This window comes from Malania oleifera, chromosome 8, assembly GCF_029873635.1.
Source record: "Malania oleifera isolate guangnan ecotype guangnan chromosome 8, ASM2987363v1, whole genome shotgun sequence".
NCBI classification, from domain to species: domain Eukaryota; kingdom Viridiplantae; phylum Streptophyta; class Magnoliopsida; order Santalales; family Ximeniaceae; genus Malania; species Malania oleifera.
Genome location: NC_080424.1, coordinates 3,090,044 through 3,161,242, shown reverse-complemented (window position 1 = coordinate 3,161,242; position 71,199 = coordinate 3,090,044). Strand labels below are relative to the sequence as shown.

General features: G+C 36.5%; 3 protein-coding genes across 3 annotated transcripts; 1 reads left to right on the top strand and 2 right to left on the bottom strand.

Annotated features, from left to right (window-relative positions):
* The first annotated feature begins 13,290 nt into the window (after nucleotides 1-13,290).
* Nucleotides 13,291-21,628, top strand: LOC131161306 (uncharacterized). The gene is made up of 2 exons (XM_058116965.1): nucleotides 13,291-14,619; nucleotides 21,364-21,628. Exons 1-2 carry the CDS (start codon nucleotides 13,567-13,569, stop codon nucleotides 21,493-21,495), a joined length of 1,185 nt encoding a protein of 394 aa, XP_057972948.1. The 5' UTR covers nucleotides 13,291-13,566; the 3' UTR covers nucleotides 21,496-21,628.
* A 703-nt stretch (nucleotides 21,629-22,331) lies between these two features.
* Nucleotides 22,332-26,819, bottom strand: LOC131161305 (molybdopterin synthase sulfur carrier subunit). Its single transcript, XM_058116963.1, has 2 exons — nucleotides 26,269-26,819; nucleotides 22,332-22,972 (listed from the first exon to the last, which is right to left on the bottom strand). The coding sequence occupies exon 2, from the start codon at nucleotides 22,959-22,961 to the stop codon at nucleotides 22,635-22,637; it is 327 nt and encodes a 108-aa protein (XP_057972946.1). The 5' UTR covers nucleotides 22,962-22,972; nucleotides 26,269-26,819; the 3' UTR covers nucleotides 22,332-22,634.
* A 32,168-nt stretch (nucleotides 26,820-58,987) lies between these two features.
* Nucleotides 58,988-60,812, bottom strand: LOC131161304 (LRR receptor-like serine/threonine-protein kinase GSO1). The gene has a single exon (XM_058116962.1). It carries the CDS (start codon nucleotides 60,630-60,632, stop codon nucleotides 59,199-59,201), a length of 1,434 nt encoding a protein of 477 aa, XP_057972945.1. The 5' UTR covers nucleotides 60,633-60,812; the 3' UTR covers nucleotides 58,988-59,198.
* Nucleotides 60,813-71,199: the final 10,387 nt, after the last annotated feature.

The following is a 71,199-nucleotide window of genomic DNA, read 5'->3' as shown; positions in this document are numbered from 1 at the left end:
TCATAAAAAATATAAACTTATCTGATATATCAGTTGATGTAGGACAAGAAGCAAGACCTTGAGAAGAGCCCTGTTGGAGAATCATTAAGAAGAAATGAGTTTAATCGGTGGTTTATTATGTATTTAGTTTAATTAGTATAATGTTATGTGTATTTTGGGGGCTTGTTCTAATATTCGTTCAAAGTATGGATTTGTTTGTAATTCATATACTTTTAGGGATATGTGTGTAATTTTATGTGTTTGGGCTTTCTTATAAACTTATCAGACAAAGAGTTACAAATTCTTCCCAGACTTCCCATCCTGATATCCTAATTTTTATGGTTTGCCTCTATAATGAAAATCTTGCAACAAAAAATAGTTCTCCCTCTATATTATTAAAGCCCCTAACATATTTGAATAGTCAACATCAACTATGTAATGTTTCTCATCTACAGTTTCATGGAAAGTTAAGATATTTCTTTCGAATATAACATAGAAAAGTTCCAACTAGTATCGTTTATAGTATCCTTGCATCAAGCATTTACAAAGTCGGCATGTCAAATGACTATGTTGCAATAAATTTGGTACAAAATTGCTCTTTTGACCTCCGGTATTCTATGTCATATCAATTCATAATACAATTTTGAAAAACAAGTAATATCTAAGAAACTATAGGATGCAATTCAAACTTTTTTTTTTATTTATTGGTAAAGATAAATTTTATTGATCAAAATGGAATATGTATAGAAGACTCCGAACATACACCAAGTAGGGAGGCAAAAGCTCCCAATCAATATAAGTAGCATCAAAACTAGGTATACCTAGAAGCAAGTACAATCAAACTTGGGCATACTCAGGGCACCAATGCTTAAACAAGCATCATCAAAACTAGGAAAAACCTAGAAACAAATACAATCAAAACTGGGCATACCCAGAAATCCAAGGGAATGCGAGATGAATAGACCTCAAGGAGGCCTAGACCCTTTATTCCTATTCTTACTTTTCACAGGATGAATAGCCATCCATCCATAATCTGAAGTCACAAGGGAAGCTTTTCCTTAATCTTTAATCTTTTCAGCTACATCAACACCATGAAATTCCGAATAAGGATGGGTGGCACTACCATTATCCATTTTCTTCCTATTTTCACTCACGCCATGTTTGGAAGGGGTAGCAATAGTTTTTTTTTGTTTCTTTAGACCCTGCATTGTTAGAACCATCACCAGAGCTTTTACTCTTTCCACCATCAACCATCGTTTTCATTTGGTAGTCAATGGCCTTACAAGATTCTAAGCAAACATTCAGTGACCCCTTCTTCTTATCTTTTCTTCTGTTCTTGTTCCTTCTTATTCTTGCAATTCACCTCTATATGGCCAAGCATATTGCAAAACTTACAAAATTTAGGCACATTCTCATAAGACACCCTTTGGATAAAAGACTGACCATTAGGCAAACGGACTTTCACACAACTTTTTAGTTCTTTAGCAACATCATTCTCTACCAATGCCTTGACAAAGGATATACTTTCCGTCAGTTTATTTGCATGCACTAGACGTCTCAAAACAGAACAAATCTTCCCAAGAGCATTCAAAGTTCAGAATTCAAGAGGAAGATTTTCCAACTGAACCCAAACAAGCAATATGCTCAATTCCTCATTGTTGAACTAAAAAATGTTTGGCAACCTTTTAAGGAACAAAGGCCGACCAAATGCAAGATAAAGACCACCTAGCAGCACCTGAATCATGTCCTCTTCTCTGTAAAATTTGAAAATAATCCATCCACTCTTATGATAAAAAAATCTGAGCCTTAACGAACCATGATTCAACAATCGCATTAAGAGCACATTTTCCTGAAAATTTGCCTCCAAAGTAGCCCGCCAAGCAAAATTTTCACTTCTCTGCAGGATCAACCAAGTCTTTATCTTCAATAAGTGCTTCATCACCTCCCGAATCAAAGACCAGGAGAGCACCACAGTTTTCTTGGTGCCTGTTCTTAGCAAACAATTGAGCCCATGGCACCTTCTTATCCCCCTTCATGTTGAACTCTTTCTCTCCACCTTTGGAATGTCTAGAGCAATCGGCCGTAAGTGGGCGAGCACCTGTAGCACATGGTTGATCACCTCCTGTGCAATTTCCCATCTCAGTACCAACTTCGGGTAATTTACCATACTCAGCTAGATGAGCCCCTACAGCCTCTCCATCCCCCTCCACATATTTTTTTGCCACCATAAAACCTAAGAATCGTCTTTTTAGCTAGTCTATTGAACTCAGCCATAATCTCAGCAACCCACTCATTCCGGTTTCCACCTTTAATTTCTATGAATGCGAGGGCATCTTCAATCTCCTCCAATTCGGGGTACAGATTTGTTTCCTTGGAAGCTGTTCACACCCACCATCCGATTTTCAAATTCTTCCGAGGAGGAGACTCTCTCCCTCAGCCTCAGCGGAGAGAATCGATTTCCATTTTTCAGATTCGGATTTCCAGTAGCCTTAGAAGTACCACGAAGACCCATCCCACACAGATATTCAATCAGCTTGCACGCATGCACGTGAAGTCGCACGAAAAGGATTAAATTCCTTACAAGACTAAGACCCGAGCTGGAGACGAAGTGAGCACGCACACTCCAAAACGTGGCCGACTCCCACGCACAGTAAGGCCCGAACTGGAGAGACATGTCCGCTCAAATCCGCACAGAGACGAACGGATTCCAACGGGTCAGCTCTGACCCGAAGAGTGACTGAAGCGCACAGTAGTACCTATGATCCGGAAAGCCCTTGAATTTCAAAATAACCCGCCCAGAAACAGCACCGAGCCAAACAGTGTCACAGCGAACGGATCAAACAGGCACACCAGACCACCACTGAAGCAAGAACAGGAGAACAAAAATCGCAACCGAACCTGGAATCACATCGAAATTTTGCTAAACGATCAGGACTTTGTTAAAGTGCCTATTGATATTTTCTTTAAAATCTTGGAAACATTCTTGAATAGTCATGTTTTTATTATGACCAATTTTGACAGTATTACTTCATAAAGTAATTTATTAACTATCATAAGAAAATTCTTGTGTCATGTTGCTCTTCAAAAGGGGACTAATAAGTGGGCTATCCCATTAAGCTCCATTAAGCTGGGCTATGGGGAAGCAATGAGAGTGAGTAGTGGTTGGAAGAAGATTAGAAATGTTGGCATGCATCACATTTTTTGTTACATTTTGTTGAAATATAAGCTAGCAATACCCTTACTACCTAAGCGCCTCATAAGTTAAGAGTCATTCCCTTCGAATAATTACCTTCAAATTGTGTATGTACGATGGATTTTACACCTTAGAGTTGAATTTTTATATAAATTTGAACAAAATTTAATAAAATTTTATACTATATTTTATCTTAAATCCAATCGAATTCAATTTTAAGATTCAAATTTCAATCTCTCAAATGGTATGGTCATGGAGTTTGCCATTACACTGGTTTAAAGAGATTATGAAGGTGGTTGTTTGCACTTAAAGGATTCTGAATAAAGCTATTTGGTTAGCTAGACTCTAAATTAAGAGACTAGCATTGCTTGTTTACTTCTTTGGATGTCCTGCGAATTCCTCTAGATCAATCAGGAATAGAACCATTGTTGGAGGTCATTTCCAATGCTTCTATGACCATATCCCTTTCCCTCCAATCTTTACCAACAAGTAATAGCTCCAAAGCATTAAGTATTTCTTACTACGAACCCAAATTGATAGCAACCATGCACAAATTGAAAATCTTAATTCATAGTTTTAAATTTCATAGGCTGAAGTACAGTAATTTGTTCTCTTAAAATCAAATTTACTACTACTTTGATGCAATTGACACTTTACATCTTGTCTCCAAGATTTGATAATCTATAACTTCTGATAAGTTGCACACTAAATTAGCTGACTATGAACTAACTCAATCTCAATTAAAGTAAGGAAATTCTTTAAGAGACTAATCCTTAAAATAAATTGTCTTTCAACCAATTCAAAATTTTGAATCATATTTTTTGCATCTATACAAGCAATTCGAAGCCAAAAGGATTTTCATTTGGCCCCTGCTCGGACAACAACTCGGTTCTTTGCCTCTCCATAATCCCAACTTGGCTCCTCCACAAATTTACTCTTGGATTTTTCTCCTCTCATCAACATAGTTAAATAGTTCATTACAAGCATGGAATATTATAACCATGCTGAGGGTGAGTTTTGAGTTTGTGCATTTAAAATTTAGTTAGCGCAAAGAGCAGTGAAATGAAAACTAGAAAACTACTACTACTTGGTCATGTTCTACATGCCATCATCGCCATGGATGGAGCAAGAGATCCCATTGAGTTCATCTTTGTTTTTATTGAATAATGTGACCTACATTCCCTTTTAAGTCCCAATTCATGTTCAACCTAAAATTGTTTTATTTTTATTGAAACTTGTCTTGAAGGAAGAAATCGCATGCGTTGCGCGGGTAATTTTCCTTTTCCTTTTTTTTTTTTTCCCCTTCTTAGGTTTTAAATAATTAAAATACATGTGTTATTTTATGACTATAAAATTCATAAAAAAAAAATTGTAAAATATAAAATTTTTAAAATTTTATTTCAAACTAATTCAAATTTATTTGCGATTGTTGTAGTAATAAACATAATCATTGAACGTTGACTATTAGTTTAATTGTAAATTTGCCTATCACAATCCAAATACCATTTACTCTATAATGATAAATTTTTTTGTATAAACTATAAAAAAATAAAATAATAGAGATAAATACTTAGTATAATAATGATAGTAAGAAAATAAATATAGAAAGAACCAAAGAATTCTATTCCTACTATGCTAGAAACAAAAGCAATAGACTCCCACCCAAAAGCTATAATGACAAGAACCACATATGAGTTTCGGCTTAAGGACTACACTCAGTGGAAAAGGAGGGGTCAGATTGGCTGAGGGTCTAACCTAGTTGTTGACTATACTGTGACCGCATTCAACATTTACATGGGCTAGCACATCTGGGGGGAAGATAGCTTGGCCTTGAGGGTTTGGTGCCGCATCAGGGGGTTCGAAGGGCTCGTTAGTGGCTTGAGTTCCCACGTCATCAGAAAAAAAAAAAACCACATATGAGGTGACTGAAAACACAACTGGTTATTGTCGATAAGCAAATTCACTTTCTATACAAAAGCTATCTACTGTCAATCTTAGAAAAAAAAATTATGCGATTGTTGTGCAAAATCAATTTGATATCTAGTAATTGAGGTAAATCTCTCTATTTATTAAAACGTGAAGACAGTGTTTGAGGACTGGGAATAGTCTCTTGCACAAATGTAAGGTAAGGCTGCGTTAGACCAATCGTGGTCTTCCATCCTTGAGGCTTCGTATCTATGTTAAATTGCAGCATAGAAGGTGTATTTTCATGTTATATGAGTGTGTGTACGTAATGACTTGCAAGTATATTTAGATATATGATGAATGCATTATTGATTAGTTCAAAAATGTTTATTTTAAATTCCTTTTTTAGGAGAAACGTGGATTAAAATAAATGACCATAGACTCAAAAATATTTTACAGTAATTTTTTCTTGTTTGCTTTATAGGTTGTCCTAGGAGTACCCAAAGAACTAATTAAAATACTAGGAATAAAAATTAATAAATTAAAATAATTATCTTAAAATAATAGATCATCTCAACAGTTTAAGAAGACTTAATTAATACAAGTACTTATAAAAAGTACTTTTTTGAAAGAAAAAAAAATAGTTATTTTTTAAGATATCCAAACAATGGCTTAGAGTGTTAACAATAAGTAAAACATAGCTGTTATTAGTACTTGGACAGTTGGACCCATGCTAAAGTGAGGTGGGGCTCATATTATTAAAATTTACACGGAGCAAACCATTTATTTGTATGGGTTCAAGTACTATATTGGCGTCTTGTGATTGATAAGTCTCATATCTTGCATGAAGATACTATTCTTTATAACTTTTTTGGGAAAGTCAGATCAAACTTGTTATATCAAAATTTACTATATTGAAATTAAAGTAGTCTATCGATTTTGTTTGCACAACTTAAACAAAGTTAGTACAAAATATTATTTTTATTTTTGAAAAGGTTTTTTATTTTTTTTCGTAGCCATTGCTATTTACAAGTGTTTCATACAAGTGCATCCACATAGAATCCTACCTCCCAAACTCCCTTTCTTATCCCATCCCAACCACAAATTACCCTTTGAAGGTATTAAACATGATCTCTGCTTTTGAGAGTTAGCAGTATAGGTGGCAAAATGGGTTAATGGGTCGGGTTCGGGGCAGGTCATAAATGGGTAGGGGTTAAATGAGTTCGGGGTGACATCTTGTGATTGATAGGTCTCATATCTTGTATGAAAACACCATTCTTTATAACTTTTCTTAGGAAGCAAACTTGCTATATCAAGATTTACTATATTAAAATTGAATATTAGAAAAGGTTTTTAACTTTTTTCACAGCCATCACTATTTACAACTATTTCATCCAAGGGCGTCACATAGAATCCTACCTCCCAAACTCCCTTTCTCATCCCATCCCAACCACAAATTCTCCCTTTGAAGGTGTTAAGTCTGATCTTTGCTTTTGAGAGTTAGGAGATGACCTGAATCAAAACTTGTTTGAATTTGAATTTCTTATTGAATATAGTTTAATATTTAATTTCTCATTTGAAAAATAAAATGCATGTTATCTAAATATTGAGCTCTAAAAAAGGACCAAAAAAACTATATATATATATATATATATATATATATATATATATATATATTGTCATGACCCACTGAACTTCCTAATTGAACTCTAAAATAGGAAAACGAAAAATAAGGGTAGCTATGATTGGAGCTTTCCAAGATTATTAAATATAACTGTTATCTTTTTGTCTATAACTATGACTGGCTTTTGTTTGCAAATCTATAAATACGTCAAACTTAGGGCTAGCCTTAAATACTTCTAAGATGAAATAGAACGTCAAAATTTTAAAGAATTGCAATTGGTACTTTTATTTTATTTTATATCTTGCTCTATTTTTACTCATTTATCAATTTTCATGATATTTTCCACATTGGTGAATGCAAGAACGTTGTTCTCCCAAAATTTTTTATAATCGTATTCTCCCATACAAGTCTTTCTTTTCCACCAGCATATCATAGTTGATGGAGGGTTATATTGATCTAGGACGTGTATATAAATTACAACTCTAACAATTCAGGGCAATTTTTAATTATCTACAACAGCTCAAGCATGATGAATTTTGTAAGTATAGGTTGGTCCAAAAATTTTCAAAAATTGAAATTAAAATTGAATGTCCACTACGTGACACACCATTAAGAATTTAGGACTTTTATGTTTGTGATTTTGGGCTCAAACCTTGGGAAAGAGTAAGAAGATGCATGGATAAAGATGTGTTAACTCGTAATGTGTAGCCTAGTCCACACCAACGAACCAAAAGGAAAAAACAATGAAATGGAACAACTTTTACTCACACCAACAGGTGATTTGTCTTAAATTGATGAATCCCGTAGTATTTAATGAAACATGAAATGAAACTTTAGAATACTTCTTATATGAATCTTTGTAACGCCTCGAACCCTTAAACCCAGGTCTGGCGCGTTATACCTAATAAAATCCTTGATAATCCATGATCCATGATATACGCAGCAAAAACATAAACATAATATCCATATAATATAAAAATCATAATCAATAATACCAGAGTTTACTACCCTTATATAACATCCATACTATCCGTCCAAATCCTGCATTACCATACATACACAAATCTCCAAAACATTTCAGTATGTTCACAACCATTCTGTTCTCAACAGACTTAAAACATAAAGACATAAAATATAAATATTTACATTCCCCAAAGTATATAAAAAATATATCCTTTCTCTTTATACAATCCTCAAAAGGCTAAAAACCCTTTAGCTCTCTAAGCCCGACCTCGAGAATGTCCTGAAAAAGAAATAATCATATTCGGGTAAGACACATTTCAGTAAGGAAAGAAACATAAATATTAAAACAGAAGACACATCTCGGTAAAGGAAGAAACATAAATATTAAAACAGAAGACACATCTCAGTAAGGGAAGAAACATACATATTAAAATAGCGTGCGACCAACATAAAGTAAATAGATATCATTTTAATTACATTTTCAAATCATCAAATAACATTGGAATCATTTTCTTGAACCTAAACAATCACATATAAATATTTAACCCATGAGATTACCTAAGGTTAGGGGTGATTACCCGCCCATACAAGTAGCACCCCTCTGCTTCGATACTTAGGTAACCCTAAGGTCACAACCAAAGCATATTAGGGCACTCACCTTACTCAGTAAACCCTCAAGTGTTAAATTAATCTAGTGCTCACACAGTTCAACAATAGCTTACCGGCAAAGGTGTAACGACCTGATATTTAACTGGGTTTATATATATATATATATACTATGACATTTAACATGCTCTGATACCATACTGGTTAAACCCAATCAGAAACCTAAGTAGCGAGAAGCAGAAATCACATAAACATAATCATATGTAAATATATACAATACCAGAGTGCTAAATTGTTTCCCAAAAATATACATGTGCGACTGTTTCCCAAAATACCCTCAACTGGGCTGGAACATACAAAAATACTCCAAAAACATACTCACTATCTACTGACAGGGCAGTACTGAAGCCCCTCTACCTATGAGCCTGATCTGCTCACCTACCTGGATCACCTGAAAAATGTTAAAGAAATTGGGATGAGCCAACGCTCAGTAAGACGAAATATGCTATTACTAGTGTGTGGCAAATGAGTTACAATATTATGAAAATCTGTTTCTATATAATCATGTTTAACTAAATCTGTAAATACAGTACAAGTAATAAAAACCACCACCATTTCCGTGTTGCTTAACATATCAATATTGTAGGTTACTATTCAAAATACTTCTAATGTACATAAATATATTCTTTGTCTCTATAAATTTGTATATACGTAATAGTAACTGAAAACTTTTCCTGTGGATAACTGTATGTCATGATTTAACCCCTCATGATAGGGTTGTGCAGCCCGTAGGCAGGATCTGCACTGGTTGGACGACCAGGGTAAATCACTATACTCCCTCAGTCAGATCGGCAACTCCTCAACCCATATCTAATGGGGAGCCTATCCACGTCTGGGCACGATCGACCTACTACCACGTATTGTCTAAATAGGTGGTTGCACTCATAACTGAAATATCTGTAGCTACGGTACCGTACTCTGTAACTGTATGGTCCAATAGGGTTTGATACTATATAATACATCTATATATATACAACTATCTGATTTACCATGATTTTGAAATAGCTGTATTAACCATGACAATGAAATAAACTGTACTGAACTGTAATTATATCATCTGTATCTCTGAACTGAACTGTAATCTGTACATCATGGTACTGAGAACTGTATAATCATAATACTGAAAACTATATAATCATGGTACTGAAATTCATATAATCATAGTACTGAAATTCGTATAATCATGGTACTAAAATTCGTAATATCATGGTACTGAAAACTGTAAAACATACTTTCGTACTATTCTCATATTCTCAAGCCACATAATACTTTAATACATAATATTCATAATTTAATAAGTTGTATAATGTCTTGCTGTGAATAATAAACTAGTAAAAATACATTTCGTACTAAAAATTATTTTAAAATTCCCTAACATAGCATATTTCTCCTACCTGACTACTGGAAAGCTCCTATGGTATACTGGTCTAACACCTGCAGGGCCTCCTACACAACACCCTGAACATAACATTTTTCAGGACAAAATATCAATACTTCTTTGCTTACATCATTTCCTATAACTATCAGAAGGCCAAAAATTGACTGAAAGGTCTTACCTTGAATTTGGGATGAAATCCAACTCAATCCCACCGACGATCCGCCCCAGCAAACTTGAAGAGAACTTCGTCAGGAACGTTGTGGTGGCTTCAGATCATCGATTCGGCGACTGATGGGGCCATATTCGAAGAGAGAAGGGAGGGAGACTATAGGAGTGAGAGAGAGGCGTTGAAATTGGATAAAAATCCGAGTTTTCATTATTTATAGGGTCAGATTCATCGACGAGACACGTCACCTCGTCGACGAGTCCTTCAGTAAATTCATCGACGAACCTTACCCTTCGTCAATGAAATTCAGAGTAGCCCAAATCCTTCTCTCGGTATTTTCTCATCAACGAGACGGGACCTCGTCGACGAGGTCCTGAAGACCTTTGTCGACGAAGCCTACTGCCTCCTACTGTTTTTGTTTCCAATTCTCTCCCTCATTATTAATTAAATACTATTATTCTTCGAATCACTGCAAAAGGCCCTAAGGATAGGAAAATCTACCCGCCTATACCAATAGGTTCCCTCTACCCTAGTACCTTATGCAGCTACTACCACATCTGAAGCTACTAGTGCACTCGCCTTTCTCAGCAAGCCCTCAAGCGAAAAGTTTGCCTTACCCAACCGTAACATGTTCTACATACATAAATACTTCTAATATCATAATACATCATTCTTTATGTTTTTATTGAATCATACATATCCATTCATATTCATAACTTAACATTGCATTGCATTTCACTTTAAGTGACTCTTTTCCATTTACATCGTTCACATTTGTCATTTCATTTTATGGTCATTCCATTGTCATTTCATTACATAACATTTTCATTTCATTCTTTCGTACTACAGCTGATCTTTAGCTATCATTTGTTAGTCCACATAGAAATGCGCTAGAATCTCCTACAGTTAGTCCACATAGCAATGCGTTAAAATCTGTTAACATGGTTATCTTTCAGCTGTCTTACATTTACATGGTTGCATTTAACATACATAAGCAACATTGTTTATATCATATTTTATTCTCAATACTTACTTACTTAACCTGAATCTCATACATTTTACATATATTTCTATAGAGTCTTATGTCACACAATTTAACAGTAAAATTCATATACATTCCTTACAAAATAAGTCAACACATAATTAACATTTATATACTAAAAAATATATTTCATTTCTTACTTAATTTCTTAGAAAATTCATTACACTTTCATTCGTTTACTTTCAAATGTACATAGCTATATAAACAATTCTAGGTTCAAAAAACATAAATTTCACGGTTGGCATTTTAAACCCACATAAAAGCATATATATATATATACACGTAAGTAACACATAATTCTTTTTAATTCATGAAAAACCTAATTTAATATATAAATTTCCCCCTTACCTGAATTCTCGAACTACACCGACATAAATCCCACACAGATGCCCGCGATGCTCACCCGGACCTTGATTCAAAAACCCTAATTCCATTAAATTATTCTATATAAAATGCTATTTAAATATTTCCTAGGGCCATAATTTCCAAATTAATAGTTATTCCCGCAAATATAACCAATTTGTCAAACTTCTCAAATCTCACTCTCGCTTTGGAGTGGGGCCTAGAAAACCCCAAGTGAAAGTTTACCTACGTCAAAATGACGACAATCGCGACTAGGACCACGTGGTAGTGTCCGATCATCGATTTAATGGCAGATTTAAAAAAAAATTGGGAAAATGGGAAAAAGTTACATTTCCCCAAGAGTAGTGCCTAAACCGTTCCCACGACAAATCTGCTCTAATAGAAATGTCGGCAGCGGAACTAAGAATCCAACGACACTTTTCGTTTTCCAATCCGTTGCAAACCCGTCAAGAAATTGAGAGAGAGAGAGACAGAGACAAAGACGGAGCGGCCATGAGCTGGGCGAAGGAAATCCAGGGGGGGCGTGAACCTTCTCTATTCTGTAATTCCAATCTCAATCTGGATGATAAGCCTCCAGATTGATATTTAATATATAATATTATATCTTTTTTTTATAAACATATATATATATATATATTATAATAACTTACATGTATATATACATATATATCTTATTTCAATTAGTTTTTTTTTTGTCCTTCATACTATTTCTTTTTATTTATTTATTTAATACGTCAATTTAATAATTTTAACTAATTAATTGATTAATAATTTTAATCAATTAATTAATTTTATTTATTATTTTTATTTAATTATTTTAATCATTTTAATTTTTCGGGTCTTTATAATTTCCATGAGTTTTTACTGTAATTATGCAGTTTTTCTATTTGCATACTTCTGATTTTTTTAAAAGGTTTATGCTTTCTCGTGTGTAGTTAATTTTCTTCTTGGGCATTTTGGCCAATCAAAACATCACAAAATTTCACTATTCCATCTTTTTTTTAATTCAATGAAGATGTCCATTTTAAAATGTTTATTATTGACCTCGTTTTACCAACCATATTTTCCACATCCACGTGCATCTTTTGAATATTCTAAAAATATTATATTTTAGAAATTCTAATGTGTTTTGATTAATTAAACAAATGGATGTATTGATTTCAAACATTCATAAAGTAGCCCACAGTTTATAAAAATGATCCCGGAAAGATAAAACAAAAATTATAAAATTCAAAGGAAGATAAGACCAAGATGAAAGAGCCTTTTTTCTTTTTCTCTTTTAGTGAAATTCATTAGTCATATATCTCTCTTTGACTAGGCTGAAAGAGAGACAATTTAATCACTCAAAAGGGCTCCCATGTGAATATATGCACATAGTTTCATTTCGATACTTTGACAAACATATAATAGAACACCTATCGAGCATATATGGTAGTATTGCTTATTTACCTCACGAATCATAATAGATAATACGACATTATACCATATGAATTCAATAATGAAAAAGACAAATAAGATTTATAAAATTTAAAGAAAGAGATTATATAAAAACGGACGGTATCGTATCTTTCATTTCATAACTTTTTTATTTTTTCTTAAAAAAATTAAATTTAACATAAAAATATTAAAATTGGTCACCCAAATGCACCCAACAAGACATACTTTTTGGACCTTCATTTCTTCTTGTATAAAAAATATTATCCAGAGCAGAAGAGAAGAACTTTTTATTTCGGAAATAATAATGTAATCTTCGTTCATAACGGATGTTTTTTTTTTATTATGGAAGATTATCTGATATCTCAAGCAACAACCTTGTACCCCTAATTTTGTTCTATTGCTAGTTGTCACTTGTCCCCCCTTCCCTCCTTTTCCAGTGAACAAACAGATTCAGAACCACCGTCCATCCTTGGATCAAAAAGACCCGTCTAGCCACGTGGCATGATATTAATGGAACAAAAAATAAGAATTCTGACTTTGACATGGAATGACCAATATGCTCTTGCCACGCACCAACTCAAAAATAGTCCGAGCCCATCCGATCAACCCCCCTTCTACCACACCACGTGGACCAGGTGGTAGGAGCGCGAAGTAACCTGACCGGAGAAAATGCTAGAGAGAGAGAGAGAGAGAGGCTAGAGCAGACTTCAAAGAGGTGGCTGTGAGGGGAATCAGCAGCCTTTGTCAGGGGGGGCTTGCCATAAAAACGACAGCTCTTGATATCTTCTCTATCCTTTCTTTTTAGGTTTTAGGGTTAGGGTCTGGTTCCGGCAGATCCTTGGGCTTGGCTATGGCTTCGGGAGGAGAAGCAGGGGGCGAGTTTCAGGACTGGGAGGTGCTCCACGACTCGGATTCACCCGTTGTGAGCTCGTCCGACTGGGACAACGAGCCTTCGAGGGCTGTCGAGGTCGAGGTCGAGGGTATAGAAGGTGACTCGGAAGGCGTGATCAGGCCCAATTACTTCTCGCTCGATTTGGAGAAGAGGTACGTGAGGACTACTGCTGATGTGAGCGAGGAGGGGTCGGTTGAGTCGGACAAGCCCAGTTGGATCGATCCCGGGTCGGAGACTCGGTATGAGAGGAAGAACTTGGCCGGGTCCTGGTCCGATTCAAGCAGCGATCGCTCCGAAAGTCGTAAATTAAGCGATTTTGATGCTAGACAGGAGTTGGGTTTCGTGGAAAATGCGAAAAGCCATGTGGGTTTCGAAGGGATTGACGAAATTCGAACCGAGAATAGGGTTTCGGGAAAGTTCTGGTCAGATTTGAGCGGCGATCCGTCTGATTTTCGTAAATTAATGGATTTCGATGGGAAGGGGGAATTGAGTTATGCTGAAAATCTGAAAAATCAGGTCGGTTTTGAAGGGATTGATGAAGTTGAAACCCGGGATAAGGATTGCAACAAAGTGTGGCTTGATTCAGGTGGATATGGATCTCTCTCTGTGGAATTCAGGGACGCCCGGAAGAGTGAGATCGGTTTAGGCGGTTATGCGGAAACCGGTTCAGAGAATTTGAGTGAAAACAATGGAGGAAGTGGGTTGGTTGAAGAGCTTGAGGGAGGAAATGAGTGTGCTGAAGGGGATAGAAGCATGATGTTGGAGGGAAGTGAGGATGAGACTGTTGCAGTGACCAACAGTATGAAATCAAATGGAGGGAAAGAGAAGAAGAAGATAGTGTGGTGGAAGCTTCCTTTGGAGTTTGTTAGGTTTTGTATTTTTAGGGTTAGCCCAATATGGTCTTTCTCTTTGGCGGCTGCAGTAATGGGCTTTATTATTTTGGGTAGGCAGCTATACAAGATGAAGCGAAAGAGCCAGAGCTTGCAGTTGAAGGTTACTCTTGATGATAAGGTCAGGCTTTTTAATTATATTTACGCCAAATACCCAAAAAAGCAAAATTTACTTGCTCCTTTCTCATATTGCTGGCTTTATTGCAATAATTATATCTGTGCAGTTGCTTGCAGCAATTTGTGCTTAGGTGGGGAATTAATGTAGTAGTGCTTTCGAGCTTTTTTGAGTTACTTCTTCCTTTTCATCTTCTATGATCTTAGAGCTGACTCGTAGCTAATATGATATATGGAGTTTAGAGTCTCACAGAGCAGAGCCGGCCTACCAGAAGGAGTAAACGCATGTCTTGCATATCACCGCTTGTTACTACAATTCTTGTGCTTGCTGCCTATAGGTGGCTGCACATCTGCAATTTTTGCTGCCAATCTTCATGGCCAACAATCTTAGACCAAACCCACCAAGCTGCACCTTCCATAATCATGCACTTGCCCCATTCAACCTTCCATTAGCTTGCTGCCGTGTGAAGTAAAAGGGATCGTGAAGAGGTAGAAAGAGCAGAGGAAGGGTGAGTGGGTTGCATATTCACCCACTTGCACTATTCAACCAAGCCTGATCTCCATTTAATCAAGCTGCCAGTAGCTTACTGGCTTGCAAAGTCAAAGGGATGGTGAAGAGATTCAAAGAGCAAAGGGATGACTTAGTTTACTTGGAGTGGTGGCAATGGTTCATAATTTGAGCCACGAGGGACCTTGACCTTGTCGCCCATTATGCCTTTCTTTAGGCATAAAGGGAAAAAAAACATAGAAGGGACATAAGATGAGGGAAAAAAAGAAGGCAACTAGAATACTAGGGAATGCACTTTAGGGAGTCTAATTTTTTTTGGATTCTAGTATATCTTTTGCAACTGTGGTTTTCTCCTTCTGTTTCTGCACATACTTACCTTTGCAGTAGCTCACACATAATCATCTCATGAATTGTAGTTAATGACTTGCTCCTTGCATCAAGTATGCACTTGATGAAACATTCACAGATTGTTAAGGAACATATCACACTCTGGAAAAGTTGTTAAGAATTACCTCACAAGTCACCCAAGTTTCAATCTGCTCTGAGATTCTCTAATCTCTAGATCCTCCCTTGCTAATCAACTTGGTGCTATATTTCTTTCTCAACAATTCTTTACTAATGATTGGTTCAACCTCTCTCAATAGTCTCTTGCTAACCAACTTGTTCTACATTTGTTTTTCTAAAATCTTTACAACACGCGTGCATTAATTCGAAAATGCTACCTTCAATACAACTGACTGCATAAGTGCATTTATCTTCATCCTTAAAATGAGAAGCTCATATTCTCTGAAATAAGATGGGGAATAGGGAAAGGCGGGATAAGGGGAAGTCCGTTGCAATGATGGTTAGTGGAGGAAAATTATCCGTGATTTGATTCCTTTGTTGATGAGAATGATGAATTTGGGAGCATGAATGTGTTGGAGAGATTATTATTGCTTGATCAGCAATGGTAGAAAATGGTTCTAGACATGAATTTGTTTCTAAAGTTTTGAAGCAAAATGAGGCTTCTTGCTCGAGCTTAGTGAACTTGGGGGGTTGTTTCATTTTTTGGACAGCAGGATAGGGGTAATCTTGAACTTGAGAGGACTTCCAAGAATGCTTAAATTGATGTTCGCCATTTGAAGACAGTTACTTGACCCTTAAGTCAAGGAGGGGACTTTGGCTTTCATCCTATAAAATGAAGTTTCCTATGAGGAATATTAGGGGACACCTAATCTTTTTAAAATGTATCCTTCCTATTCTAGAAACTTATCTAATTTATTGAATATACTTGTGTGCCAAGGGAAGGTCATGATGAGAGAGGAGTGTTCTCTTAGAGTGTACAGAGTTCTGATAGTTTTATTACAGAATGTGGATTGAGAGATCTTCATTTGGAGAATGCTATCCTAGTTTGGGAAGGATAGTGGGCAGTTGCTATTCGTTTAGATAGGTTTTGGTTTAGTTAGGAGTGGCAGGATAAATTTCCTTTTCTTACACAAGAAGTATTAGATCATTTCTGTATTATGTTAGAGTCTAGGAAATTTAAATAGGGGCCTACACCATTACGTTTTTTAAAACATGTGGATGGACCATCATTCTTTTCATCCCCTAGGTAGAGAGATCTAGGTGGGTGTACTAGGGTGGGTTGGGAAGGTTTTAGGTTTATGAAAAATATTAGGGAGCACAAGAGGTTTTAAAGAAGTGGAATTTAGAGTTGTTTGGGGTATTTGATTGAAGAAGGCTGGTATCTTTTGTGATAAGGATGCATCAAAGGGGCTAAGTGTATTTTTGAAGAATGAGCTAGAGGATGTGATTTTGAAGGAGGTTAGGAGTTGGAGGCAGAAGACAAAATTTGAGTTATGAAGGGTGATGGTAATTAGAAGTTCTTCCATAGAATGGTTAATGGGAAAATGAGATGTATTTATATTAGAGAATTGGAGTTAAAGGAAAGGGATGTAGCAAGGGCTGCTTGACTAATTTTAGATGAGATTACTAGTTTTTTAGGAATCTCTATACTGAGTAGGATCATTCTGGGCCTATGCTTGAGGGTTTGGACTGGAATCCCATTTCTAATATCCAAATGTCTTGTTTGGAGAGGCTTTTTGAGAGGAGGAAGTGAGTGTGGTGGTTTTTGGTTTCGAGAGTTATAAGGCTTCAAGTTTGAATGGGGTTAATATTTGACCTATTTTCCATTATGTTAGGATGTCATGAGGGTGGACTCGTTAATGATTTTTCATGCGCTTTATAGGAACGTGAACTTTCAAAAAGTGTCAATTCTACCTTTATCAACTTTGTGCCTAAGCCTGCTAAGGTCTCCAATTCTTGGCCTATTAGTGTACTGAGTACCCTGTACAAGATCATTGCTAAATATGACTAGTGCAAGTAAAATTCAAAGAGGAATCAAGAACCCAACACCCCCACCCCACCAAACCACTGATGCCATCACTAGTGGTCTACAGCTTCTCCAACATTGTGCGCGGTCGATCTCTAGTCCTTTCTGCCATGTGAAGCAACACACGAAGGTCAGTGAACACGAAAAGGAAATTGTTCAACTTGGTACTTTTTGGAGAAAAAGTCAATCTGCTAAGGATCACTCAATATTGCAAGGCCAAAAGGGTTTCCATCCTATTAGGGGTGGAAGAGGTGGATGGTTTCTTACATCTTGGGCTGGCTTCTGACCCATTAACAAATCTCCATCTTGGTTTAAAAGGAAGATGAATGGAGAGGACTTTTTGTGAACTTCATCAAGGAGTGGTGTTCTACTCTCCGCTTTGAAGACTTTGCAAGCTTCATTCTCACTTCCTAGTTGAAAGAGATTAAAAGAAAAATCAATGAGTGGAATAAAAACACTTTTGGAGATATCCATGTGAAGAAAGAAACCACTTTGAGGAAAATCCAATATCTTGATGCTGAAGAACTTTCTCGATGCCAGAAAATTCTCTCCATATCAAGTGCCATTACACTATATTTACCAATATAGAGCATGTGCCTTACCACAATCCCATTCCCTTTCCATGAACTGCAACATTCCACCTTCTAGATGACATTCGTGCTCAGCAAATTAAATGGTATGATGGCGATTTAGGCTGAAGAGAAGCCTAGACGCAACATTAAAGTTGTTGTTGCGTGACCTAGAGGTCACGGGTTCAACACATGGAAACAGTCTCTTGCAGACTATGGATCCATTGCGGTCTGCCGCTTCCCTGGACCCCGCATACGCAGGAGCTTTGTGCACTAGGCTACCCTTTCATGGGGATTAAGGCTAAGACAACTTATTTTCTCTAATATTGAGGCATTCTACATTCACATTGGCCTTGTGTGATTCTCCTGGTTTTCTTTTCTTTTCTTTTTCTTTTTTTGTTTTTTTTTGGGGGGGGTGGTTGCTGTAAGAACTGAGAACTAATGGTAATGACTAGATTTATACCCAAATAGATTATTAGAGATTTCACTGGGAAAAGTAAAGATCAGTGACAGAGGGTAGAGCATGGGTCCAAGTTGTAGTAAGTTATCCTTACTACAGCATAGTGGATGAAGTCAAGAGATGAAGAGATACCCAGTGCTCTCTGTCTTCAAGTTATTTTGCTCTTGTCAATTGTCAAGGATATTGCATTGAAACCAGCAAACTGCATAATTAAGAATTTTTTTCAAAGTAAGCCATTTGGCATGTGGATATATATTTCCATGGATGTATGGGAAGACTTGGATGATTAAAGAATTGAATGTTGGAAATTTTATGGAATTGAAGTTTGCCGGGTTTTGTTAGGGGTTAAGCAGAACCAAATTTGTGGCACTGTGATTGGTTTGTTATATGTTGGGTGTTATGGAAGGAAGTTAAGAGGAATTTTCGAGATTGAGTCAGAGAGAACATTTTCCGTGGGATAGAGTTGTTCTTGCTTCTCCTTTCACACATGTTTTTAGTGTTATTTCTTTGATTTATATGTAAAGTAATTGGAGGAATATTCTTATGTATTTTATTTCTATCTTCTTTTTTGTTTTGGAGGATTCATTATTCTTCTGTTTTGTCATTCTGTTTCTTTAAATTTTCTTATATTTATTATAAAAAAAAAAATGACTAGCATAACTTCATATATGTAACAAAAAAAAGGTGCAAAGATAAATAAGAAACCAAACCTTAAGTCCCTAGATGAATCATTTTCTACCAATTTACAAAAGATAGGTGAAAAGATGGAGTGGATAAATAGTTGGTCATTTGAATTTGTGCCTGATGAAGGCAGAGCAATGGGGTTCGAGCTGACGTTGCTACAAGGTCAAGGGCAACGCCACGAGAATACAGTTGTGAGAGAAGGAACTAGATGAGGAAGTGATAAGGTTCAGTGGAAGGCATTACAAGGACAATGGTAATGCTAGAAGAACATGGTTTGTTGGAGAGAGCTTCCTCATCCTTTGCATTGTTTTCTCCATTTTCTTGATCTTTTCTAATAAGTCAGCGTGGTTCGAGTTGAAGTTGCTGCTAGGACAAGGATGATGCAATAAGGAACATACTAGTGAGAAGAACTTGCTGAAGGGCTGTGGCTCAAGGTGAAACCCTTGTAAGGACAAGAAAAACGCATAGAAAATGGTTTTGTTAGAGAAATTTCCTCGTCCTTCAGCATTGTTCTCCTTTGTCCTGATCATGAATAGCAAGTCCCTATTTTCTATCCCCTCACCCCTGCACAAGTTTATGCTTGGGGCACCTGTCCTCCAAAGGGGATAAGGGATTGGGTTTTTGGTGAGACAAGACCTGGCAAAATGTGAAATGGAGTGGAAAAGGGAAGTAAGATGTTCATAATCATAGTTTATAACCAGAAACATTGCTACAGGCCTCCTAAGACAAGAATCCCTGCAGCCAAATTCACAAGACTCTCCACTAAATATTTCTCCATGTCGGGATGATCCACAGTTTTTAAAGGTGCAGCATGCTTCAACATTCTTCATCCTCCTGAAATGATTCCGATTTCTGTCACCAGAATATATACATACCCACCCTACAACCATGATAAAGGTTCATGCTTCCAATTTGTGGTTAGTTTTTGCATCCCAGATCTTGATTGTATGTGATTTAGATTGCCAAAAGCAACAACCAAATCTCCTAAATGTATTTAGTTGAAATGAAGAAATTTAAAAAAAAAAAAAAGATAGTGATATTAAGAAATCAAATTAGAAAATAGATGTAGAAAAAAAAGGGGGGGGGGGATAATAAGTAATATTATTATATTTATTTAATGCAATCTTCCTTTCTGCAACATTAAATATTTTGCAAATGACCTGAGCAAGTGCTTCAAAGCGCTTCATGATTTGAAATAGAAAACTGGGTACATCCCATTGTATCACATACTCAAAATTATGTTTTGCATATATTTATTACACTACAAGAAATGGAGCAAGGGGAGCTGATATATCTTTCCCCTCATTAAATGGATCAAAAGCATCCCAGTAGCTTTGAAAAGGTGCCTTAAGTGCAGGAAACACCAATATAATGAACTCATGGAAGACTTTTACCAGTAGCATAGAAAAACAAACATGCCTTTAACATGTCCAAGGGTGTAGCTTAATGGTGGCAAGTGCCCCCCCCCCCCCCCCCCCCCCCAAATCCCCAAAAAAAAATTTGAAGATCTCTTGTATCCTATGTGCTAAAAAACTCAATTGATTCCCTAATAGATTCCTGACTTAAAGTTTCCAAAACCTTGTGCATCTTTTGTGCTAAACTCATTTGATTTCCCAAAACAAAAAAAAACAAAAAAAATCTTGATTGAAGTAGTCATTTAAGTTAATTTTTTCCCAAATGCAACACTTATAATTCGCCAATTGGCCTTAAAATAATAAACAAATGTGGCATGAACTTTCTTCTTTTAGTCTGACCACCTCAAATATATAGTTCAAGCTCTGGCATTGGCAATGCCAACTTCTTTGCATATGGAGTAAGCCCTTGATCATGGAGTGGACATACCCAGTGCCTCCAAATGCATGTGTTCTGTAAAATGGTTCTTTTCTATCTTTTGGGACATTCCTTAAACGGCGCTTGGCAGCAGGTTTTTGTGAACAGCTGAAGATTTTGGTATAGTTTCTGATAAATTTACGTAGAAACAGACATATAAGTTGACCTATGGCTGTCTTAATATAGTTTCTTGTGTTTCTTATTGCTTATAGTGATTCTATTTGTGCGCCTGTGCAAATGAAATTGCCTATAATTTCCAGAAAATATTTTGAGTGTGGATAAACTACCCATGTTCAATTTTATGCCCTATCTGCGATTGATGTCTGCAGAAGGTGTCCCAGTTCATGACTCGTGCTGCACGTCTCAACGAAGCATTTTCAGTCGTGAGGCGTGTCCCCGTGGTTCGACCTTCACTGCCTGCAGGTGGGGTTACCCCATGGCCCGTGATGAGCTTGAGATAAAGTACAGTGAAATAGATTGAAGAGAAAGGCAATGTGTGCACAGAGCTTTAAGCTTATGTTCTTTACACCACCTGTTTTCTATGAATCTGGATGTCCTGCTCTGCTAATGCATTCATCTTAGAATTTGTTTGAGACACTGGCTTGTTTTATAATGCGTGTAAAAATTTGTACTTGAAACTTATCAGTGCTTCTTGTCTTTGTTTCTTTTTGTGTCAACTGTGTAAAGCTCTGCATCCATTCAAGTGTCAAAACTAGATACAAATAATAATAATAATGATGATGATAGCACTTGCAAAGATGCCAAAAAAGATAATACTGCGAGTAATTTCACTATAGTTTCTTTTTCTCCACCCATTATTGTTAAGTCTTACTGCATGTGCAGTGCCCCTGATTTCAGAATTAAATATAAATTATTTCTTATCTATGTAAGATGAAATTTCACGCAGCAGGTTTGAAGTTAACATTTTTATTGGAATAATGTTAGGTCCTTTAGTTTTAGGAATTTTGGATGCCTTCGAAAGATGATGGTAAGTTTTGGGATAAATATTTGTATTCAAATAGTTTATGCTCGAGCCATTCAATTTATTTTTCGAATGCAAATGAGATTTCCTTTTTTCTTGTTTTTGTTCTTACTTGTTAGTTTGAATTGGTAGTTTTGAATTGTACAAATTGCAATGATTTTTATATGTTTTTCCCTAACCTGATCGTATTATCAAAATTTCATGATGGAAACTGAGATTTTAAAAATTGATAGATAATGCAATATACACTTCTGTTTTATAATGAAAGTAACATTCAAAAAGTACCATTTCCTAGGTAGGACTGTATAAGAATGATATTGTGCAAATGACGTGCACCATGTCATTGAAGGAGAAGCACACTGAAGAGTTTCTCCCACTGTTATCATTAAAAGTATGCTTCACTTAATAAGTACAATAAGGAGGCTTGTTTGCCACTCAGGTTTTCTTGTGCAATGCACTTATGCGCACAGCGTCTGATATTTTCCATTTATTACAGAATTATTAGCACAGTAAACTTTCACCTTTGCAACTATCAACATAGGTAGGACTTCAGTTCAGAGTACCAGAGAAGTGTTGTGTTCCAGATGATGTGATCAGGGAATCCATGAAAGGAAAAATTTAGCCACCACTTATTGGAGGTATAATGGCCAGTTCATCTCTTTCTTTAACCACTGCAGACTCGGGAGCATACTCCTCGTTCAAAGCCATGACCATGCACCCTCGGATCTCTTCTAGTTTAGGAAACTTGGCCACAAGCTTATTCAGACAATCATGAGCAGTACTGCCAGGAGGCACCTCCAGTGGCATATCAGCTATGCTGGTTAGATCCCGAGCTCTGGCAAAGAACAGCACCTTTATCTCAACATATGAGGCCTCGTTACCCACATGCATACCCTCAGAAATACAATTCTTGTGTTCTGTTCCAACACCAAGCAAGGCGGCCATATCAAATAAGCCTGCCCATGTTCAGTGAATGTTAGGACGCATTTGATACCACAATAAAAAAGCTTAAAATTCAGTTTTGTTGCAAGTATAATAATGTGAACCACTAGCTGGGCTTAAAGCATCATCTTCAAAAGCTTATTCACCAACTCACACGAAAAGATTTTGAACTTTATTAACATACAAATCTACCAATGACGCACGGGTTATTGAGAAAACTGACACTTAAAACTTCTTCCAAGAAAACTGTATGGTATAAAAATTTCATCCACCCCAAGGTTATAATTGTCCAATGTATCCTTTCATTCCTTTGGTAACATATGTAACAGTGACAATCACATTAATGTTGTTATAGACATTAATGAATGAGTTGAAAACAATAACCTCAAAGGAAAATCAGTGCCAGCAGAAGCATCAATATCTGTTACCATACCTGCAAGCCTCTTTTGAGTGAGGCGAAATTTGTAAAATGAAGGCATCCTTATTAGATGTGGCAACAAATGGACACCAAGTTATATCAACTTTAAATAAAGTAGAATGCCCGTCACATATGGCCTTTAAAATAGAAACAAAGGCTCAATATGTAGTTGACCCATTCAAGAAATTCTGCACAGGAACCTCCACAAATTCATACCTCTTAAGTCGAACTCACCAGAGTCACGAAAATAATAAAGAATCTACTTGCAAACTAATCAACTCACGCAGGTTGTCTGGAACAAACACAGGATAAAGTATAATATCACGTAGTCATTTTCAAAAGCTGCAAGATTGAAAAATGATGGACCACCATGATTAAGTTAGCAGCCAGACCTGAGCAAACAAGTAAAGCTTCCTTCTATGCCTAAAACTAGCTTAAATCAAGTAATTAATAATGCTTCAGCAGCGACAAACTAGGTAGTAATTCCCCCAGTCTATAAAAGGAGAACCATCTATCTTTGGATGCCCCACGTCTTTTTTTTTCTTTCTACGTTTGGCTGCCACATCTTTACTATTATTTTCTGTGGTCACATATCCTCCTCCTTGCCACATGTCATTTTTTTCCCTTCTATATTTGGGTGCCACATCTTTTACTATTCTTTTCTGTCCTCACATATCCTTCTTTTTATTTTTTTTCACTGATCAGCAAAAAGACAATCCATTAAAACGAAACCATGACCAGGGGTTGCCACCCATTTACAAAAGAGAACAAAAAAAAAACAAAGGGATCAATCAACAATGTGAAAGTATCCAAGAAGTTAAAAATTAAATGCACGTACAAAATGCACTGGCCAGTGCCCACTAAACCAGCAAGAAAGAGGAGAAAGCCATCTATCCTCAAGGAATCTGGACAAGTAGAAGTTCCTTCATAAGCTCTAGCATTTCTCTCTCTCCACACAATCCAGAAGATGGTAAAAGGGATAAAAGGTTCTTTTCCTTTTTCTCTATTTGCAGGAATACCCTTCCAAACCCACCACAGATACAGCAGTGACCTATGGCTGCCTCCAAAGATCATGGCCAGATTCCAAAAGATTCTCATCCAGGGCAGGGGAGCAGGAGGTCAACAGTTTTAGCATCATCTTTGCAAAGAAAGCACCCGTGAACCAAAGTAATACCCTTTCTCTGCAGATTATAGGGAGTAGGAATCCAAAGTTGCGTCCCAAGCAAAAAAAAAGAATACAACTTGGGTCAGTGCAGGAGTACTCCAAATGGCTTTTTAAGGGAAATCAAGTCTGGCTTCAGAGTAGCTGTCCAGTTGTTAATCGGAGCAAACCATGAAGCAATTTTACCTAGAACATGGAACATTCCAGTTCGTGGAACGTGAATGGGATTGTGATACGGCACATGCTCTAAAATGTGAAAGATTAGGGGTATACTTCTATAGATATATTGGTGAAAATTGTATAATGGGGCTTGGAAAGGAAGTTGAGATGTTTCTAAATCTAGAAGAGATTTTCTTTGGTGAAACAGATTAATAATGACTAATAGAATTACAATGTGATGGTTCACCAGTTTAACTAATAAAAAAAAATATGTTATGGGGAAAATATTGAATCAAAACTTTAAATCGTTAGTGTTCTGGGAAGAAAATGTACCACATTTTCGAACATTCATACCAATTCGTGTTTAGCTGGAGTGTTAGTGTTTTCTGGTTATGCATTAAGTGGACATTTTTATTGGGATTCCATAAGGGAACATCCAAATTGCTCCTATTGGGGACATATCTATAGAGACAGCCAAAAAGTCAGCAAAGATTCCTGCTCCCAACCATTAGCATTTCTAACAAAAAGGATGTTGCAAGCTGCCTCATTGACAAAATGGTCCATATACATACTTACCAAAGCATGTTTTGTCGTTGGCAAGATTGAAAATTTCTGGAAATTGAGAGCTCAGAGATGACAAGCCGCACCAGCTGTCATTCCAAAAGAAGTTATTGCTCCCATCACTTACATCAAAATGGATGAGAGTGCAGAGACTATCTCACCCACTTCCTAATTGATTCCCAAATGTTAACCCCATAGGAGTGCTTAAGCTCATTAGAAATCCACCCACTGTGATAAAAGCTGTATTTTAAAGCAATGATCTTTCTTCATAGGATCTCCTTCTCGTTCATGACTCTCCACTCCAAAGGGCCTTGTTGAAAAGAGAAAGAGATTTGAGACAACCTCATGGATTGGTTGCCGGACCACATCCCATCTAACTAAATGAAACTTAAAGGACTTCCACTGTATTTCCCATAGAAATCTTTTCTGAATGCCTCCCAATCTTCTGGCCACAGAACAAAGAATAGGGAAGAGGGACATTAAGCAAACCTGGGAGGTTGAGAGCAAAGCTGTCAGAATCGTGATCCTACATAGGATCATTGGAGGGTCTGCAGGATCGGATCGTAGAATTGGATCAAGAATCATAAGATCCTACTTTCAGTGTAAAACAAATATTTAAAATCAATGTATATGGAACCTTATGACAATTCGTAAGAATATAAGTTTAATTAACAAGTAAATCAAGTTTCAAACATAACTTAGGAACGTATCTCAAGTAAGCACAGCTGCAGCACAAGTCAGTCTCTTAGAACAAGAAGTTGTCAAGTTCACAAAAAATAGCCAAATCAATCATCAATCAAAATGAGAAAATTTCAATGAAGTTAAATACTTAAATAACTTAAAGAGATTGCTGATTCTTTCTTGAAGAAAAAGATGAACAGCAAGAAAAGAAAAGGAAGGAGAAAAACACAGCCCATTAGCTGTAGCTCACTGCTGAGCGCTGACTCCGCTGAATGATTATTGCTTTTCAAGATTTTAAGAAGAAGAAACGTTTCAAGGCTCAAGCATACCTGGTTGACGACTGAAGAGTGCTGACTGCTGAGGTGTTCGACAGAGAAAAGAAGACTGAAAAGTGGAATCGAACACCAAAGAGCTATCAGCGACTGAGTGGCGAATACTGATCGAACACGAACAGAAGTGGCCGACTAGAGGAGAGTGACGAGAGTAAGGAGACCAAACACCAAAAGGCTTGTAGAGGAGTAGAGGACTGATCCAAGGGTTGGCACAGCTGCGCGTTGCTTGCGCAGAGGGCAGAGGCGATAACTGAGAAGGCGACTGGCGAGCTTCTCGGCGTTCTCGTGAAGACAGAGAGTGAGAGTCGAGAGACGGTCCAGACGGAGAGAGACTGAGAGAGAATAAGAGAGGCAGAGCCGGCGAGTCGCCGATAGCTCAAAGGCCAAGAGCAGTGATGACAACGAGAGACGGAGAGGGATCAAGATCCGAGAGTCTGAGGGAGAGCTGGAGAGGCAGAGTCGGCGAGCGCCGTCGGCGACTCGCAGAGAGGAGAAATATGAGATATCTGAAACTGAAAATGAAACCCTTGATATCCACCACTCCCCAGCCAGATATATGATATTGGTATATGTTAAGTAATTATATTAATTTATATATTTATTTTTTATTTAAATCAATTTTTTGGTTTTTTCGGCTCGATTATGTTTTGACACCTAAACTAATAATTTATTTTTTTGATAACCGAAAACAAAATCGGAAACCGAAAAACTGAACCGCATTTGATTATGGTCTGAATTTCAGTTTATAATTTTTGTACACCCCAACTTGCAAGAGAAGAAGATTTGAGTGGCATGTTTCAAGAAATACACCTTCCCTTAAAATTGAACTTAGGTAGTATGTCTAGTTTTACATAATGGAATTTGATAGCAAGCGAATGCAATGAAGATTTGAATAAGAAATATAATAAGTGATAAATTTGATTTCATTTTTCTTAATTTTTCATTCCTACACACTAAACATGTATTTAATGATTTTATTATCTAACAAAAATTCTTAAAATTTTTGGTATTTCCTATCAATGTTTATTGAGTTTTTTCTCGATTTATTATTATTTTATAATAAAATATAAAATTATACTCTTTTAAAAAAAATATTCTCAGTTTAATGCTTAAAGAGAGACGGACTATCGTGGTAACACGTGACAGCAAATCTTGCAGGATGGTCCTGAGAGATTTGCCTAGCTCTTTTCCCCTTCATTTCACTCGCAAACAAAGAGTAAAGAGGGTTGTCTGCAAAGGGAGTGTTTGCATAGAGAGCAGAGAGGAGGGCGGCAGCAGCAGGAGGCATACGAGCGCTAGTGACCGTTCAGTGGACTTGAGCAGGTGATCGTTCGAGAGTGGATTAACAGGTGACCGTTTAAAAGGTTAGACGAGGAAAGCTATAAAATGGGGAAAGTGGGGTACGTATTTTTCTTACCATAAAACAAAATTAGTTTCATTGAGTTCTGATTCAAGATTAACCAAACGTTTAAAGATTTGTTACTTTAGTTTCATAAATTAGTATAGTATGGTTTCGATTTTTTAGTTTATGGCTGCATCCGGAAACCCCCAAGGTTAGGTTTCATTTCATTCGCGTTTTTGCTTCTTTTTTTTTTTCTTTCCAGTTCTGTGGCTTTTGAGTTATAATAAGGTTTGAAGGAATGCATGTTCTTAGGATTATATAATTATAATAGGGTTTTATAATTAATTGTATAAAAAGTTATTGATATTATAAAACAAATTGATAACAGAATGAATTTTTTTTATGAGTTCTTAATGAAAGTAAGGAATAACTACTGTAATATTTCATCATTGAAATGCTTTTTTTTTTTCTACTTACATGTTGAATGAAATAATGAGGAGCATATATGAAGTCATTATTACCAACATTCTCGTTATGTACTTTGTGAAGGATTCCATTAATTATTTCCTATTAATTTTATATTGAAATTGTGTATTAATTTGTAAATCAGTTAGGTTAGTTTGTATTCTTGAACTGAGATGATATTTTAGTTAGATCACAATAAAATTTTGCATCAAGTTCGTTAATGGATTTCCTAATACTGTCACTGTCTGAACTTTTTGAATATGACACCGTTTATAAAAACTACTAAAAAAAAACTCAAAGATTTAATTTTTCGGATAAAAAGAAACTTTCATTAGTCAAAGTTAGTACATGTGAAAATAATAAAATTTAAATACTATAATAAAAATTAAATTATTTTAATTATTTTACTTAGTTATTATATTTCAAAATTCACTTTAGAAGAACAATGTTTTTGTACATGGCACTCAAAAAATAGTAAAATATTGTTAACTACAAGACAATAATGATGAATTACATTATTTAGAAAATAATTTAATTTAGGTAATAATACTAATATTAGTGCAAACTAATAATCAAAGCAGTTTTACTTGTCACAGTATTTGTACTTCTTAAAATTTCAAAATATTTATTCTTCTTAAAATTTTGAAATATTTCTTCTTTTTAAAACTGAAGAAGAAGAAAACTTTGGTTCTCTAAAATCTCGAAAAAAGGTGTTATGTCATGTGCTTATATATATAATTTTGTTTTTCGTAGGTTTTTACTATTTCCTAAAAGTCGATCTCTAAATGACAGGAAGCTTAAGCAGTGTTCGGGTGATGGTATTATTTATATAAAGGGGGGGAGGGGGTAATTATCACTGGAATAGAAGGTGTTAGTTATAGTACTAAGTCGGTTTGACCAATTCAAATTGGTCATAGGTGTAAATTAAATAAATTGTATTTGAAGATATACCAATATTTGCATATTCATCCAGATCAATATGCATTATGGGTGACCGCAAGATACCCTATGCAAGGGTTCAATGATATAGTCTTCGATGAGATTATTCCTGTAACTGATGATTACGGTCTGCGCATTGTGTTGGATGCACACTGCGTAGGACCGACATATTTAATTGTGCAACTATATGTCAAAATCATTCCTCACATGGGTGTCGCCGCGGATAGGCAAACAAGGACGTCTATCGAGCATGTAGTTGAAGCGGAGGAAGACACCCAACAAACATGTCATTATGATATGACTGCGGAAGAAGGAATTAAATCATACACATGTGGAAGTTGGTGGGATGCCTGTTGTGGATTTCAACAAATGTCCGAGATTGTCATTTGAGCCGCCGACATACGAAAGACCTGTTTTTCACACGGATGATCAGAGAGGTTGCAAAGAAGTTCCGGCAGAAGGTCCAGGATCATTGTTTGTCATTGCGAATAATGAGTTAGACGAGGGGATGAACATTATGAACGATATTAATTTACAAGATGACACGTACAAACAGGAAACGTTTGAAGGTTTAAATGAGTTCCCCGATGATGTGAACCCACCCCCCGATGAAACAAATTATGCCACGTACGACACCCAGTTTATGGACGAACCTCCAATGTACGGTCAAATTGACATAAATGCTACAGATTTGTCACGTGAAGAGGAGCTTCCTATACAGTCAACTTGTTGGGATAAATCGTCTGAGCTGAGTAGGGGGATGTTATTCGGGTCGAAGAATCAGTTGATAGCGGCAGTGCAAATATATCAAGCTCGAACCCACCACGACTTCCACGTTGTGTAGTCTACCCAATGTTATGGGTTGTTAGGGGTAAGGAGTTCGATTGCGGATGGAGAGTACGTGTAATGTATCGAACGAAACACTAATTATTCGAAATCACCCAATATGGTGGTTCGCACATGTGTTTGAATAAACTTCTCGGATAGGACCATAACCAAATCACATCGTCCCTCATTGCTAAGGAGATAGTGAATATGATCAGGGGAGATGCGTCAACATCAATCGCCACATTTAAAGAGTTCATAGATCATCACTCTGGCCATTCGATCTCGTATAAGAAGGTCTAGTAGGGCAAACAAAAGGCAATTTCCCAACTATTCGGCGATTGGGAGATGTCCTATCAAACTTTTCCAAAGTGGATAGAAACGATGTGCGCGTACAATCCTGGTATTGTAGTCAAGTGGAGGTGGACTCCTGTTCCAGGTTACAAGAACACCACAACATTTGTTTCTGTATTTTGATTGTTTGCAACGTCCATTCAGGGTTTTCGTCACTACCCTCCCGTTATTTGCGTGGACGGGACACACATGTACGGTGAGTACAAAGGTAAACTCCTAATTGTGACGTGCCCGAATGCAAATAGACAAATATTTTTTTTTTTTGCATTTTCTATTGTCTAAGAGGAAAGCCTAGACACATGGAATTGGTTTCTCTATTATCTTCGCTCTATTACTGATATAGACAACATTTGTCTTATATCATATCAGCATCCAGGAATTCTCGCTACAGTACAACGCAATCCTGATTGGCAACCACCACGTGCCCACCACCAATTCTGCTTTCGACACATGGTCAACAACTTTAATATGAAAGTACATAGTGTCAATCTTAAGCGTATGGCTGAGCGAGCGAGAAGGAAGCATCAGGTAAGAAAATTTGATAAATGGATGGAGAGGATATTCGATGAGGGTGGAGAACCAGTAAAATCGTTTTTTGAGCAGATCCCTACTCATATGTGGACTTAATGCCACAACGGTGGACAAAGGTATGGGAACATGACCCCTAGCCTTGTGGAATGCTTCAACGCCGTCCTGAAAGGAGCTTGTAGCCTCCCAATAAAGGCCCTTATGCGACTAACAATTTATCGCATTGCACATTATTTCAATAGCCGATGGAAGGCTGCTCATAACGCAATAGCTGGAGGAAATGCATTTACTCCACATATCCTACTAGCGATGGAAAGAAGGAAGCTGAAGGCAATTAGACATCGAGTCACGATGTTCAACCGGTCTAGGTGTACCTTTAGCATCACAACCGCACAATTAGGGTCACATTCTTGCCACCGTTTGTATGGGCGGAGTACGTGTTCAGCTCGTCAACATCATATACACCTTCGCTAGTAGCTGATATTACGAAACCGTCTAGTAGATAGGCTGACGCCCCTTCTGACTATGTTGCCATCCCATCAATGTCATACTTATTAAACGACATTTTCGATACAGAGGAGGTCGATGCACCGGCCATGCCACCTCGTTCTCGACCAAAGCCATCATATCAATTATCTCCCCATCTACTTCACATAGATGTTGATTATGTAGTATCTCTTGGGGAAGATGACCCACATGCAGGACGACGAGGAGATAGGACACCAGGTGCAGATGAGCAACCAGTAGAGGGCAGACACATACGACAACCACCCCGACCCCAGAGATGACCTCACTGCGACACAAAGTAGTATAGCATTATTTTTATTTCATTTGTATAACATTGATTATTTTCATTTCATTTGTATGACATTGATTATTTTCATTTCATTTGTATAGCGTCGTTGCATTATTCATGTATAATTAGAAATGTTTATTCATTTTCCCCAACTGATGTGTTACATTAGTGATAGTTATTCTTTTATTAGTAATATAAAAGCAATGCATGCATCTTTTAAGCATATAATAATGCTCTATATTATAATTTATTCAATTGTTTATTTCACATTTCACAATTCGAATTTATGCAAAAATGTAATTGAAATCTATTCATTATCAAAGTAATAGTCATTATAATGCAAATTATCTCAAAACCTTAAAATTAAACATTCACTTCCATTTTCTTTTAGAATACTATTAAAAAAAATTAAATGGTAAACATAGAATTTATAATGAATTATCACTTCACATGTTTTAAAATTAAGAAACATAACTTTGAAAAATATATCAAAGCACACAAGTTGAAAAATGTTGAGCTAGTAAATAACTTTAGAAATTGAGCCTAAAATGCATAAATCACAAACCAATTAACAAACCCTAAACTGGAAAAAAAAGTAACAAAGAAATTAATAACAACAATTATTATTAAGAATAAGAATCAGAATAAGTTGGAAAATATTCTTTTTATTAAAAAAAATATTTTAGTTTTTTGGAAGAAGGTTATGAAAAATGTTTTTATTTATAGACATAATTTTAATGCAGTGTAAATCTCGCAGGACCAAGTTGTGAGATTTGTGTGGCCAGGGTAATCGTCTTTGGACGCGTGGCAAATCTCGCAACTTAGTCCTGCGATATTTGAACAAATCTTGCAGATTTGAACAAATCTCGCAGGACCAGGGTAATCGTGTTTGGACGTGTGGCAAATCTCGCAGCTTGATCTTACAATATTACGCAAGCATTAGATTGGGAAAATTTTTCCCAAACAGAGCATTATGTTATATTGTATTATAAAATAATAATAAATTGAGAAAAAGTTCATTGTTTATTGTTTTACTTTTTTCATATTAACATCTCTAGCAAATTCGAAAGCATGTCTAACAATTTCTATAAATATTTTGAATTGCATATGCATGAGGGTCACCATTTTGTTTATATATTATGAATAATAATTTCAAGTATATACTTGCTAAAGCTGCATTATGGTCCGTCCCTTCTCCGAACCCAGCATACGCGGAAGCTTTGTGCACTAGTCTGCCTTTTTTTAGTTAATTTATTTATGTTTAAATTAATATATGCACACGGAAAGCATGTGCTCTTTCACTAGTTTTTTTTTATTAAAAATCATGTGTATAATGATTTATTCAGTAAATACTAAAACATTTTGGTAATAATTTTTCACAATAATTGAGAATTTGTGGTAAAGCATGTATATTTATGTGGATGACTATCTAGATAATAGGTTATAACCTTTGGTATGCCCATATAATGGTTCATTATGTGGTTAACCTTTGGGATGCCAATATATTTGTCTATATAAAGACATGCTTTACAACAAAATGAGATAATAAGATGATTAGCAACATCTAGTTCCTGAAGAACTAGACTGTTGAATTTCTATAACTCCAAACTAATTTTTCTCTTTTTATTTCATTTACAACACATTATCAACACGATCAAGTCTTTAATGATATAGCAAGCTTCGTTGGTATTATTCTAAGGTTAGAATCTTATTTCCTTTAACATTTGTTATCAATATAACTTTAATTTTTCGTCAAACTATATTTATATGTTAACTATATTTCTAATCTCGAGTACGTGTCCTAAAATATTTTTATGTTGGGATATATGTGAGAATAACATTTCCATTTAATATTTACCTAACTTTGAATTTTTATTTGTTTTTTAAAGTGACTTTATGATGTTAAACCTCATAAAGCTTAAATTCATTGCCCTTAATATTTTTGGAAGAAACTATCTATCATGGGTACTTGATACTGAGATTCACCTTAATGTTATGAATTTTGGGAGTACAATTGAAGAAAGAAATCAAACATCCCTGCAGGACCACACAAAGTCAATGATTTTCCTTCGACACCATTTACATGAAGAATTGAAAATTGAGTACCTTACTATTAAGGATCCATTAGTCCTTTGGAACGACTTGAAGGAGAGATATGAATACCAAAAAATGGTAATTCTTCCAAAAGCTCGATATGATTGGATACACTTGCGATTGCAAGATTTTAAATTTGTAAGTGAATATAACTCAACGTTGTTAAAAATTAGCTCTCAATTGAAGTTATGTGGAGAAAAAATTATCAATAATGATATGTTAGAAAAAATATATACGACTTTTCATGCCTCGAATGTGCTCCTGCAACAGTAATATTGAGAGCGTAGATTTACAAAATATTATGAGTTAATTTCTTGTTTACTTGTGGTTGAACAAAATAACGAGCTTTTGTTGAAAAATCATCAATCTCGTCCAACTGGCTCAACACCATTCTCTAAAGTGAATGTGGCTTTTTCTCGAGGTCGTAGTGGTAAAAGGGGTCGTGATAGGAAAAATATTTGGACCCGTGATGATCATCCTTCAAAGTTTGAAAGAAAAGGAACTAAAAAGACTCAAAGGAAATGGGTAAAGAATAAAGAAAGTTCTAAACAAAATAACAATGCAAAATAATGACAATATTTGCTATAAGTGTGGAACAAAAGGTTATTGGTCTCGAATATGTTGCACTCTTAAATACCTAATTGATCTTTACAAGGCATCATTAAAAGGAAAAGGGAAAAATGTTGAAGTGAATTTGTCTAAACCTATTGATACTAGGTATGAGCCTCCTTTGGATGTTGATTTAAATGTTTCTAATTTTTTTGAGGATCCTAGTGGAAAAATTGATCATTTGATTGAGGATGGAAATGTCTACTATTAAATTATTTTCATGTTTATGTTATTTTGAAAAAAGTTAACTTATGTAATTTTTTTTATTCAAAGTTTTACATGTAATATGCTTGGTAATATTTTGCTATCTTTCCTAATTCTTAAATTTTACTTTTCATTTACTAGATCATACAAAATAAACTTGATAAAATGGAGGATAACATATGTCTGGTGGACAGTGACACGACTCACATAATTCTTCATGTTAAAAAATATTTCTTGCAATTAACATTAGCTGAAATTAATGTTAATACAATATCTAGCTCTATAAATGTAATAGAGGGCTCTAGAAGAGTTCACATTATGTTTCCAAATGGAACAAAATTGTATATTGATGATGCATTGTATTCTAGTAGATCTCAAAGAAATCTACTAAGTTTTAATGATATACGTCGCAATGGATATCATGTTGAAACTAAGAATGAAGGAGATATGAAATATCTTTTTATTACATCTACAGTTTCAAACCAGAAGATCATATTAGAAAATTTTTCAAGTTTTTCATCTAACCTATACTTCACAAAAATAAGGATGGTTGAATCAAATTTTATGCACCGGAAGTGCTCTAAGCCTGTAAGTTATATACTTTGGCATAATCGTCTTGGCCATCCTGATTCAATTATAATGCGACGAATCATTGAAAATACACATAGATAGCCATTAAAGGATCAGAAAGTTCTTTTACCTGATGATTATTTTTGTATTTTTTGTGCTAAAGAAAAACTGCTTGTTAGACCTTCTCCATCTAAATTACCTTTAGAGTCTCCATCTTTTCTGCAAAGAATACAAAGAGATATTTGTGGCCCAATCCATCCATCTTGCGGACAATATCGATATTTCATGGTTTTAATTGATGCTTTCACTCGATGGTCACATGTTTCTCTACTTTCAACTCGTAATGTTGTTTTTGCTAAATTTCTTGCTCAAATAATAAAGTTAAGATCAAGTTTTCCTGATCATCCCATTCAGACTGTCCATTTAGATAATGCAGGTGAATTTTCTTCAAAAACATATTATGACTATTGCATGTCAATAGGAATAAGTATTGAACATTCTATTGCACATGTTCATACACAAAATTGTTTAGCGGAATCCTTCATTAAGCGTTTACAATTTATTGCTAGACCTATGCTTATGCAATCAAAGCTTCCCGCATCTTCTTGGGGTCATGCTATAGTGCATGTTACGTCTTTGATTAGAATTAGACCAACTACATATCATAAGTTTTCATCTTCACAGCTTGTGTTTAACCACCAACCTAATATATCTCATCTTAGAAATTTTGGTTGCACTGTATATGTTCCTATTGCACCTACACAATGAAGTAAGATGGGACCACAACGTCGTTGTGATCCCAAGATGGGGGGTGAATTGGGTATTTTTAAAATATTTAGTTTTACTTCAACAATCAATCCATATTCTAAGATTTAACACAGACAATCACCAGGACTTTAAATTAATTCAATCCAATAATTTTATATTCAATTATACCCAATTAATTATCAAGTGCTTGTAAGGTTATTCAACATACACACCTGCAAGATTGGTAATGAATTGCGTTGCGAAAATTAAAAGAAGTAAGGGAAGAGAGAAAGCAAACACAATTTTTACGAGGTTCAGCCAACCCGGCCTACGTCCTCGCCTTGAGCAATCCACTCAATGATTCCACTAAATCCCTGCTCCTTTAATCGGGACGGAGTTTCCCTTACAATTTGCTACTTACAAGAGGTATAACTTGTAACGACCTGCTCCTTTTTCACATATTTTTTTTTATATAAATAAATTATCATCACATCATACATTCCAGCTCAACAGGTCACAATCCACCTGAGCTCGTGGGCACCAGGGATATAACAAAACATACAGCAGAAGCCTACGTAGCAGAAAGTATAAAATCATATACATCTCATCATAATGTGCATAACACATACCAGAGTCACTACAATTACTATCTCACAATATATACATCTCAAAAATGAAATCTAGGGACAATCCCCACAAAACCTAACTGTCCCTACCAAAAACTTACCCTTCCAAAGAGGGCAAACAACTGATCTAGATCAGGCGGGCTTTTCCCGCTCTCCTATTAGGGGCTCATGAAAAATGTATAAGATTTAGGGGTGAGACACCTCTCAGTAAGGGAAATAAACTAATACCAGTGTGTGACAACATGAGTATTATGTGTTCTACATATACCATACATAACATATTCAATACTGTTTATCAAATCTGGGAAAACATATGCATATCAAAACATGACAAAACATACTGCATTTTCATAAACATTTCTCATCTCATATCATAATAATAATAAAAACAATCCTGGTAGGTTAGCTAGCTGTTGTCATGTATTACCCCCACATGACTGGGTTGTGTGGCCCGAAGGCGGGACCTGACAATGGTTGGCCAACCACTGCCAAGTCAAACAGTAGTCTGTAGGTCCGATGGGTCTACCCAAACTGGTCCGTACACCAGGGGCGATAACAGCACACTTCTTGAAAATAACCACATCGACCATCCAATCTCACACCACTCCGTACAGCTGCGTTAACACAGATATCATGATCACGAGGACCATCGACACATAGCAATGGTACCGTGCAAGTGTTAGCCTAGACCAAGCCAACCAGGTTCTGATATCATATACATATACTAAAATCGTGATACATGGATATCTCATATCAATAATTATCAAATCAATCATATCATTTTTCACATATACATATTTCATGAAAATCATCGGCCCGTACGCCGGCAAATCACATAGCACAGCTCGTACGCTGGCAAATCACATAGCTCGGCCCGTACGCCGGCAAATCACGTAGCACAGCCCGTACGCTGGCAAATCTCATCCACATAGCACGGCCCGTACGCCGGCAAACATATTCACATAACACAGCCCGTACGCCGGCAAATCATATACATATATATATATATATATATATATCTCGGCCCGTACGCCGATTTTCCATCATAGAAATCCATATCGTCCCCATTCCCAGAAAATAGTATTTCACAACATTTTTATACTCATGCCACACTAAACAAATTTTCCACGTATTCAACATATCATCATTTAAACAGTATTTTCCAAATATAAATCATATATATAAATATATTTATTTTTCCTGAAACCAGATGCTACATATATATACATGCATTTTCTCAAAACAAACTAACTTAGTTTATCCCCTTACCTGATTCCTGAAAAGCCCCTAAGAAAAACCTTCCCCCTACCCACAAGGTTTTCAACTCAATACCCTGAAAATGAAAACTCGTAGAATTAAAATTTAGTATTTTCGTACGTACAACATTTTCTATAACTATCACTAAGTCAAATTCGACTTAAAAAGTCTTATCTCAACTTAGGGATGATTCTCAATGGTCCCAATCAACACCCCTGGAACTGAAAATTTTCAGTATTAAAGTTTAGTATTTTTATGCGTATATCACTTTCTTCAACTGTCAAAAATCCAAATATTGAATATAAAGCCTTACCTTGGATTTGGGATGAAATCCAACTTCGTTTCCCCGACGATCCGCTCCGGCAGACTTATAGAGAACTTCGCCAGGAGCGTCGTGGTGGCTTTGGTTTGTCGATCCGGTGTAAAACTAGCCCGAAATCAAAGAGAGAGAGAGAGAGAGAGAGTCGTAGGAGAGAGAGAGAGAGAGAGAGAGAGCACTTCCAAAAAATCAAAGCAAGCTTCTTGAAGAAGCTTGAGTTATATTTTATATATAGTAATCATTAATTAAAGTAAAGCTTCTTGAAGAAGCTTTCACACTTTCTATATATATATATATATAAACCTATATATTAAATGCATATCATAATAATTTACTTATATATATACATGCTTCAATATTTATATATATATATATATATATATATATATATATATATTTCCTTATCATACTATTCATTTTACTTATTAATTTAATTAATTAATTTTATTTTATTTTTATTTTTTTTAAATTTTATTTTTCCCGATTACTACAGAACTTCCTCCTAACCCGCTGCTTACAAGAGATACAACTTTCTCCTCAAACCCGGTTCACAACCTGAACCGTGATTGCAATAGAACTATTATGCAAAAACTCAATAATGCTTCTATATAAGCTTATAAGTACAATAGAAATTCTTAACACATATTCATATGATAAAACTTGAAACTCAGTATGTATGTAATGATGAAATCGTTATATGAATGATATACTTCACAAAAATACCCTTTAATCAATATCTCCCAAAAATTGATTTCTTAAAAATATGAACTTTGGAGATCTTAGGGTTTAATCTCAAATAACGTTAAGCAAGATTTGACAACAGGATCCTTTAAAATAATATTGAATAATGCTCGAATTTATATTCCTGCTATCAAACAATTTGTTAATATCGAATCTTCGAATAAATATGACTTTGAATATTTTGCAAAAATATTCCTCAAAAATTGTTTCAAGAAGTTATGAGAATTTCCAATCAAATACCCAATTAACAAATCTTTGAATAAAAAATAGCTTTAAAATATCTTAAAGATTTAGTTATTTAAAAAAATAACTTTCTCAAATATATATTCAATCAATCACAATACAATACCGAAATATTGATTTATTCTCCCAATAAATATATTAAAATAATAAATGAAGGAAAACAAAAATTAGACTTGTATACTCAAACCTCAATACCAACGTTAATGACTAAATATGTGATAGCTTTGGTGTATTCCCAAAAGGGGGGGTGAATTGGGTATTTAAAAATTATCGCCTAAGTTAAACTAGATCAACAGTGTTACTCAACCTAGGGCATGTTTATGTAAAAATAAACCTAATCATTCACAATAAAACATACACGTGTAGTAAGTAAATTGTGGAAATGTAAAGAAAATGCACGATATGTTATCGAGGTTCGACCAACTGTGCCTACATCCCCGCCTCTAGTTCGCAAACCTGAGGATTCCACTAAAACTCACTTAATGGGTGGAGTGGCATCGATTACAACTAGGTCAATTAGCATAGGGCTGACCTTAACCTTTACAAACTCTCCTTGTGGGGTGGAGAAGGCCCTAGGTCAAATTCACAGGGCTGATCCCAACCTGATCCTTCCGGACTATATCAAACCCTCTCAGGTCACGCCTGGAAATACATTAGTATTTTTCTCAATCAACTGGTATAGTGATTATGCTTTCATGTAAAGCAGATATGTACCCAAATACGCGCATTATAATCAATGCACCTCAATGATGTATGAACTATAAGCTCGGTACTCTACTTGTGCAATCAACACTCAACATTATGGATAATCTCAAATATGCACAAGAGTGTATAAACAAGGTTTTCTTGAAACACAATATAAAATATCTCAATGCAAGCTTAGGGTTTCAAAGATGTCAATTAGAGTATTCAAACAACCTCAAAAATATTTTCTCAAATGTATCTAGCACAAGAATTGTTTGAAATCTACCTTTGAAAAATATTTTTGCACACAAAAGAATAAGCCCAAATGAGAATTGCAATGATAATGCAAACTCACTTAGTTATATGATTTTTCCCAACCAAAGATTTATTAAATGAAATCGGGGGAAAAATCAAGCTAAACCCTCAATATGAAAATCACAAGTACAAGAGCAAGTGAGGGTTTTTAGAAAAATAGAATAATCTATAAAACACTCACACAACTATATTTCTCAAAAGAATGGATGTATTATAAGTGTATGAGCTTCGAATGAACAAATAGGGTTTTGTAAATTTGAGAGAATTTTTTATCTAATCCTATTTGCTAATCATCTATAATCTAAGCAAATGAACCCCTATATATAGAGAACGAGCAAATTATGATTGTTGGGGGACACACAGGGTATTCTTAAATTTGTTTAAAAAAGTTTAGCAAAATTAACCCTGTTTACTTAATTTTAACCCTGGTAAAAAATGATTTTACCCGCCAGATTCGGGTGGCTGAACCAAGGTTCGATCGCCCGAATAGACTTATCTTGAAAAGCCCATTTTAAACAGTTCAGTCGCCTGTGTGTAGGTTAGGTAGCCCAAACAAAAGTTAGTAGCATTTGCCGCGCGGTTCGAGTGCTTGGTGCAAAGTTCGGTTAACCAAACTAACCAATTCAGTCGCCCAAGGTCTGATTTGAACGCAAAACTTCGGCAGCCCGAGTTGGTGAAAAGTAACCTTTTAAGGGTTCAGGCGCCCGAGGGCGATAGGGTTATTTTGGGTTCGGTCGCCCGAAGCCTATTCAAACTGCTGAATTTCCAGCAATTCAGGCGCCCGAGGAGTTTTGAACTCCTAGGGTTTGGTCGCCCGACCTCTCTTAAGTTTTGCAATTTTGCCCAATTTTACTTCAATTAATTCCCTAGATAATATATGTGATTATGGAAACAATGTGCACTAAGTGTTGGGACCTAGGGTCTTTTCTAATGCCTTTTTAAGTACGCCAAAAAACCTAGCGTCGGTCGACCGAAGATCCCTAAGGTCTCTCTAAGGTCTTGAGCTTATAGATCCTACATGCATGTAATGCAGATTATTATAGACCTTTTTTTTAAATGAAATTATCACAGACCCAATGATAAAAAATACACAAATAAATATGTTGGGTTTTCACTTCTCTTTAGGTTGCCACATGTCATTATATGAGTATTTGCCAATAAATACCTACACACAAACTTGACAACCATTAAATACCTGAGTATTTGTCATAATCAAAATAGGGTATGACCCATAGGGTTAACAATATGTGCGTGAATGCCTTTAAGATCAACATAATGAATGCCCAAACTAGATGTGAATACTTTGGAGTGCAGGCAAGAGGTGTATTTTCGTTTGATGCTCTCAAAATCAATCAAAAACGTTCAAGGCTCCCAAGATATGTTCAAAAGTGAGACACTAGAATTCTTAGGTTAATTTTATATAAGTTCTCGACCCTAGGTTTAATCTTAGCCGTTGGATCAAATTAAATGGACGAAATTCCACGCGTATCCTCACTGAAACACAATTCTACGCCTAACATTCGTCAATGAGAGGACACATTCATCGACGAGTGTTCAACACTTGTTCGTTGACGTGAACATGAGTTTGTCGACGAGAGACTTGTCTAAAATTTCTGTGCTCTCGATATTTTCTCATTGATGAGTGTTCAACACTCGTTCGTCGACGTGAACGTGAGTTCGTCAACGAGAAACCTGTCTAAAATTTTTGTGCTCTCGGTATTTTCTTGTCGACGAGAACAAGGTGTTCATCACCGAGTGGCCTTCATGCGTTCGTCGACAAGGCCTCTAAAAATTTGCCTCCGAAATTCAATTTAACGTAGACTCTTTTAAATAAATTCTCCATGATATGCATGTGTCCTAAGGTCAGTTTAAATTATGAACTTCTAGCTTGTAAATACAATGAAATCTAAATACCCATTCCCATGACTATCTTGAATTTGACACTTGCATCTCCATTCTCTAGTCTAAGGTAGGATTGTGCCTGGTTGTATATTCCTTAATTCTTATGGCTTCCATGACTTCCTTAACTTTCGTCCATGCTAAATAACGTTCCTGTTCACACTCTCAATGCACGGATCAAATACCAAGTGATTTGTCATTATCAAAACAGGATTGGACTCATAGAGTCAACAATCATCTTGGTATTTATGTTGGTTTTGATTCTTCTTCTATTATTAGATATCTTGAACCACTAGCAAGTAATTTTTTTTGTGATACCCCGTGGAAAAAAGGCTTAAAAAGGATTAGATGTTACTACCCATATCAACAATGTGCATCTTTCTTTTGGGGAGCCATCCGATAAGAACTCCACGGTTAAGCGTGCTTGTCTTAGAGTAATCTTGAGATGGGTGACCTTCTGGGAAATTTTCTCGGGAAGTGTTTGAGTGAGGACAAAACACACTGAAAATGACACATGTTGGTCTGTGGGGCTAGTCATTAGTTCGATAAGGCTCGCCCCCTGTTATCTGATTCAGCTGGAGGAGGAGAGACACAATACTCCCTGACAGGCCTAGGTTGGGGCATTACAAAATGGTATCAGAGTCATTACCCAGCCAGAAGTGTGATGAGATTCACATCGCCTGGGTTTGGAAATGTGGATTCGCAACGAAGACGTTGCGTTCTATAAGTGGGGGAGAATGTGATACCCCATGGAAGAAAGGCTTAAAAAGGATTAGATGTTACTATCCATATCAACAAGGTGCACATTTCTTTTCGGAAGTCTTCCCATAAGAACTCCACGGTTAAGCGTGCTTGTCTTGGAGTAATCTTGGGATGGGTGACCTTCTAGGAAGTTTTCTCAATAAGTGTGTGAGTGAGGACAAAACACACTAAAAATGACACGTGTTGGTCTGTGGGGCCAATCATTAGTCTAATAAGGTCCCGCCCCCCCCCCCCCGGTTGTCTGGTCCAAATAGAGGAGGAGAGACACACTGCTCCTTGACAGACTCAGGTTGGGGTGTTACATTTTTAGATCAAGATTTCTAGATTGTCAATTTGATGAATTAGTTTTGTCATCATTAGGAGAAGGAAAAGGTAAAGAATTAAAAACACAAGAATTTTTTTGGGACACACCAACTTTGTCTAATCTTAATACATGCACAAATATATGTGAACTTGAAGTTCAAAGAATAATTCATTTGCAGAATACTGCAAATCAATTGCTAGATGTTTTTACATACACAAAAAGGGTCACTCAAACACATGTTCTGACTGCAAATATTCCTGTCAGGTTGATTGTTCTTGAAGAACACCTAATGAGAATAGCAGCTAATGAATCTAAAGTGCGCCAGAAGCATGGTAGACTAATTAGAGCAAAGGATAATGTTCCTTGAAAGAAAAAGGAAATGAATAAAAGTGGCACTCCAACAGAGTTCATTAACACTCAAGAAAAAGTTAAAAGAAATATAGATCAACAATCTCATATTTCCACAGAAGCAACACCAGAAGTGTTTTTAGTACTGAAAAATTATGAGATCTCACTAAAATTTGGAAATATGCGAAGAAAAAATGAAGTTGTTGTTGACAATGTGTTTGCATATGCGATTGCTTCAGAAATTATTAATGATAATGAGCCCGAGCCACAAACTGTAGAAGAATGTCGATATCAAAATGATTGAAAGAAATGGAAAGAAGCAATATAGGCTAAGCTAGACTCATTAGCCAAACGTAAGGTATTTGGACCAGTAGTCTAAACACTTGAGAATGTCAAACCTATTGGGTATAAATAAGTTTTTGTATGTAAAAGAAATGAAATGAATGAAATTGTGAGATACAAGGCATGTCTTGTAGCACAAGATTTCTCACAAAGGTCTAGTATAGATTATAATGAGACATATTCCCCTATTATGGATGTAGTTACTTTCAGATTTGTGATTAGTTTAACGGTTTCTGAAGGACCCAACATATGCTTCATGGACTTAGTTACAGCTTACTTGTATGACTCATTGGATAATGACATATATATGAAAATCCCTGAAGGATTTAAAATGCCCGAAGCATATAATCCAAAACAACAGCAAATGTATTCTGTTAAATTTTTTTTTTATCGGTAAAGGTAAACATATATGATCTAAAGTGTATTTATAGGCCTACTCTGGGCATACCCAAAGGGGACAAATGTAATGTCCTAATCATAATTGCATAAGAATACCATCAAAAGCTAAATCTATAGCCTATCTAACATAACATCCATATATATGAATCATAATAAATGTAAATGTAGGATAGCAAAAGAACATTTACATTGTTTTCTAACCTGGGATCCATATTGATGCTTCCGAGTCCATTTAGATTCATCTCCAACATTTTAGTGTTGTCTTTGAGTTACAGCAGTGATGATGCTTCCAACTTTCCATTGACTGAGCTTCCATAACAATGCTTCAGAGATCCGTGATGAGCCCACACAGAAATCAAGGCTGCCTTTAGGATACAGCTAAATTGTTTACAGCAAACCAGGTCTGGCATCAACACAATCTACCAACCAGAAAGGTGTATCTGATGTGTTTCTAGTCCAGCCCTTATTATAAAATGAAAGGAGTATCTGATGCTCTCTTTCTATGACCTTTTGTAAGCGATTTTCTACCCATCCACCAGAAGAACATTCCAATTCCCAGAGTGTATCAGATCTGGGAATTTATCATACAGGGTTCTAAATACATGAGTTTGAATGACCTTGATAATACCCTCTGCGGGAGTATCAACTTTCTCAAACAAGCATTTATTTCTAAAATGCCATATACAGTAAACTGTAGCTGCAAGGCCTGCCCTCTTTGCCACAGCATGAGCCCCCTTTCCTTTTGCTTCCTTTTTAACCCATTTTAGTGCAGCATTGATAGTGCTAATAGATCTTTTACATCCAAGCCACGTTTTAATAGCCTCCCAAATTTCTTTGGTAACCTTACACTTAAAGAATAGGTGTGACTCAGACTCATCTTCAGATTTACAAAGTACACATATCGATTCTCTATCTGAACCACGCAGCTTGTCATTTGTTAATAGTTTATTCTTAGTGCTCAGCCATAAGATGAAAGAATGCTTAGGTATGCCTCCATTCTTCCAGACAACATTGGACCATGGCTTTATAGTGCCGTTCGACCTCCAGTAATTATAGGCATTCGAGTAGACCATCTCATTATCACGTGTCCATTGATCAAGCAACTGCTCTGCACTTTCCCAGCTGTTGCAATTCTGCACCAATAGATTTCTAATCTTTATGATTTTCTTGAATAATGGGGAGTCATCATGCTTAGCCGTGGCTTCCCATAAGCTGCCATTTCTCAGATAAACTTGGTTGATCCATTTTGACCACAATGTATCCTTCTTTTTGTGAATATTCCAAAGAGTTTTGGTAAGAAGGGCTCTGTTCCAAGTTTTCATGTCAAACACTCCCAGTCCCCCTTCAGTCTTGGGCAGACATATTTCCTTCCATGCAACCAGAGGTTTTACCTTATTGCCCTATAAAAATACCCTGCATAAATTGATTATCTGTTTAATCACAGCCACCGGAATAGGAAAAATGGAGAGCCAGAACCATTCCATTCCCTGTACCACTGAGTTAATCAGATCTACGTTCCCAGCATATGACAACGTTTTGATAGGCCAAGAATCGATGATGTTGCCAATTCTTGAGACCAGGGGAGCATAGTGTGTCACATTGAGTCTAGTAGAAGCCAAGGGAATCCCTAAATATCTGAATGGGAAGCACCCTTTGTAATGACCTATTTAATTTACTACATAATCAACCACATTAATTATCATTAACTTAAAACATAACAAATTCAACCCGAACCTGTGGGTAACGAGGACACATTTGTCATATATAGCGGAAACCTAAGTAGCAGTAAACATAAATTTCATCCACCCAACCATGTAACACAATATATTAGACTTGCCTACATTCTCACCATGTACTGTAAATGTATATATACAATCCTAAAAACACCAAAAGATAAAACTAGGATCTTACATCAAACCTACTTACCCTAGTTCAAAAAGACTCACCCTCCTAGTGGGGTAATAAACACTGCCTCAACGACGGCCTCGGTCTGCCGGTCTTTTTAGGTTCCCTGAAATGGTTTAAATTAGGTTGAGACATCTCTCAGTAAAGGAAATAAATTAAATACAGTTGTGTAGTAACATGAATATTTACGTGCTATAATAATTATACTGTACATGTCACATACTTGAAAACACTGATAATATCATAACTGAGTAAGCATATAATTTCATAATTTTGCTAAATCATATTGTATCTAATTGTTCATAAAATCATCTGATATAACTAGTAATTTTGAAATTTACCTAGAATGAATAGTTAGTTGATGTCATGTATTACCCCTCATGATAAGTTGTGCAGCTTGAAGGCGGGACCTGACAATGGCTGGCCAATCACTACCGAGTTAAAAATGTCTATAAGTATGATGGGCCCGTCATACCCTGGTCCGGACTATCAGGTAGACGTCTACAACACTACAATGAAAGTCACATCGACTATCCATCTCCCACCCCCTCTACTAGCAGGGGCAGTTAGCACAAGTCTGAATTGAACTGAACTGTATAGCTATGGTACCATGCTTCTGAAACTGATATGAACTATCATCCAGGTTTTGATAACATATCGTACATGATCATATATTATTTAATGTAAATAGATTGATAGCATTTTTCTGAATTCTGTAATAACATATATAATTACGGCCTTGCGCCGAATAACATGCATAACTGCAGCCTTGCACCGAACATAACATATATACTTATCTGAATAAATGTACTATTTATCATATATTCTGAAATCATGGTTTACTATATTATCATGTTATTCTTAAAATAACTGCAAATATGTTTTCTTGTAAAATTGACTTAACATAATAAAATTTGCGTAAAATAATATTCATGTCATACAAACTGAATAAAATCATGAATTCTGTTCTGAATCACATTTCCTGACATTTCATACTTAAAAATACATATTCCTGTGTAACAGCAGTATTTTCCCAAATATACATTTCCACAAATATACTCATATATAATACATGCTTTCTGAAAATTAAACTACTATTAAATAATAATGATTTTCATGAATAATTGCTATTTTAGTTTACTCCCTTACCTAACTACTGAAAAGCTCCTACAACGCCTAGTCCTACACCTGTAGGGTTCCCCATTCAACAACCTGAAAATAACATCCCCTTGAACAAAACCTCACTATTTCTTTGAGTACTATATTTTCTACAACTGTAGAAAAGACAAATACTAAATAAAAAGTCTTACCATGAATTTGGGATGAAATTTAAGTTAACCCTACCAATGATCCACTCTAATAGACTTGAAGAGAACTTCCCAGGAGTGTCGTGGCGACCTCAGATCGTCGAACTAGCAAGAATTCAACCCAGAATCTTAGAGAGAAGAAGGAAGAGACGAACAGGAGAGAGAGAGAGAGAGAGAGAGAGAGAGAGAGGGAGGTTTTCACGTGATTTTCGAGAGAAAAATCAATTTTGGGCTATTTATACACCTACACTCGTCGACGAGCCACGTCACTTCGTCGACGAGGCAACAAAGGAAGTTCGTCGATGAATGTCTATTCCTCGTCAATGAAATTCAAAGCTGAAAAAATAGCCTCTCGGTATCTTCTCGTCGACGAGAACTCCCCTCCTTATAAAATTTCGTCCTCGAAATTTTCTATCCATATGATCCACCACCCCTTAAAGATAACTAGTGGAACGACCTGCTATTTAACTTGGGGGTTTTTTTTTTTATACCATGAAATTTATAATGCTTTGATACCAAATTGAACTAAACCCAACCATCAACCTAAGCAGCGAGAAGAAGAAATCAAATAAACATAACCATATGTAATTATATACAATACCAAAGTGCTAAAATGTTCCCAAGATATACATGTACGACTATTCCCCAAAATACCCTCAACTGGGCTAGGGCTATACAAAAATACTCCAAAAAATACTCACTCTATTGATAGGGCAGCACAGAAGCCACTCTACCTGCGAGCCTGACCCGCTCGTCCGGTTGGATCACCTAAAAAATATGAATTTATTGGGATAAGACGATGCTCAGTAAGACGAAATATACTATTGCTAGTGTGTGGCAAATGAGTTACAATACTATGAAAATCTGTTGCTATATAATCATATATAATTGAATCTGTAAGCACAATACAAGTAATAGAAACCATCACCGTTCCCATGTTGCTTAACATATCTGTATTTTAGGTTTCTACTCAAAATACTTTTAATATATATAAATATACTCTTTGTCTTTGTAAATCTGTATATACATAATAATAACTGAAAACTTCCCTATGGATAACTATGTGTCATGATTTAACCCCTCATGACAGGGTTGTGCGGCCCGTAAGCGAGATCTACCCAGGCTAGTCGACCAAGGTAAACCACTATACTTCCTCAGTCATATCTGCCACTTCTCAACCCATATTTGATGGGGAGCCCATCCACATCTGGGCACAATCGACCTACTACCACGTATTATCTGAATAGGTGGTTGCACTCTGAACTGAATATTTATAGTTACGGTACCGTGCTCTGCTGTATGGTCCGACAGGGTCTGATACTATATAATATATTTCTATATGCAACTATTTGATTTACCATGATTCTAAAATTATTGTATTAACCATGACACTGAAATAAACTGTAACCGTGTCAACTGTATTTCTGAACTGAACTGTAATCTCTAAGTCATGGTACTGAAAACTGTATAATTATGGTATTCTGTAATTACTATAAAATATTTCCACTGGCTGTATATTCTGTAAAACATACCATGAAAATATTGTAAAACATGTTTCTGTATTATATTTATATTATCAAGCCACACAGTAATTTAATACATAATATTCATAATTAATAAACTGTATATAGTCCTACTGTGAGAATAACCTAGTAAAAATATATATATTTCATACTATAAATCATTTTAGAACTATCTAGCATAGCATATTTTCCTTACCTGATTTCTGCTAAAATCCCCCTATTGAGACAGACCCTACACCCGCAGGGTTCTCCACTCAACACCCTGAGAATCATAAATCCCAAAACAAAATATCAATATTTCTTTGCCTACATCATTTTCCACAACTGTCAGCAAACCAAAAATTAACTAAAAGACCTTACCCTGATTCTAGGAAGAAATTCGACTTGATCCCACCGACGATCTGCCCCAACAGACTTGAAGAGAACTCCGCTAGGAGCGTCGTGGTGGCCTTAGATCGTCAATCCGGCGACTGACGGGACCAAAATCGAAGAGACATAGAAGAGAGGTCATAGGAGAGAGAGCGGCGTTGAATTTCTGAATTAATCCGAAGTTTTGTACTATTTATATTGCGGAATTCGTCGACGAGCCACGTCACCTCGTCAACGAGTCCTATAGAAAGTTCGTCGACGAATCTGTACCCTCGTCGACAAATTTCAGATTTCCCAAAAATCCTCTCTCGGTATCTTCTCGTCGACGAGATGGCACCTCGTCGATGAGGTCCTGAAGAACCCTTGTCGAAGAAACCCCTGTGTTCGTCGACGAGGCCTAGGAAATCTCTTAGAATTATCACCTCCAAAATGCAATGTCGCGTTCGCCGACGAAGTCGGCTGTCTCCTTCTGTTACTGTTTCCATTTTCCTTCATCTTTATTATTTAAATATCATTATTCTTCGGGTCGTTACAACCAATCTACTTATTTTATTATTTACCCTTACTTATGGCAGAGGAATGTCGTGGTTACATTCAGAGTTTTGGGAGATTACATATACAAAATAAAAATTCTCCCAAAACCAAAAGACTAGTTACTAACTAAACTAGTACATACACTGACTAACATGCAAAAGAAACATTACATAATTTACATACACTTTACCTGGTTATAAATGAACCCCATGGAACAATTGTGGGTATTTCTGCTTTATATGTTCCTCGAGTTCCCAAAAAGTTTCTTCTATTATGTGATTCCTCCACAAGACTTTCACTAGAGGAGTCTTCTTACTACGTAATTCATGTTCTTTCCTATCTAGAATTTGTACTGGTACCTCCTCATAAACTAGTGAATCACTGAGTTCTAATTCACCATAATTGATTACATGAGAAGGGTCTGAGACATATTTTCTCAACATGGAAACATGGAATACTTCGTGTATCCTAGACAACACTAGTGGTAAAGCTAACCTATAGGCAACCAACCCCACTTTCTTTAGAATTTCAAACATGCCAATAAACCTAGAGCTAAGTTTACTTTTCCTTCCAAATCCCATAACCCCTTTTAATGGAGCTATTTTCAAAAACACGTGATCACCAATATCAAATTCCAATTTCCTATGGCGGTTATTGGCGTAACTTTTTTTTCGGCTTTGAACTGCACTAATTCTATCTCTGATGAGCTGAACCTTATCATACGCTTGCTGCACTAATTCTGGTCCCACAACTCGCCGCTCACCCATCTCATCCCAATATAAAGGAGAAAGACATCTCATATCGTAAAGTTCCTCAAATAGTGTCATACCAATGCTGGTCTGATAACTATTATTGTACGCGAACTTCACCAGCAACATGAACTGTGTCCAACTACCCCCAAAGTCCATCACGCATGCTCGAAGCATATCTTCTAATATCTGAATTGTCCTCTCAGTCTGCCCATTTGATTGAGAATGGAACATCGTGCTGTAAGATAATTGAGACCCCAGAGCCTCTTGCAAGCTCCTCCAAAATCGTGACGTGAAACACGAGTCTCGATTTGACACTATAGACACTGGCAGTCCGTGAGAACGAACTATCTCTTGAATATAAATCTTTGCTAGTCGGTTAAGAGAGTAGTTGATCTTGATAGGAAGAAAATGGGCGGTCTTAGTCAATCGATCTATAATCACCTAGATTGCATTCTAGTCATGCAATGTCGACGGCAGCCCTAAAATAAAATTCATAGATATATGATCCCATTTCCACTTTATGATAAAAAGTGGTTGTAACTGGCCTGCCGGCCTCTGGTGCTCAGTTTTTACCTGCTGGCACGTCAAACACTATGCTACATACTCGACAATCTCTTTCTTCAGCCCACTCCACCAATAAGACTCTCTCAGATCCCTATACATTTTCGTGTTGCTGGGATGAACTACGTATAAAGACCTATGAGCCTCTTCTAAAATAGTCTTTTTGATATCAGCATCAGCAGGAAAACATAATCTAAAACAGAACCGCAAAGTTCCGTCATCTGTAATACAAAAATCCTCTCTCTGACCACTCTGTACTCTGACCATTACCTCTACTAATTCTGGATCATCTTTTTTAGCAACTTTAATCATTTCCTGCAGAGTAGACTGCACCACCAAACTGGCAATACATGTCTGAGGATCACCCTCAACCAATTCTATGTCGAGTCTCTCTAAATCCATCATGATCGGATACTGAATCTCTATAGCTACCAGCGTTCGTCCCACAGTCTTCCTGCTCAACGCATTAACTACCACGTTTGCTTTTCCTGGGTAGTAACTGATAGTACAATCAAAGTCTTTAATAAGCTCCAAATATCTTTTCTGCCTCATATTCAGTTCCTTTTGAGTGAAAAAGGTACTTTAAACTCTTATGGTCAAAGAAGATTTTGCATCGCTTGCCATACAAGTAATGCCTCCAAATCTTCAATGTATGTACTACTACAGCCAATTCAAGATCATGGGTAGGGTATTTCTTTTCATACTCTTTCAATTGCATGGAAGCATATGCTACCACCCTGTCATGTTGCATCAATACACAACCAAGTCCCTTTAAGGACGCATCACTATAGATAACATATCTCTCACCCCCTGATAGGATGATCAGCACTGGTGTCGTGACAAGCCTTTGCTTCAATTCTTGAAAGCTCTGCTCACAGCTGTTGTCCCATTCAAATCTAACGTTCTTCCTAGTTAGTCGCGTCAGAGGCCCTGATAATGCTGAGAATATTTCAACAAAATGACGGTAATAACCAACTAGCCCCAAGAAACTCATAATTTCCTAGACATTCCTCGGTCTAGCTAAATTCACTACCGCATCAATTTTACTAGGATCCATATAAATTTCATCCCCTGAGATAACATGCCCCAAAAACACAAACTTCTCGAGCCAGAATTCACATTTGTTGAACTTAACATACGACTTCTTTTCCCTGAGCATCTGTAAGACCTGTCTCGAATGAGTCTCACGCTCCTCATAGCTCATTGAATAGACCAGTACATCATCAATAAAAACAACAACAAACCGATCTAAATATTGGTAGAAGATTCTATTCATCAAATCCATGAATATTGTAGGAGCATTCGTCAGACCAAAAGACATAACAAGAAACTCATAATGCCCATACCTAGTCCAAAAAGCCGTCTTCGATACATCTTCTGCCTTTACCTTTACTTAATGGTAGTCTGATCTAAGGTCAATCTTAGAATACACCCGTGTACCCTAGAACTAATCAAATAAATCATCTATACGGGGTAGAGGATACTTATTCTTAATTGTCACCTTATTAATTTCCCTATAATCTATACACATCCTCATGGACTCATCTTTCTTCTTCACAATTAACACTGGAGCTCCCCACGGAGATACACTGGGTCGTATAAATTCCTTATCAAGCAAATCTTGTAACTGATTCTTTAATTCTACCAACTCTGTTGGCGTCATTTGGTAAGGTACTTTAGAAATCAGTGCTATATTTGGAAGCAGATCAATAGGAAAATCTACCTCACGATCAAGTGGCTAGCCTGGTAGCTCATTTGGAAACACATCTATAAACTTTTTTACTATTGACATACTAGTGAGCTTCAATTAATTCCCCAACATTTCCTTCACAAAGGCCACAAATCCCTGACAACCACTCAGGAGTAGCCTCCTCGCCTGAATGGTTGAAACTAGCTGAAGTAGGGATTGCACTCGCAACCCTATAAACTTGAATTCTAATCTTTTTGGAGGTCTGAATATCACTTCTCTTGAACGACAATCTATACTGGCAAAGTTAGCTACTAGCCAATCCATACCGAATATGACATCAAACTTGTGCATGTCCAGCACTATCAAATCAACAGACAAATTTTTCCCCTGTATATCCACTGGACAACCCCGGAGCACCCTACTACACCTCACCACTGACCCGGTCAGTGTAGTTACTAAGAGTTCGGTGTCTAATAATTGTGTTTCTGCCCCACATAATTTAGTGCACTTCATAGACACGAATGAGTGTGTGGATACTGAATCAAATAATATAATAACTTTAAAGGAAAGTATGCTAACCATACCTGTCACCATGTTGCCAGCTGTCTCAACATCTTCCGGTGTTAAAGCAAAAACTCTAGCTGGAGCATGTTCCTCTGCTAGCACGTGGCGCCTGATAGCCTCCCCGAACAGGTCTAGGAGCTGGAGAAGCTCCAATATGAGCCTAGCAATCTCTCATCATATGTCCCGACTCCCCACATCGATAGTAGATACCATGCCCGGCACGACACTCCCCCGAGTGTCTCTTCCCACAATTCTGACAAGCTGGGAATGACTGCATACCTTGAAACCCACGATTCACCGACTCCTACCTCCAGTATTTGTAGTAGCCACCCCTCTTCCACGAACCCCGACTAGACCTTGCTGGGAACCAAACGACGTGGATCTCTTCTTCTGTCTCTACTCCTCAGCCTCCAACCAATCTTCGGCCTCTGCCATAGTTGCCCTGTCTACCAGTTCGGCAAAATCTTACAATTTCAGTATCGACACTTACTTGTATAATTCTCTCCTCAAACCCCTTTCAAGTCTTACCTTCTTCATCTCATCTAGAATAATGTATGGGGCGAAGCGAGATAACTCAATGAACCTCGCCGCGTACTGCTACACTGTCTGCTATCCCTGTTTCAGATTTAGGAACTCCTCTATCTTAACTTCCCTGGACAAGGCTAGAAAATATCTATCGAAAAATATCTTCTTAAATCGTTCTCATGTCATCTCTATAGGCAGTGTCCTCTGCTGCTCCAGGAGTCTCACTGTCGTCCACCATCTTTCGGCCTCTTCAGTCAGTTTATACGCAGTAAACAGCACCCTTTGCTCTTTAGTACACTGCAGTACTGCAAACACTTTTTTAATCTCTTATATCCAGTTTTCAACGACTACAGGATCAATTCCTCTTGAGAAAGTTAGAGGATTCATCTTAATAAAATTCTCAATCGAACTAACATAGCTTGCGGATGGACCACCCTGCTTTCTAGAGTTCTTAGCAATTTCAGCCATGACTTGTTGTGTCATGCTGCGCAGTACTGCGTATGAATCACCACCGACAGCGCCTGAGGGCCCAACACCCTCATTACCACTGGCATGGGTGCTACTACCTTTAGGGTCCATCCTGAAAAGATAATAAACTTAGCTTAGGACCCTATTACCATAACATATCATCTAATCAATATATTATATTCTTAATTAATTCATCACCCCTAATCTTAATTCAAGATTCAATCCTGCAACCTAAATACCCAACCCGACAATAGTTTACCATGATTTTCCTTAAATCGTCATCCCAGGAAAAACACAAAAACCATCACGGAAGTCTTGCATCTAGACTACAAAATCAGACCCCAAATTCCCTTATCCTATACTCTGATATTGTTACTGCTGTATTCTAGAGTCTACAGAACCTAACATCCTAAGCTCTGATACCAAACTGTAACGACCTGTTTAATTTACTACATAATCAACCATATTAATTATCATTAACTTAAAACATAACAAATTCAACCCGAACTCGTGGGTAACGGGAATATACAACAGAAACCTAAGCAATAGTAAACATAAATTTTATCCACCCAACCATGTAACACAATATACCAGACTTGCCTACATTCTCACCATGTACTGTAAATGTATATATACAATCCTCAAAACACCAAAAGATAAAATTAGGATCTTACATCAAACCTACCGACCCTAGTTCAAAAAGACTCACCCTCCTAGCGGGGTAATAAACACTGCCTTAACGACAGTCTCAGTCCGCCGGTCTTTCTGGGTTCCCTAAAATGGTTTAAGTTAGGGTGAGACACCTCTCAGTAAGGGAAATAAACTAAATACAGTTGTGTGGTAACATGAATATTTACGTGCTATAATAATTATACTATACATGTCACATACTTGAAAACACTGATAATATCATAACTGAGTAAGCATATAATTTCATCTGATACAACTAGTAGTTCTAAAATTTATCTAGGATGAATAGTTAGCTGATGTCATGTATTACCCCCAATGATGGGTTGTGCAGCCCGAAGGCAGGACCTAACAATGGCTGACCGACCACTACCGAGTCAAAAATGTCCTTAAGTACGATGGGCCCGCCAGACCCTGGTTCGAATTGTCAGGTGGACGTCTACAACTCTACACTGAAAGCCACATCGACTATCCATCTCCCACCCCCTTTATTAGTAGGGACAGTTAGCACAAGTCTGAATTGAACTAAACAATATAGCTACGATATCGTGCTCCTGAAATTGTTCTAAATTATCATCCGAGTTCTAATAACATATCGTACATGATAATATATTGTTTAACGTAAATAAATTGATAACATTTTTCTAAATTATGTAATAACATAAATAATTATGGCCTTGCGCCGAATATATTCATAACTGCGGCTTTGCGCCGAATAACATACATAACTGCGGCCTTGCGCCGAACATAACATACATACTAATATGAATAAATGTATTATTTATCATATATTCTAAAATCATGGTTTACTATATTATCATGTTATTTCTGAAATAACTGCAAATATGCTTTTCCTGTAAAATTGACTTAACATAATACAATTTACGTAAAATAATATTCATACCACACAAACTGAATAAAATCATGAATTCTGTTCTGAAATCACATTTCCTGACATTTCATACTTAAAAATACATATTCCTGTATAATAGCAGTATTTTCACAAATATACATTTCCACAAATATACTCATATATAATACATGTTTTCTGAAAAATTAAACTTCTATTAAATAATAATGATTTTCATGGAAAATTACTGCTTTAGTTTACTTCCTTACTTGACTATTGAAAAGCCCCTACAACGTCTAGTCCTACACCCGTAGGATTCCTCGTTCAACTAGGGGCGGCCCTACCTTTAGGCAATTGAGGCGCCCGCCTAGGGCCCCCAAATTTTTGGGACCCCTCAATTTTTTCTTAATATAATAATATAATTTTTGGGTCCCAAAATTTTTTTTAATTAAATAATATTAATATTATTTATTATGCTCTATTCCCATAATTGACTTCCCAACTAACAAATAAATGAAATTATATTTTAAAATATAAAATAAATACAATTTAATTCTTTTTTTTTTTCAAATCTTATACTTCCTAACTAACAACTTTATTATATTTCAAATTATCTATTACTCACATCTCTCTCTCTTAGTCTCTCTAAAATTTTTTTTTTCATCTCTTGGTCTCTCTATGATTTTTGCTCCGATTATTGTGTTCATCATCTTCAAGCCTCCGATTCTCTGTTATTTTCATCAACTCTAATTTTGATTTCAATGTTTGTATATTATTTTTCTATTATTTTTACTTAAAATTTTTTTTTCTTCTATTTTTTCTTAGATTTTGGAAGCTTTGAGGTTAGAGCGTTGTATCCGGCAAGAATCCGATATCTCTAAAGTCTCGCTCGCCAATCGATTTGCAACAATAATAATCATCAGGTTATATTGTTTCAATCTACTATTTCTATAGATTTATTAAATTTATTTTTATTTGTTTACATAATTTGTCAATTTATAGTTAGTGTTAATTTTGAAATTTAATTATGTCAACGAGAAAATATGAATCCGGATATGAAATCATTCGCCTAGGGCCCCATATTGTGGAGCCGACCCTGCGTTCAACACCTTGAAAACAATATTCCCCTGAACAAAACTTCAGTATTTCTTCGAGTACTATATTTCCTATAACTGTAGGAAAGACAAATACTAAATAAAAAGTCTTACCCTGAATTTGAGATGAAATCCAAGTTAACCCCACCAGCGATCCACTCCATCAGACTTGAAGAGAACTTTCCCAGGTCGTGGCGGCCTCAGATGGTCAAACCAACAAGAATCCAGCCCAAAATCTTAGAGAGAATGAGGAATGGACGAATAGGAGAGAGAGAGAGAGAGAGAGAGAGAGAGAGAGAGAGAGAGAGGGCGGGGAGAGGTTTTCGCGTGATTTATAAGAGAAAAATCGAGTTTAGGCTATTTATACACCTACACTCATCGACGAGCCACGTCACTTCGTTGATGAGGTAACAAAGGAAGTTTGTCGACGAATGCCTATTCCTCGTCGACGAAACTCAGAGCGGAAAAAATAGCCTTTCGATATCTTTTTGTCGACGAGACACGTGTCCCCGTCGACGATCCCAATAAGCCACTTCGTTGACGAACGCGGCGACCCCCTTTACAATTTCCTTTTTCTCCCTCTTTATTATTTAATCATTATAATTTCTTTGAGTCTCTACACCCTTCTTGAAAGCCAGTGAGGCATTTTATATCTTCAAGTGGATTGAAGCAATCCAAAAGAATGTGGTACAATCATCTAAGTGAATATTTGTTGAAAATTTGATATGAAAATAATCTTATATGTCCTTATGTTTTCATTAAGAAGATAAATTCTGAATTTGCTATAGTCGTAGTTTATGTTGATGACATAAACATAGTAGGAACTCCATAAAAGATCTCAACGACCGCTGACTACTTAATGAAAGAATTTGAAATGAAGGATCTTGGGAAGACAAAATTTTGCCTTGGTTTTCAAGTTGAACATTTAGAAAGTGGAATTCTTATTCATCAATCATCTTATATAGAAAAAATCTCGAAACAATTTTATATGGATAAATTTTATCCATTAAGCTCCCCGATGGTTGTTCGTTCACTTAATGTGAAAAATGATCTTTTTCGTCCTCGAGAAGATGATGAAGAAATCATTAGTCCTGAAGTACCCTATCTTAGTGCAATAGGAGCACTATTGTATCTTGCAAATTGCACTAGACCAGATATAATTTTTGCAGTAAATTTGCTCGCAAGGTTTAGTTGTATACCAACTTAGAGATATTGGAATGGAATAAAACATGTCTTCGTTATCTCCGCGACACATCTGATATGAGTTTGTTTTACCCAAAGAGAGTAAAGTCAGAGTTTAAAGGATATGCTGATGCTAGATATCTTTCTGATCCTTATAAAACTCGATCACAAACAAGATATATCTTTACATGTGGTGATACCGCTATCTTACGATGATCTGTAAAGCAAACGATCACCGCTACCTTTTCAAACCATTCAGAAATATTGGCAGTTCACGAAACAAGTCATGAATGTGTATGGTTAAGAACTATAATCTAATACATTAAAGGGACGAGTGGATTATCAATGGAGAATGACACACCAACAATATTGTACGAGAATAATGCAACATGTATTGCACAAATCAAAGGTGGGTACATAAAAGGTGATAGAACTAAACATATTTCACCAAAATTCTTTTATACTCATAAACTTTTGAAAAAAAGGAGATGTTGATATTTGCAAAATTCGTTCAAGTGACAACTCAGCAGATCTATTCACAAAAACATTGCAAACTTCAATTTTCAAGAAATATGTACATAACATTGGAATGCGACAATTTAAAGATATTTTTTAATTGATTGTATTTTTTTAGGGGAAGTATGAATATTATAGTCTTTTTCCTTCGTTAAAGTTTTGTCCCACAGAACTTTCCTTAGCGAAAGTTTTAACGAGGCATATTCATATTATATAGTCATCCAAGGGAAAGTATTGTAAAATATGTATATTTATATAGATGACTATTTAGATAATAGGTTACAACTTTTGGTATGCCCACATAATGGTTCATTATGTGGTCTTTAGGATGTCAATGTATTTGCCTATATATGGACATGTTTTACTCAAAAACTAAACTGTTGAATTTCTATACTTTCAAACTATTTTTCCTCTTTTTATTTCATTTATAACAGAATTATAATTTTTTATTTTACACAAATTAAAAATCAACAATACTAAAATAAAAATCAAGAACATAAATAAGAGCATTGTAATCATCTTACAGTTGACAAAAAAATAAAATAAAAAAGAAAAATAATACCAAATTTACACATTTAAATTAAGAAGCCCTTATCAAAGTTATCAAACCAACCTTAAAATTGGACTTCATTATTTGAAAAAAGTAAAAACCAGAAACACGCATGATACTGCATTCTTTTAATTCTTACTACTTACAAGCAGGTAGTGGGGAACCACAGAGACCATCATTGCCCAGAAACGCACTCGCCGGGAACTTCGTCGCCGGAAGTTCACCGGACAGGTGGTTATGGCTAACGTTCAAGGTCTCCAGCCCGGAAACCGCCTTCGGCACTTTCCCATACACCGAATTCCGAGACAAATCCAAATACTTCAACGTCTCTCCAAATCTCAATTTCCCCATATCAAACCGTAACTGGTTGCCGGCGGCCCAAAATCCCACCAGAAAATTCGTCTGGTTCAGGAGCCAAACCGGACTGCCCGATATTTCGTTGTCCGAAAGATCGATGTAATCGTAGAAATACGTCTGCGCCGGCTTCCAATCGTCAAGCTTGATCTTGATCCCGCATTTCGCTAGCTTCAGTGAGTAGATGATTCGCGACGAAGTTACCCATTTAGGGATTTCTCCTAAATGGAACCGATTGTTCGACAAGTGGAGCGATTCAATGCCTTTTACGTTCATTTCGGGAAATGGGTCGACCAGGAAGTTATCCGAAAGATCGAGGTTGAAAATTTTCGTGAGATTTCCGAAACTTTTCGGAACAGTTCCGGTGAACCGGTTCCCGGAAAGATCAAGCGTGTCGAGTGCTTTGAAATTCCCGAGAAAATCTGGAATTTTTCCCGTCAGAGCATTGTGGCCTAGCTCAAGGTAAGTTAGATTGGGCGCAAGATCGGCAATGCTCGCCGGAATTCCCCCGGAAAATTTGTTGTGAGAGAGTTCAAGAGTCCGGAGCCGAGAAAACGAGGAGAAAAAATCAGGGATCGGACCGGTTAATCGATTTCGATCCAGACTCAGCTGTACCAAATTCTTCAGGTGGCGAATTCCGTCCGGCACTCTTCCGGTGAGAAGATTTCCACCGAGCCTGAGCTGAGTCAGCTGAGTCAACTCGGAGACTGAACTCGGTATGGGTCCCGTGAACAGGTTCCCGGCCAGACCTAGGGCGCCGAGTTGGGTCAAGTTACCGACACTTTTGGGAATCTGACCCGAGAGCTTGTTGTTTTCGATGTAAATGAATTGGAGTTTGGGCAAGAAAAACAGCAAGCTGGGAAAGGGACCCGAAACGTTTCGGAGATTTTGGAGGTAAATCCCGTCCAAGTTCTGGACTTTAACGAGGGACGGGGAGATCGTACCCGTCAAGAAGCTCTTGGGCTTGTCGGGCTGCCCGGATAGACTCAGAGTCGTGACCCGATTGTCCACCCGGCAGTTGACGCCCGCCCAAGTGCAACAGTCGGTACCCGTTTTCCAGGACCCTAGCATGCCCGACGGGTCGTCAGTGATGCCCGCCTTGAACCCCAGTAACCCGGCCTCGTCGTCCGCGTGGCATGTCGCAGCTGCGACATTCACGTACCGCACGTTGAAGATAGCGAAGAATAGCAGAAGAGGGGTGTGGAGAGGAAGCACCATGGTGTTGTGGAGAAAGAGATGAATGAATGGATGAAGTTCATGCCTGTACTTATATACATAAATGGATGGTGAAGTCGTAATCACACGATTGCTGTTTTGAACATCTTATCCCCCGCACATTTATTTCTCTGACTTTGATCAGAGTCTGAATTATATTTTATTAAAAGGTTAAAGTGTTTCTAGATTAATTATTTTGATTTGAGATTAGGTATGAGACAGTGGGGCGAGGCTACTACAGCTTGCTTATTTTATCTTATCCACGACCAGCTGGCGAAGTAGCAGCCAAGGACGACCATGTGTACCACCATGCGAGTGAATGAATGTGGAGCAGCCAAGGAGGACCACTTTAATTAGAACACTCGTACACACGCGCACGAGATTTTATATATATATATATATATATATATATATATATATATACCTAGTTGAATTTACTTAAATGGTAAGAATGAATTAGATTTTGATGATCCGTTGGCCACAGTCCTTCCATTCGGCACCCTCAAATCACTAATACCGACTTTTGTTTCTGTTCAACGAGTGGATCTTGCAGTTAAATTCTCTTCTATCTTTGCGCTCGATCAAATCAATAATGCCGACTTTTGTATCTATTCGACGGATGGGCCTTGTAGTCAAACTCGGATCAATTTTCGTCTAATCTGTGAATTTCAATATTTTAAATTTAATTTTTATTTATAATTTATCTGATAAATTATTAAAGATATTTTATCGAAAGCTTATTAGAAGCCCTACTGTTCGTGCTAACAAAGTTAGATAAAAGTACTTTGAAATGAGAAACTGTTCCTTGAAGAGAAAAAATTTTGATTTTTACTATCAAAAAATGTCCCGACAATAATATCTAAGTAATATTATTTTTATTTTTTTGGTTTGACCGCAGCGGGTTCCATCTATATATATAAAAAGGGCTATCCTTTTGCCGCATATACCCACCTTTCTTACTTTAATTGGTGGGTCCCGTCCATTATTAATTAGATCGTATAGCTATCTTAAAGTATCGATATTATATATAATTTTATGAAAGTTGACATGGACTTTTGAAGAGATTAAAAAGTAAAATTATGGTGAAAGTAACCCTATCGGTATCTTTGGTTTGTATAATAATAGAATGAAATAGAAAAAAAAAATTAAATGAAAATTTGAATATGAGAGATAATGAAATTAATGAAAATTTGAATAGGAGTGAGATAAATAATGTTATTTGCCTACCCAAATTCCCAAGGATTGGTAGTTCGACTCTTCGGGCTAGATCAAGACTAGTTTAACTAAATGAATAATTTTTTCATTTACACAAATTCCTATATTTTTTTTTTCCTTTTAGAGCCTTATTTCGATGATATAGAAGAAGAAGAAGAAGAATAAGAAGTTAGAAAATTATGATGATGATGACAACGATGGTTGATTATGATGTTAAAAGATTTCTTAGGGATGGGGCATCAAACGGTAGTTTGAATTTGATATTTTACGTTCGTGCAATACACATAAAATTATTATTTATTTATTTATTGATATTCTAGGAAACAGTTTTTTAAAAATATAATTCCAATTATAATTTTGACTTTTTATCAGGTTTTTTTTTTTACAATTTTTTTGTTTATTTGAACATAAAAAAACTATGTACCTTTATTTTTATTTATAAATGAACAATTTTTTTGTTTCTATATTATTTATTTTTTTAAGTTATCATCAAAATGTTTACGGAATTAAAATAGTAAAAAAAAAAAACTCATAGTGAGACCTTTATAAACAACCTAAACCATTCTGTATATAGTGGATTCATTTTGCTTCTTATTAAAAATTAGATTCAACATTGGCGCTTTTTGCCTAATTTTACTAACATCTGCTTAATTTTACTAATGCCCAACATTCACATACTTAATATTAGATTCAACATTCAGTGCTTATTGCTTAATTTTACTAACGCCAACTAAATCTGACAAAATGAATACAAATCTGTTTATCTGAACTGAATCCGACCCTTTTTAATCGACTCATAACTGATCTATTTGTTAAATGAGTTGAATATAATTTTAAATTTTACAATCATCCCCAAAATTGGGTTTATACGAAGTATATCCACCAACCCACTTTAAAAAAATCCAAATATTTAAAGAATTAAAACCCATGAAGCCCAACCCAGAACCTAGGCAGCAGCCGACAAGTAAGCCTAGTAAGTCCAGATTGCAAGTTGCAATCTGCTAGCTGGCCTCGCCAACTTTCAATTTCAAAACCGAATTAGAATTTAGAAATCAGTTTATGAGTTCATATTTCATAGTTCATTCTTCAGGGTTTCGCACAAAGCCTGGTCGCCTGCCTTTGCCCTCAGCCCCTTCTCCATAGCCCTTATTCCATCACGCGCACAGCACCTGGCCCCTCCCTTCTCCTTGCACCGCCACCCATCATAAGCTCTCTCTCTCTCTCTCTCTCTCTCACACACACACACACACACACACACACATGTGTAATCGTGTGATTCACCACCCATTCGCCCTCCTGCACTCCTGCCGGAGACGCCATGCGCACGACCAGCACTACCCACGCTGCTGTCGCTCGACACCAGTCACACCACCCAAGCCACGCCGCTGCCCTCACTTGTGCTGGTTGTGGTCATCGATCTTCGAATCTTGCTTTCTACGACTCTGCATGTGCACAAATGCACTGAAGGTACACACTGCTTTCGTAATAAGTTATGGGTACTTACTTCGTTACAAATTTTTAGTTTCTTTTAATACTTCCTTTATGATTTTCTTCTTATTTGCTTTCATTTTCTTTTCTTTTCTAGGGTTATGCAACTAGCAAAACACTACCTCAAACCCCCAATGCTCCTTCAGTTGAGAATCTGAACCTTCATGTTATGATGAAGTACCTATTTAGGAGCTTCCTAAAGCAGAGAAAATAAATTAATAATGTTGAGTTTGCAGGTGTGGAGTCGCCGATAGCCGTACCAGCTCAACCATCACCTTTGACATTGAAGAACGGCGGCCACCAACCTCTGCAGATCTGCAGCCTACCTTCTTTGATTTTACTCCCCCATTTCTGTATATATATATATATGTGTAGGTGAGAGGTGTGGCATTGTGAGAGTAGCAGTGTGGGTTGCAGAAAATTGTGTGTGCAGGAGTGAGCTGAGAGAGGTATGAGTTGTGTCGTGTGCAGAGAGCAAAGCACAGAGAGTTGCAGTAAGAGTGAGAGAAGAGAGAGAGAGAGAGAGTTGAGCAGTGGCTCCTCCTTGTATTTTTTCTCCCGTATAGTGCAGTAGTATGTGCTCCCATGGACGTAGGTCAGATTCAACCAAACCACGTAAATCCGGTGTTTCAGTGTGGATGTGCTTTATTTTTTCTTTGTATGTGATTGTTGCTCCAGGTTTATCCCCAACAAATAAATGGTAAAAATCTAGACAAATAAGACTTATAAACTGATGAGAGTCAGCACTGCAAAACCTCTGCTGTGTAGTGAGGGGCAAATGATTACTGCATTACCTCTCTTTCATTGCCAAGGGAGATTGAAAGAAAGAGGGGAAATAGAAATCTTATGTTATTTTATATAGGAAGAAAACTCAGATGGATATTTCTTTCCTTTAAGCTTAATAATTAGAACTCTCTGCTTTGACTCAAAAATTTCTTGTTTGAATAAATTTTCTCAGCAGCCAAAAGAATTCATGATCTTAGCTAACTAAAACTCTTTGCAAGATAAAGATTTATCTGTAATAATGAATTCAAGCAGTGAAACTTAGCATGCAAATGGAGAACCATAGAACAAAAGCAGTTCATCAATTAGAATAAATCATAAGCACATGTAACTGCACTTATGTCAAAGATCTGCAAAAAATGCATAATTATGCCAAATGGAGAGTCCTCTCCTTCTTTCTAATTATACTAACAGTGGACAAACCAATGCCAAAAGAACAAGTGTCCAGGCTTTTTCCTTTGCTCCCCAATAATTAAAATTTATACTATAATTAAGCATGTATCACAAATTAGTTTTACAGAAAATAATAAGTATGAGCTCTGGGATTATAGTATTCATCAATGAAATGTTGAAACTATTATACCATTCTACCATACTGGCATACTTACTAGGTAAAATAATTTTTTACGTTGTAATTGATTTTTATTTTACAATTTAACAAATTCTAATATCGAAAACGACTTCAATTATTTTGACACGAAATAAATTATTAATAAAATAATAATAAAATTATATTTGAGAATAGTTGATTATCCGACATCCGCCATAAATTATCTGACCCAAACTGCCATCAATCCGCCGCTTAAATGAGTTGAATATGGATTATGATTTTTTCACCCAATAATCCGCCTAATCCGCCATGGATTATCCGATCCGATCCGCTTTGTCAGGTCTAACGCCCACTAATATAATTGGCAGGTTGTTGGTTGTTCCATAGAGTAACTTTTTTCATTTGAGATAACTTGTTATGTCTTGGAAATTTAATCATTTTTCAAATATACATTGCTCTCATTCCTTGATTGTTTCAAAATCGAGTGAAGGAAGCATTTTATGCACACTTTTATTTCACCATGCAAAAATCAAAGGTCACATTGTGATCATTGTAATGCTCCTCCCAAATCTCAAATGTCATTTTTTGTTATGCCATTATTGTTGGAGATGTTTCAAATTCTAATAATTTTTTTCCTTATTTATTTTTTGGTTAATGGCAACAATTTTTCTTAATGCTATCTCAACAGTTTTATTTTTTTATTGTCCTACAATAGTTAGATATTAGTGGTGGTATTTGAGCAATCAAATACCATTATTCATATGTAGTAACCAACGTGGGAAGTTATTGTTTTATGCAACCTATAAATAAACTACCTTAAGTCCTTTCCAAAACACAACTAGCACACATCTTTCTTATCTTCTTACATTCTTAGTCTCCCCATCATCAAGTAGTAGTCTACGTTCTCTAGTAGTGAACTTGTTATTTTTCTAACACCTTATCTTTGTCTTTGTTTTCCTTCTTCTACCTTGGGTAACCTAATACTGTAACTTTTAAAACTCTGGAGTTTGTGAGTGCACATAAATCTGAGCATTATTGAGTAATCTTTGAGACTGTGAACATTGTGACTATTTGCACCAAGAGACTTTCTCCATGTGCGTGAAATCGATTTTAAGGACAGTGGTTCTACCACGCCTCAGATTCTCTACATTAGTCATTTACTAGTTTTATTTGGTTATTATATGAATACAACTTAATTTCTTATGATCTTAAAACCAAAATGGTCACCTTCAATCCTACATCAGAGAAACTACTAACTGATCTCACATGTGTAGAATGTTTTGATGGGACCCATTACAAGCATTGAAAAGCAAAATCTTATTTTTCCTTGAAATCGTTGTCAGTGGTATATTTTCTAGAGACTCATTAACTTTAACTCGAACGAAATTATGAACACAGAGGGGTGAAAGAACTATATTCTCTATACTTTGTTGAATAAGTTTCATGATGTTTATTATAAGTATGACTTTGTCAAGGAAATATGAAAAAATTTCAACAAAAACTATATCACATAAGAAGTTGGAACCAAGAATTCTTCTTGTAGCAAATTCCTGCACCACAAGATGACAAATGAAAAAACATATCTCCAAATTCAGGAATTTAAAAATAAATTGTATGATATGTTGGCAAAGGGAATGAAAGTGAATGTTGTGTTCTAGGCAACTTCCCTATTTGATAAATTGCTACCATCCTAAAATGAGACTTAGGCAACTTTGATGCACAAAAAAAAAGATAAAAAGTGGATAGCTTGCCCTAGAATGATTTGGGGTTGGTGAAGGGGTTTGATTGACCTTAATTGGATTCCACAAAAAGTGTGCCTTGTGTAAAGTATTCAAAAAACCTTATATATCTTGTCCTATATTGATTGTATAGGAGAGCTGGGAGCAAAATTATATGAGAACTCTCCTTTGGGCTTGTGAACAAGTAAGCACTAGACTCCCCCACACACATACAAGATGAGGCCTTGCGTATTCATTTCTAGGAAGCCTTGATTTGGAAACATTTAACCAAGTGCAACACACATATACATTGCACCCAGGGGGAGTCCCCCCGTGGACTTGAATTTTACTCACTTTTATTGTTTTGATTTTCTTCTTGTCCAATGGTATTCTTAAATAGAGTTAGCGTTCGTTTTTCTTTTTTAATTTTGTGATTAATTTTATAAACGCTCTTCCATCTCTTTAGTTTTTGTTATGTCTCTTTAATTCTCTAGACACTATTTAATTTATTTCACTTGACCACTGAAAACTAAGATCAAGGTTCTTTATGTTTTCCTAAACTACTGCTTCTATGCTTTGTGACCTCAATCTTGACCATCTGTGTTTGTATATATTTCCCATTCAATGTGTTCCAATCGATGTCCTCGTTTATGATATGGATTTCCTTTCAAAGTGCTTGTTGTGATCTATCTATTTGTCTTACTAGTTGGAGTTATTTTTGTCTACTGATCAATAAGTGCACGTTGATCGAAAGGCTATTGTATCCTGGGGCGGACGTTGATGAGCCTTCTACACCATATTAAAGGGCCAAAATCTATTATAGAAGCTGTGCTATGCACACCTCAATTGATAAGTTCTTACTATTTTTTTTTTCTTTAATCCAATTATTAGTTTATCTTTACAAAAATCTCTGATAAAATTATTTTCTACTTATCATGAATGCTACACCGCTCATTATATCAAAATTTTTCCTAATAGGTTCAGAATTGAGACATTTAGTGGTTATACTTTAAACAATGGTAGGAAAGGGATATTCTACTCTAGACCTATTAGGAATAACTTTTGCCTTGATTGGTTCTAAACCTGTAGATGGGTCAAATAATTTTTGAAACAAAAAGTGAAATTTTGGGAGCATCCTAATAGAGTGTGCAAGCATACGGTACTTAGTACAATGTCTAATGATTTGCTTGATATGTATTTTTCATGAAAATAAATGTGTAAAATTTGGGATTTTATGAATAAAAAATTTAAAATTGAGGATGTTGGGATACAAAAATTTGCAATTGGAAATTTCCTACAATTTTAGATGATTGATGATAAGTGACGTGGCATGATCTGAATCATCTAGAGAAAACACAAATCAGACGGTCCTTGTTGGACCACGTCGCCCCTTGAAGGCTTGGACCGGATTGTGCCATGTGTCACCATCCGGATGTGACACGTGGCCCCTAACCCCTCTAATATAGAAGCCCCATTTTTTTATTTCTCTCATTTTTTCCATTTCTCTCTCTCTTTCTTCTCTCTCACTCTTTCTCCCTGGACTCTCTCCTCTCTCTCACTCTGTTTCTCTCCTAATCCCCTTTTCTCCCTCTTTTCTTCCTCTTTGGATCTTCTTTCCTTCTCTCTAACCTTTGATCCACAAGCCCTCGGTTCCCTAGAAGCTCCTACGCTTTGTTGGTGCTCCCAGATCTAGATTCTGGGAACCCCTAAGGCTCCTTCGCTCCTCTGTGTTACCTCTCTCTCCCTTTGTTTCTCCCTATTTCCTTACCCCGTCTCTCTCTATTTCTATTATGTTTGACCAATCTCACGCCCTTTCTTTGGTTTTTCCTTTTTTACAGGTGTGCAAGGTGACGGGATAAGGTTCGTTTGAAGCTGTGGTTCGCACCACAAGATGAGTATCTTCCCCTTTTCTATTTCTTGTGTGTTGTGTTCCAATTTTGAGTTTGGATTCAATGTTGTGTGCTAATTTTGGTTTGGATATGTGATTGTGTGCTAATCAGAGGTTTGAATCGCTGGTTGTGTGCTGATTAGGTGTTCGGTTTGCTATTATGATCCGAATGGTGTTAAAGGCGAGTCAACTCGCTCGGAACCCTAGTGAGTTGGGTTTGGGTTGACTAGGGTGAATCAACCCAGTGTGTTGGTTGTTTGAATAGTTTAAGAAATGGGCTTGTGGGCCCTCAGTTGTGCACGCGTGGGCTTGACCTAGGCCTAGGCTTTGTTTGGATCGGAGAGTCTAGGTCTTTGTTTTAAGATGCGTAGGCTTTGAAAAAATTTGGCTCTGGGTATTTAAAAAAATTTTGGGCCTTGAGTGTTTTAAAAATTGAGGCCTGGGATGTTTAAAAAACTTTTGGGCCTCAAGGTCTTTTAAAAATTGAGGCCTAGGGTGTTAAAAAAATTTTGGGCCTCAGGTGTTTTAAAAAGACTAAGTTGGCCGATTTTAAAAGTGGGCCGGTTCGGGCTTCTTTTGAGACATGGGTTGGGTTTGTTTTAAAGATAGGGGCTCCAATTTGAGACATGGGCCGGATTTGTTTTAAAGATGTGGGCTTCAAATAAAAAAAAAAATTGGGGCTCCATTGGTTTGGAGTTATGATTGGTGTAAGAACTCGATTTGTGTTGTACGGGTTAATTATTTAAAAGAGGGGTAAAAAGGAAATTCTGCAGACTTCGTCGACGATGCCATAATTCATCGACGAAGGCAGAAGGTTTCTTGTCGACGAAATTTAGAGGTTCGTCAACGAGGAAAAGCATAGAGATCCAGGAAAATTTAAATATCAGGGTTCGTCGACGAAATCGTTGCCTCGTCGATGAAATCCTTGAAGACTTCATCAACGAGGACACCAATTCGTCAACGAAGCCTCTCGGGTCAAAGGTCTTTATAAGGATATTTTTGGCTTGCTTCATTGCTAAGTTTTGGAAAAGCTCTCTCTCTCTCTCTCTCTCTCTCTCTCTCTAAAACTCTCCCTACTCCTTCTCTCTAGATTTCTTCACCGATCGTTACTAGAATCGGGAAATAAAATTTACCACGAGGATCGTGAAAGGATTCTCTACAACTTCTACGGATTAGAATCTCGTTTCGAGCATTTTCGGGTTTCAGGCTAAAATTGAGGTAAGGCTCGATTTTTGTTTCTGATTCAGTTTATGTGTAGAAGTACAGATTGTAAGTATGTATTGTACTGTGGTTTATAGGTTTTGGTGTCTCGGTTCGTAGTTTTGAGGACCGTAGAGTTCGTAGTTGGATTTCGGGTTAAGGTAAGGGGATTGTGTTTATATTAGTCCATTTTTGAAATCAGGATCGGTAAGCCTGTAGGCTACGATCATATGTATGTTTTGACTACTTATTTAGGGAAATCTATCGGGTAAAAATGCGGGATTTTTGGGTTACAGTTTTCGGGAAAATTGGGGATTTCGGGTATCATCTCTATTTTGTTTGGAAATCTGTTAGTTGTGTTAAAATTGTATTATTGAGGTGACCGTAATCCATATTTGCATAAACTGTATACTTGAAATTGTAATTGATATGATTTGCTGTAAATCAAATAAGTGTGGTATGTATGGATGTATGAAATTGTTCCAGATATTTATAAAACAATTATGTGGCGGCTAATTACCGTACGCTGAAATGTATAGGGACGTGAGTTCCAAAATGATTCCAGGTTTTATAAAATCGGCTAGTGGCGGCTAATTACCGTACGCCGAAACAGTTATATGGCGGCTAATTACCGTACGTTGTACCATGGATTGGTTGACTACCATAGGCAAGAGTGTCCGACTCTATATCTGAGGGTGTGAAACATCACCAGTCTAATTTCGGTTGGTTACCGAAGTGATGTGAGCTATATGCTACATTGTATGAAGCAATGGATTCACTGTGGGCCTAGGTCGTCGCAGCGTAGTTTTGCAGGTGGCAATGTAATCGGGGTGAGACTAGGTGACCTTGTGTAGTTGCGTATGTAGCAATGTAATTACTATTGGGCCTGAGTCGTAGATCTTCGTAGTTGCATGTGTAGTAATGTGATCGCTGTGAGACTAGGTGACCTTGTGTAGTTGCGTATGAGGCAATAGATTCACCGTTGGGCCTTGATTGTCGCAGTTTAGTTGCGTATGTAGCAATGTAATCGCTGTAAGACGAGGTGACCAAGTGTAGTTGCGAACTAGTGTTACGACACTGACCATATGTATGTTTTGGGTATCGTATGAATTGGAATGGTTTTATGAAAATATTGGAACTGTATGTAATTGTATGAAACTGTACAAATTGTTCCAAACTGTATCGTATGTATAGTGTTATGAAGTATGTAAAATGACACTAGTATGTCACACACTGATATAAACTATTTTCTTCCTTACTAAGAGGCGTCTCACCCCGAATGTACGTACAATATTTTCAGGGCCTTCTGGTAGCGGTAAGTAGCATCCTAGCGTTTGGAAGCAAGGTTGTCGAAGCTACTGCTAGTACCTTTTAGGTACGAGTTTTAGTATCTAGGTTGTTGGGTAGACACCTGGGTATGTTTTGTAATATGGGAATGTATATCCTAGCTTGTATAGTATAAACTCTGGTATGACACTAGTTATGTATGAAAGACCATATTCCGCTGTGTATTTTGATGAGTATGGACGTTTCTATGTATGTATATAGGGCATCCATTCAACCCACGGGGTTGGACTCTCTTTGTATGATGTATCATATATGTTTTAATTGATACAGAGACATGTTAGGTTACTTTATTCACACCTGGGACCCACTTGCGGGTTCGGGGCGTGACAATTGGGCTTTCAGTTTTAGGCTTGGAGGTTTGGTTTCAATTTGGGCTATAGG

Bases quoted from the DNA above. Each gene is read 5' to 3' on its own strand.
- LOC131161306 (XM_058116965.1), top strand. From the start codon at position 13,567: ATGGCTTCGGGAGGAGAAGCAGGGGGCGAGTTTCAGGACTGGGAGGTG. The intron at 14,620-21,363 runs GTCAGGCTTTTT...TGATGTCTGCAG, and splicing joins AGGTTACTCTTGATGATAAG to AAGGTGTCCCAGTTCATGAC.
- LOC131161304 (XM_058116962.1), bottom strand. From the start codon at position 60,632: ATGGTGCTTCCTCTCCACACCCCTCTTCTGCTATTCTTCGCTATCTTC.
- LOC131161305 (XM_058116963.1), bottom strand. From the start codon at position 22,961: ATGGCCGCCTTGCTTGGTGTTGGAACAGAACACAAGAATTGTATTTCT.